The 72089-nt window shown below is 34.8% G+C and overlaps 1 protein-coding gene across 1 annotated transcript; it reads right to left on the reverse strand.

The window, feature by feature from the left end:
• Window positions 1-41396: 41396 nt before the first annotated feature.
• Window positions 41397-50721, reverse strand: LOC127854017 (ras-related and estrogen-regulated growth inhibitor-like). Its single transcript, XM_052388924.1, has 4 exons — window positions 50081-50721; window positions 45307-45363; window positions 44794-44867; window positions 41397-43747 (listed from the first exon to the last, which is right to left on the reverse strand). Exons 1-4 carry the CDS (start codon window positions 50172-50174, stop codon window positions 43256-43258), a joined length of 717 nt encoding a protein of 238 aa, XP_052244884.1. The 5' UTR covers window positions 50175-50721; the 3' UTR covers window positions 41397-43255.
• Between the last annotated feature and the right edge of the window lie 21368 nt (window positions 50722-72089).

The following is a 72089-nucleotide window of genomic DNA, read 5'->3' on the forward strand; positions in this document are numbered from 1 at the left end:
TAAATAATGTTTTTATTATAGTGGATAACTAAACAGATGATTATAAATTTATATTTATGCGTATCCTACGTATGAATAAATTAGTGGAATCTGACAAAGCTATTATTTTTCGGGCGATTTTAATTGGTCCAATATGTATATTTTTCGACGTTGACAAAAATGATAAAACCAGCAAATAACGGTGATTGCTAGAAATAGATGAGGGAGGGGATGCAAGTCAGTTATCAGTTTAGAAGTTCCCATACAATAAATAATCTCAAACATTTAGCTAGGTTACAATTCTGGAACTTTGCTTCAGATCCAGTAAATGCTTGTCGTAAATTAAATGTCACTTTATAGATCTGCCTTCAATAGACGGAAAAACACGGAAAACTGAATAATTTAACGTACACAACCAAGTTACAAAAATTAATATTATCATTACTTGTATATGTTCTACTGCTGGACCTCTGTATATCGGTGTTGCGTTAAATATGTACGACAAATAATAAATAGTTTAATATGTGCAAAAAATATCATTTCACCAAGATGGAAAAAATAAACGCAAATTTCACTTTGCCTTAACGAAACAAACATTACCACGTGGTAGAATGTCTGAAACAAACACCCCGAGTGCATCCTAATTTGAGATTCATCGCGGCGAAAGTATCCCGTAGCTAGCGTTCGATTACCATATCGGTTCAGACCGCGCTCACTTTCTAGCTCCGCCTTTCGCTGGCGGTTGTAACCCCGCCTCGTCTCGGAAGACTGAGCGGAGCGAAATATGATAGCAAGTAGATTATTATTTGTGTTGTCTTTCATGCATTATTTTATATGAAATATTTACAAATTTCTTCTTCATTGTATACATTAATTGATATTATTGTCTAAAAGTTATGGGGGTTTTTAATTTATGTCTGCTTGTAATTTTATTTAATGGTTTTGAATACTGATGTTTATATAGGCACTTGACTTTAAATACAACCATTATAAATGGCAATAATCAACGCTTTCAAGTTTATGCCAGCATCTTACTATTAAAGATGATTGCGTTAGATGAAGAAGGCGATTATGATCGCGAGGAAGAAGAATACTAATGACTACTACTACTTCTACTATTTCTGACATTTCTACTGACATTCGGGAACATCACAGTTACTACTTTTACTTCTACTACTACTGACATTCGGGAACATCACAGTTACTACTTCTACTACTACTGACATTCGGGAACATCACAGTTACTACTTCTACTACTACTGACATTCGGGAACATCACAGTTACTTTAATGATATTAATCGTCGTTTTCAGTTTTGATTATCTTTGCCGTTCGTGTCTTTGTCGTGCTATTTTCGTCCTCGTTATTTTCATTTATAAACTTTATCCTATCTCAGTTTTTGTGTTTATCTTATATTTCTATATAATATATAATTTCGACTATACTTATAATTATAATAACGACAACTATATATAGCGATATGACTTGAAGTACTGATGATAAGTTTGAAAAAGTAATATGACCAGATGGCTATTATCTGATAAATATAATAATCCGTGTAAGTTTGTATGTGTATTAAATTACACCTATTTCCTGTAGTGAAACGATCTTTTTTCTTCTCCCGACAGCAATGTCAACGTTCATCGAGTCAATTCTAAAATACAATGTCGAATTAATTAAGTATATGCATACACTATTATTGTAGATATGTTTCCAATAACAGTACAATTTGTCTGATATTAACATATAGCGTTTTGGAAAGTTTGACCGCATAGTTAATCTTCATAGCGACCGAAGCCAGTATCAGTTTTATTGCGGATAATATTGTGGTATTTGTGGTTACAATTTTAAAGACGTGCGACTAGTTAAAACATGTTTGCATTCACTGTCGAAAATGCAATATATATAACATATATTATATATGTATATAAATACACGTCTGCAATAGCTGTCTTTTTAAAAGAACACTTCGTCCATCTTTTTAAAGTTTTATAAAACATATAGCCCTTTTAGATAATGTCATAGCACCAAAGTCTTCAAATAATTTCAAAAGTTGAGTTAAACTATTCTCAGAATATCTTGGCTACATATGCATGTCGCGACATGGTATTTCATCTACACTTGGGGGCTTATCTAACGCATCATTTTTCAAAATTGAATATCTCAGTTATGAGTAAAGATATTGATTAAAATGTTTACATACGATCATTTGACTACATTCTATGCAAGAACACGATAAAATTATTCATCCGTGACGATTGGACGGTCTAGCACGTGGGCTAGGTGTGGTTCGATATTTTTGCATGTTGAAATTTCTAGTTGTATTCCAATTTAATTATTTTAGGTGGGTTCTTACACAAGGAAAATATAAAACTAATTTACAAAACAATAAAGATCGTATGAATATTCAGGAGCTCAATCGTGCACTTAGCATTTTACAGGCTACCTTCCCCACTTGCTTAAGCGTCCGATCGTCACGGATGAATGATTTTATCGTTAGCTTGCGTATATTGTAGTCAATTGATCACATGTGCAAATTTAAATAAAAATATTTACTCATTACTGAGATATTTAAGTTCTAAAAGTGTTGCGTTAGAAAAATCACCAAGTGTAGTAAAAGGCGATATACATTTATTCCAATTTACTTTCAATTTCATAATTAACGATAAGTTTTTACACAAGAAAAAACATAACATTAATTAAAGAAAACCAATATGGCTCGTTTGAATATTCAGGAGCGAAACGGCTCAGTCGGCATGTTGCAAGCCGGTCAGTTATTAAGACATGTAAGTTTATGCGTTTTTCTTTTCACATTGTTATTATTTTACGTTGTACGAGTTTGAGAATGTGACTTTTGAAGTGAATGTTTTAATTTGTTCAGTTTTATATTTTGTTGTTTTTGCAGTTTCAATTAATTTTTCAGGAATTATCAGATATGTGTTGTATTATTAATGGTCCAAATTTCAACACAAGCCATTCAAAAATAAGGGAGCTATATTGATATGATTATGTGATGCATTAGAAAAGTCTCCACGTGCATAGTTAGCATGAAGCTATGATAAATGGCGTATGGGACCCGCCCATAATTACACACGTGCTTCACATTCTAGGGGTCGCAGGATCGAACCATAACCCCTGCTATATATTAACTTACGTTCTAGCCTTTCGAACTTCAATATCTGACACCGATCTGCACCGTACTAGGTACATGCCAACGGACACAAAGAGCACACGGATGATGGTCCCTGGTATGGGGCGTCGTCTGTGTCTTGCATGCCATCACCCTGCCCATGTCCCCATTGAAATATTAAATATTCCGTGGGAGCTGACCATATAGGGGTATCGGCACAGATTCCTGATGCATCCTGATGAAATTATTCGGCACACAAGAACAAGATTATAGTCACAAGTAATATAGCTACATGTTTGACTAAAAGAACAATCGCAGATAAATATATCAACGGTTATACTTAATAGACACCAACTATAAAAACGATTTCTCATTAATCCCATCAATAGTTCACAATATTATATTATAGATTTAAGTCGAAATAAAACATGTTTTGTTAACGGTCGCCTGCCCAAAACCAAATGTTGGTGGACAGGAATATGAAAGTGAAAAAGGGTACGTGTTTAATCTTAATATATGGACCGTGCTCTGTGAAAAGGTATTTTAATGGCTGTGTGTAAAGTGTCGTCCCAGATTAGCCTGTGCAGTCCGCACAGGCTAATCAGGGACGAAACTTCCCGCCTAAACTGGATTTTTGAAAAGAAGAGACTCCTTTAAATGAAAAATATCATAGTAGCGGAAAGTGTCATCCCTGATTAGCCTGTGCGGACTGCACAGGCTAATATGGGACGACACTTTACGCACATGCATTAAACCTCTTTTTCACAGATCACGACCCATATGTATTATATACATAACGATGAGAAAATATGTACCTGAGTAGTGTCTTAATTGAGATTGAACATAAACTTCTGATGAGTAAAGACCCGCTCATTGAACAATCCTCCTATTCTTCCAGACTAAACGACTAAGATTGGAACTGCCTGTTGAAAAGGTTAAAAGAAAAACAAGAACGATGCAACCATTATATACACTTATCATGTGATGCTCACTATTGCTGCAAATAATTAACACAGTACCGTTTTAATTGAACACTGCAAATAATTAACACAGTACCGTTTTAATTTAACGCTGCAAATAATAAACACAGTACCGTTTGTATTGAACACGCATATCAATAACGTGCATAACTATTATCTACATCCCATATATTACTAATGCGATAAGTTCAATGATATTTTCAGCGCGAAGTTAAGGTACTGTTGTAATTCTTTTAATGCCATATCCTTATTGGTATGTTGCGCAAACCAATGATGAATCAGTTCAATCACTAATTGAGCCATTAATTTATGTCTAGATTACTCAATGGAGCGATCACTTCTCATCTTCAACTTATTAAAACGAAGACGGCGCATCAATAATATTTTGACGGATCTAAAACGCATTAAACAATGACAACTTGTTTTAGTTGTGCACGTGGAAGTGTTTGAACTATTCATCATGATCGTGCAGGTTTTTATGATCTATCACACATTTAAGAGACATCTACATAAAACAGTTGATCGTTTATAGCATGTATCTGGTTTGGCCACTCACTATAAAACATAGTAAATTTGCCAGACAGACAGTTTTTTTACTCGTACAATTTACATCATTAACAACCCATAATGAAAACAGTACAATGTCAATTGTGATAAGAACAAATATTTACACACATTTACAAATTATTCACTTAGCTAGCAAATTGGCGTGAGTACAACTTAAATATAACAAAAACAAAAGCAGAAGAAAAAACAAGGAAAAGAAAAAAAAATATAGATTAACTTATCAGACCCCTTGATCATTTATGATCAATTTTGGCGTATGTTTAAGTTATTAAAACAACTGTAACTATAATTTAGATTACAATTCTACGAGTAATAAATGTGAACTTAGACTTTGAGATACACAACCCGCCCTTTCCGTCGTAGATAGTCATAAATCGGACTTCATTTAGTCTGAAATACTTACATGTATTCACTGGCGATTTCCAATCTCATATTCAATTCTAGAACACACTATGATTAAGAAGATTTCAATTCTTTGTTCATGAAATTTCGAGTACTTAATTAGTAGCTGTTATTATGATTTTCAGTTAATTTAAATGAGGTAAGAACAAAAATGACCAACATTTATTTGGTTATGTTTTGTCAAAGCGAGCCAAAATCATTTTCAGTAGGTGGATATTTAAGAAGTGCGTACCTAAGAGTAGCTGGGTTCCGAAGAAAGTCTGTGGTACAAGCAACTCATTTAATTATCTGTGGCATATAATACCACATCAGTACATCGCATATAACTTTCATTCTTTCTAATACTTAACTAAACATATAACTATTCTATAGGTTGTTACTTATAAAAAGGGATGTGCTAATTGCTGTGTTTTTAATACGGACTATCTAAGAAAATGCGTCAGGTTGAAGATAGTAGCACGACACAGAAGGTTATTAATTAATGTAGGAATAATAAAACCCCACAAACAACATTATGCGGAAGTGTAGGGGACAATTCGAGCAATTTTGTACAGTTAGAAAAAAAGATGCTTGAATAATTAGATATGTGACTTAAGTGAGAAGAGCACCTCTTGAAAAACAATATTTTAATTGATTAAGATGGAAAAAACACACGCATATTTAACCTTTAGCAAACGAACTTCCGTCCTTAAAATGACTCCATGCATTTTAAACAATTGCTCTGAAGTAACGAGCCGCCAGAAGATTCACTTGCGATACTAGCATGCTAATATAATTGCTTTCATTTACACGTGAAAGTCCCATGGCGGGAACAATATCAGTTCACAAACTTCCGCTGTCATCAGTAATTGCCGGGAATTAGAGGGTCGTTAAGCAATTAAGACAGTTTAAATTTACACTACAGAGACGGACATGCACTGCGGACAGTTATACAGGCCCTGTGGTCTGAAGGGCGTAAATCTGAGATCCGAATAGAGATAGTGAGGTGGAAAAAGGGGGGAAATGTGAAAAAAAACGGTTATTTATTTTAAGGAGGAAGGATAAGAAGTCGACGAGAAGAATGAAAGGGATTAAAGGTAGAGCTAGCAGGCGGAGGAGGAGGAGGGGAAGTCGACTTATAGTGATGGTGGGTTATGGGGAGCGATGGGACGAGGAGAACTTCGGTGAGGAGGGGATGGAAAGATAATGAGAAGGGATAGGAGGATTAACAATTAGATGCGAAGGGGGATGTATTATGAAAAGATATATAATGACGGGGAACTCGATTACAAGGAGGTTGATGTATATATTATTAGGAGCGATTGGAACAGGATGAATTCGATGAGAGGAGGTGTGGATTATGAGAAAACAAGGGGGAAGTCGATTAAAAGAATTGGAATAATTATGAGGAGAGATAGGAGGAGGGGAAAGTCATTGAGGAGGAGGAGGAGATGAGTTATGAGAAGGGCTAGGAGGACGGGGAGGTGGGGATGGATTATGAAGATGGATAGGAGGAGGAAAAGATGGAATATCGAAGAAGTTAGGAGGCGGAGCAAGTAAATGAGGAACAAGTGGAGCAGGATAATATGGAGAGGAGTGGCATAATGAGAAGGAGGAGAATGAGATTACAGAACAGCAATGTGAATGTTTATGCATCAGTATTTACCACTAGTTTCTATAAATTAAATATCTGACGTTGGATAACATTAATTCTTGCTGAGTATGCACCAAACATCCACACTCGATGGAAATATGCGGCGGACATATCTATACCAAACCATACATCAAACCGCCGCCCCTGTTCTCGAATCACGACTGTCACCGAACCCCGCCAGCTCGGTCCCCGCGGTCCCGGGAGAGGCTAACCATGTTAATTTGTTTATAATTCGCGAGAGCATTAGCGTGCTACACGTCATTGGGATTCCATTAGCCGGGTACTTGTCGCTTCTCATTACGCCGCAGATGACTTGGGACATCGCGTATGGAAATGCGGGAACAATGAGTGGCACCATGTTCTTCAATTTTTCAATTACCCCACCCACTAGTGGTTGGCGTGAACGCAACGGTGATTGCGGTAGGTAAATGGAATTTCGACCTTATAAACTTTTGAACGGGCATCAAATAACGGATATCCCTGGTGGACTGGTATAGTTTTATTGAACTCTTGCACCATTTTCTAGAAGATCTTCACGCATCTATATTTTTGAGCTGCGTCTGTGTGACTGACATAGCAAAATGGGACAGATGAAGGAAATGCAAAAGGCAAAAACAGACATTTTATGAGTGTATGTTGTCGTTAGAAACATTTTAGCCGAGACATGAGATGGCCTTAGGAAAGTAAGGTCGATCTTAATAGATATTGAAGTCAGAGGAAATGAGTCAAAAGTGAAATATTTAATGGACAAAAATTTCTTAAATTGAAGATCTCTATTGCTCAACATGTATAAATTCGTGAAAATAAAAACGTACCGTAAATACTAGCTTTGCACAGCTCGTTATGTAGAAATGTACCGTTGTATGTGTAATTAATCTAGATTTGTCACTTACTCAATGATCGTATATTTCTGGAAATTTCTATATGCGATTGTTTGGCGAGCAGAGTTTGGATGTAACAAATGTGACAGAAATCAACATTACACTACACGCATTCAAAATTTATATAAACATAAACATTTGAGGTATTCGTATTGCGCTCATTAATACTCTATGAAGCCACCTCACAGTTAATGCCCAAAGCAAAATTCAGCAGTCAGAACACGATGTTAAATTGACCTGAGTTACCCGTTATTTATACGCATATATTTAACTCCCTTCTTTCTAATTCGACCAGTATCTTCTACGAAATCTTTTCTGATCAGTTTTGTGCAATTTACCATCAAGAGTTATATCAGGTTAACGCTTTATTGCTTATTTCAGCTCCGGGGTGTTCTCTTATCGTTTTAAGTCATTAACTTCATTAGAACAAAGAATTTCGGGAGTGTCGGGATTTGAATGTAGGGAGGAAACGATTGTGGCCATCTTTCCAGATTTGGATACCATCTGTTCAAATCGTTTGAATATTAAAATACGAACGTATGATGTTGTATTTGTTATCGATTCGATTGATCAAAAGTCTTATTTGTAAATTTAATGATTTGGAAAACAACCGGAACGACAAAAAAGTAATTTGTTTGTAGATAAGAGAATTATGTAGATTATTGTAGCCAAATCTGTTTAGTAGAATTATAAGCCTTGCGCGAATGGTATGATTATAATCTGTATATTTGGGTATGATTATTATGTGACGCACTTGTACCAAGTCTAATTTTATTGTTTGGTTTCAGGAAAGGGAATTATGTAAATATTTATGCTCCATCTTTTTCCACGACAAATATCTTATTTATCTGAAATTGTTTAATATCGAGAGCACTACTTTTTGTCTGAAAAAAATAACGATAACAATAGTAATTATAATAATCATCATAATCATAATCATCATCATCATCATCATCATCATCATCATCATCATCATCATCATCATCATCATCATCATCATCATCATCATCATCATCATCATCATCATCATCATCATCATCATCATCACCACCACCATCATCATCATCATTATCATCATCAACATCATTATCAGAAGCAGCAGCAGAAGCAGCAACAGCAAGAACAGCATCACCACCTCCTTCACCATCAGCATCATCACCTTCTCTTTCGAAACCAATTTGTGCTTGTTTTATTAGTCACGATTGTGTTTAACGTCATGCGACAATCAATCGTTAAATGTGTTTAAAGTAACGGACCGCATTTTTGCGACGGATTGTTGTCTCAAATATCAAAGTGCCGTTACCAAGCGTCTTCCGATCCGCACGAACGGTCATAGGGACGCTTGACAGACGGGCGAGTCAAGCGACTGAACGCGCATTAATTACTTGTTTTACGACATTAATTTTATTCGAAAATACAGCTCACGATAGTCTAGTTCATAAAGGTGAATGCCCTGTTTTTGTAGTCTTTTGTTTTGATGTCACTCTCCGTGTTTTGACTACATCTTTGCTGAATAAAGGAGAACGGAACTTTGATTTGAAGGATGCTAACTTTGCATTTTACAGAACGATAGAACAATTGCGTATGTTCGTTTGTGTCTGTTGTTTTTCATTTTGACATGGTACGTACAGTTAAACTATTTTAAAAGATACAACATACACTTGAGTATGGAGAGTTTTGTAAATGCCACAAATACGGACTTATACAACTTCGAAACGTTTTCCTAAAAATATAACGGGATCCTAACTTAAATACCCTTTAAAGTTCGTAAATTTGTAACTTTTATCGTTTTGAATAGAGTTCTGTATTATTATACTAAGTGGAAAGTAACCTGTTTGATGATTTTACACTAAACATGCACTTGGTACAATAAGGTAACCTAACAGTAAACTAAACAATAACAAAATCCAAACCCTGTCTTGCACCCAAAATATTCCTCACTATTCAAGTACCACAAGAAATAACAATACACGGTGATGATCGCCGGTTACAAGTTCGAACCCGTTTTCATAATACTCCAACAATATTTATCCACGCCAGCACATAACCGAGGTGTTTTCGCAGCAGAGTACCATTTTCATCTGGCAGAAATTTGTAATTTCGTCAAGTATAACAAGGCGCTATTATACATCACACGGTGATATTATAGAAATTTGACTTGCTCCAACGTATAATAAAGCCGAAACAACTCAGATGATATGTGCAGATTTAAATAACGACACGGAATAATTCCGAATATTCGCGCACATATCTGCATATAATTTAACGAGCGGGGTAATTACAATATCAAGACTAGAAATGCATGAATACGAAATTCGAAATTTCGGCTTTGGTGGTGAATATGATTTTCATCATTTTGCCGCTTTCGTCTTTGATAAAAGCACAACGGAATCAGTAAATTTCATGCGAATTCGCCGTGGTTATTCAACGGCATTTTTTTGCGAAACATTTAGTCTTTTCCACCCTTAATTAAGGAATACACGTATTCGTTTTTATTGAAATGTGCATTGAATATGTTGTCTATTTATTAACAACTATAAATCAAATATTACTCTTCAATTTAATGTAAAAACCCATGTTATTCTGAATGGTTTAGCTGTTACATATTAGGGGACGAATGTGTACACGGAAAGTTAAAATAAACGAACATCAATAGCTACGAATGCCATAATTTAAATGTTAAACGGACTTCCTACCAGCACAATAATTATAAATTAAAGGCCGATACCGACCTTAATTCGCATTTGTGGACAAAAACAACAAACGTGTCCCTGCGTCGTATGATCAAATCTGCAAACACACAACATTTTTACGTTTGTCTGAAATATATTGCATATCAATCCTCAACGGTTTGCCGGTTTTAATATACCAGAACTGTTCCTCTTACAAAAAAGTTAATATGGATCTATGCGAAGTATATTTATCGGGACATAGTTTATTAATATATAGTTTAATTTTAAATTTAATTTATCTTTTCGAACATGGAGCATTTGTCGCTGTTTTTATACAAAACAAGTTCAAATATTCAAGCCTAATATAGCGGGTTTTCTTTGATTCCAAGATATTAACATATACCGAACTTTGTAGAAAATCTATTTAAACTTATAACATACCCCCCCCCCCCCCCCCGAAATGAATAATTGATACTCATCGAAGTTAAAATTTATGCTGCGTTGTTCTGATACTTGAACAAGAAATTAGCCATGGAATCGTGGTATAAGAAAAAAAAACACCAACAAATACGAATAATGATAGTTCAGTGTTCAAATATTAAGATGATTTCTGATATATAAACACAATGCACATAACGAAAAATAAACTTGAATTTGTGGGAACAAACTCTCGTAAAGTCTATAAGTGGATGTATGGAAATATTAACTAAATATGATCTTCATTTCTTTAAATCGGATTTTCCTTTTTCTGTTTGGCCTTTACTTTCAGATTTTATCATTTCATTATGTATTGCCGAGTTGAAATGTTCATTCCTAAAATTTTTTTGCGAATATCAAAAATAGCAAGAACGCTGAAATGTTGAAATGTTTTTATGTCTTGGTTCTAAAACCGGTCTGGCTTTTATCTTAATGTAAATCTTTTCTGGAATTAGTTTAGTATTCCTGGGACATCAAGCAAATTACGATTTGGCGACACTGGGACGAATAAGGAGGTTACGAATGACATCGAGCACGAATCGCCATGACAATCGGAATGCTTCTGTGATGAAGGATAGCGCGCATTTCCTTCCGCTGTATGCTCCGATGTCAGCTTGAATGTATTTCAGACGAAAATGGCATCGCCGCCTTCAAGAGTAGAACAAAACAAACATACGTTGTTTTCTCTCTCGTATAGCGACCGACAGGAGAAATGATCGGATACCACAAATGCCCTGTAAATGCATTGCATGTACATATACTGCATGTTTGCTGCTTAAAAGTATTTACTTCCATGTTTTTACTGTTAATATATGTCGTGCAATAGTTTAGCCTTTATTTAAATGTGCAAGATTAACTACGATCCGCAAAAACTAATCCTTAAATAGAAAAATTCTGACTTTTTTATTTTTACACGAAGCGTCAGCTCCAAAATGTGTAGAAGAATATGATGATCCATAAGCTATATAATTCATTATAATAGTTTTAGCCTCCATCTAAATTTGGCTGACGAGCATCTTCCGAACTTGACAGAATCAGTTTACGACTCTTGTCAAATAATCTCTGAATTTCAGAGAAAGCATAAATAATATATATCTGTTGAATTCTCATGTTTGTTTACACATTTTTGCGAAGGTTATTTCCAGAAAATCCACAAGAAGTCAATTAAAATAACATCCAACATGTCACTTAAGTAAATCAAACATATGGGTTTATAGACCGGTAATTTATAATTTTACCGGTAATTTAAATATAATCTACTATTTTATGTACTTTTTTACATAGGTTAAGGTCTCAGTCACTGTCTTCAATTATTAAAAGAAAGAAAAATTAAACAAAACTATTTTTTAAAAGAAATTAAATCGACCGAACTATTTTTAAAAATGGTAAAAGAATACCAATCTGGTCACTTGTTCTGTCTGTACATGAGATTGACATTAACATATCACGGTGATGACACATTTTCACATGTCAAACACATCGCTTGAGAAAAACTGGAAGCATCCGCTCAACGAACTCATATCATTTTTTTGCGGACAGACCGACTGTTCGGCCGACCGACAGAGTGATCATTTTAATGATCGCAACCGTATATTTACGAAGAAATTGCTCAAACAAGTTAATTTGTAAGATAACCTACGAAGTAAATTTGACTCAAAGCATTGTGATTTTATTTCAAAATATAATTATTCTTTAAAATGGCATTTAACTAATGGAATTTCCCACCTATCATTTTATGGACATGTTTTGAAGCGTGTTCGCAAATGTAAATATCTTTAAGCAAATGTTTGTGTTAATTTTTTCGATTTCATTAACTCATTGTTTTTTTTTGAAAGTATATGATGCTGACGTAGTTTAAAACACATGCTTGTTAGTTTTCGATTCAATTATCTTTCTTCTCTTTAAAGTTGGAATTATTAAATGCATGACCCTTTTATGTGTTTGCTTCTAAAATGTTCAATAAACTCAGCAGGTTTCATTGGTAATTCGATTTTAATTACTGCTCATTTAATAATATTTGATTTTACAGTACTGCCCCTTTAATAATATTTGATTTCGTTACTGGGGACGTCATCGTGTTATCGCTTCTGATTACGTCATCCGATCTACTTGTACTGTTTCAGCTACATGCATAGGTCATCGCATTCTATACATAGATGGTGACGTCACTACGTTATTGTCAGTAAGACCGGTGTGTACACAATGTAGGTCATCGGGATTATATCGTTCAACTTTAATAATATTTTATTTCGTTACTGGCGACGTCATCGTATTACGTCATCCGATCTACTTGTACTGTGTCAGCTACATGCATAGGTCTTCGGGTTTATATCGTTTTACTTTATTAATATTTTCTCGCTGACGGGCGTTTCTCGTTCGATTTATTTGTAAGCTTCGTTTTATTTATTTTGAATCACACACGCGTAATCACGTAGCTTTTTATCAAATCAAGTACAATTTTCATATGGATAAATTGTCGCCTCAGTCTATACGGTAATTCTTTATAAGTATTATATTAATTTTCTGTTACATTTATTTTCATAGTATAATACATTCACGCCTTTCAAAGTAATATCCAATAAGGTGGATAAGGTGAATTAGGTAAGATTCCGCCGTGTTGAGTTCGCATTGCGACCTCTCCCTCCGCAAATTGTAACTGATGATCAGTACGCGTGAATATGGTGCAGCAGCAGCACCCTAACCGCAGGTTTTCAGACACGTTACATTGTTTGCTCGATTAATTGTATAGTACTTCGTATTGCGGAGCAAGAAAGTCGTGAAAAAAACAACAGTGGATTATAAAAAAGAGATAAAATTTCATCGATAATCGTCATGAATTCGATGATCAGTACGTATTTCAACAAAATAAAAATACTTGGAAATAAATCAAGAACGTGCCAACTATTCGAAATTAAAGATCAATATGTCCATTAATGTTACAACATGTAAAAATTTAGTTGAATAACGTTTTTGAGGAAATTCAAATGTTTTAAGAGTCGGATGCCAAATGTTAATGGACACTTCTTTTACCGATCATCTCAAAGACAATGGCACTTCGATTCCAGCAAACTCGACACTTTTTACCAGATATAACACACTCTATTTAGCGAATCAGAAATGCAGAATTCGCTGTGGAATACAGCTATAGTAAGCAGGCAATAAATAAAAATATCTGTACTGACGTAAATTAAAAACGAATTACCGAAACATGTTCTTGTCCCTTTGTAATATGATAATAAAAAAGGGAAAGGGAAGTGCTTCCTATAAGTAGAGCTCAATATAAAGGGAGTTTTCCAATCTCTTTTACATTTTCTGGCTACGCATAAGTTTCGTCTTCATGATGCGATTCTAATGAGCATCAATGACAAAGGATTTAATGAGGTGAATTGGCTGCTTAAAGACCCCTTGCTCCCCTTATATAGAGTCCTGCTATAAGTTCAATTGAACACAGTCGTGTTGATCCACATGATCCGTTGTATTTTCAATTCTCTTAATCTCAATTTACCACTTAAAACATGTTTATTATTTAGACAATTATTTTCGGTTGTCACTTGAAATATATTACTTTAGAAATAAGCATTTGAATCTTATTTAAAAGGTGCACTTATATAAATTAATAGTAATAAGATTTTTGAAAACGAACAACGCCATTGGTTATAGTTTAGATGTGTGTGTAATTACGTTATGCATAGATTCCCAATGTGTCGGGCTTGACAATGCAAATTGATTCGTACTTCAAAATGTTTGGTAAGAATAGCCATAATATACATAAATGCATTTCAGGTAGAAGATAAAACTCGGTTATCAGATTGCCCAATTTGTTGAAAGTCTCTGTTATCCGAAGTGCCCTATATCGGGAATCAAAGTATCCGCAACTTCATGAATACCACCTATTAAAACATGCTATATCTTCGTTTATATTTCATTGAATACTATCAAAATTTCAGTATTTGAAGCACAGTGATTACTCTACATGCTGGAATATCAAATAATTTCTTGCAATATTTCTAAGTAGTTTTATTTTGTTAAAATGTTTACTGTTTATCAGTTTATGCTGTTTTCCGACCGAATTTTCTATTTTTTGGGGAAACATCTACCATTCTCCCGTGATGTTTTTTTTTTTGCAATAGAAAAGGATACACCATTTATAAACTCGACCATGCGCCTTGTCTAAAAAACTTATCTTTATGATATAACTTTAAAAAAAACTGATGAACTTACCTCTCGCGTGTGGCTTTTGTTGTTATCTGGTATAGAAGTGCCATCTGTTATCAAAGTATCCGCATACCCAGCGTGAAATGGAGTAAGCAGAGCACATTTTTTTCTGATTGTGTGTTTCAAGCTCTGGATTTTATAAGTATTAATCTGATTTATCGGATAATGGTACGATAGACAATATGGCCTTTATATTTCAGACCAAACACTGAACAATAGAACGATTTAATTGTGTTATGTTCATTTGAAATAAAAATACAGTCAGCTATAAAATATATACAATTAATAACAGTTTATAGAATGCAAACAGGGAATATAAATTTGTATCTCTTAGAAAGTCTTTCTCTTTCTCTTTTTCTTGCGCTGTTGATTCATTTTTGTTTTAAATTGCGCTCCGACTCTAAAAACATTTGAATTTCCTCTTTGGTCGACACGCGTTTCTGCAACTATTTCGTAATCGTCGCATTCATACTCCCAGAATTAAATCGTTCCAGGTTAAACTATCGTCGGCGATCTCTTCTTCTATGTGATCGGAGACTTCTTTTGTTGCGTCATCAAATTCTGGATTGTTTTCATTCAGTTTTTTGGCGATTGTTCGCTGTCGAATTCATGTTGTGGTAATCTGTTATATTTATTTTTCATTTTCTTGTGTTTTCTTTCAATAAGCTCCATTCTTTGTCTGATAAACTCTTGTCTTCCTCTTCATCATCAGAGCCTTGTTGAAATGTATCCCTATTTATTCGAGCGTTAAAATTTCTTTCTATTTTCTCTATTTGAATTCTGATAAATTCCTCTCTTCTCTTTTCTTCATCTTTTCGTTATGATGTTGATTTTCTTTTTCAATCTGCGAATCTAAATCCCCAACATTGTTACCTTCTCCTCCACCATTCTCATCAAAAATGCCCTCTCCCATATCTATAGGGTTCATGTCTACATCTTTGTTTTCCTTTGGGTCTGGATCGAATTTATTCACGTCAATGTCATCTGGAATTGTAATGATGTTTATTTCGTCATTTTGAGATTAACCCGCTTGAAATTCATTGTCGTCTTTACCTTCCGCATTCTGCTGATGCCATGCACGGTATTTCAGTTTTACAGTACTAACCCCTTTAGCATTATTTGATTTTACAATACTGCCCCTTAAATAACACTTGATTTCGTTACTGGTGACGTCATCATATCTTCGCTTCTAAATTACGTCATCCGATCCACTTTTACTGTTTCAGCTACATGTATAGGTCATCGGGTTTATATCGTTCAACCTTTAATAATATTTGATTTCGTTACTAGTGACGTCATTGTGTCATCGCTTTTGATTTACGTCATTCTTTTACTGTTTCAGCTACATGCATATCTCATTGGGTTTATATCGTTCAACTTCATTGTTCTGGATCTATTACACGCAATATTGCTGCTGCTTCCTGTATTTGCACGATGATTATCTGAAATATTAAATATATGATGCTATATTCTTAAATCTTTTTGTAAAAAGAAGGGATGTAGTTGTCAACTTGACATGTGTTCGTTATTTCATTCATCCGGGGGGGGGGGGGGGGGGGGGGGTAACTTCCCAAATTTTAGGGTAGGGGTGTCCCACTGAGACTTCAGAAATGTGACCCATTTTTATACCGGAACTCTGATAAAATAGACCCATTTTGATACAAGATTTTTGAAAAAGCATACCCATTTGTATACGATACCATTGAGAAAGTGGACCCATTTCAATACAAGAAGTTTGATAAACTGGACCCATTTAAATACTATAATTTGATAACGTGGATACATTTCATACTAGAATTTTAATCTCTTTCGTATCAATACAGTATACTTATTGAATTTGCTATCATATCTTTCCCGCTACTGAAATTTACTTTTTGATACCCATTTATATTTATCATACCCATACTTTCAAATCTATATGCATTTATATACAAGCAAATTTCTGATTTCAATACCCATATCTATACTTAGATGCTCAAAACCATACCCATATCTACAATTTTAGTCGAAAAACACCCCCCATAAAATCGGCACACCCCTATATACCAATATATAGGAAGTTACCCCCCCCGGGTCATTCATCGTTCCTCAAAAAGTTGTAACTCTGCTGCTCTGGTGGTCTCCTTCCTACCATTAAGTAAATAAATGATCATTAAATTGAATGCGTTTTAATCCCTTTTATTATTGTTTTATTTGAGAACAATACAAACAGCACAATAAAAAACAACATAAACACATATAAGCATAAAGCTGGGGTCACCGCATTTGAACGGTTAATGCAAAGCACTAGGGGTTTAAACCGGTATAAGAGCGCTCAACCTCAAACTTGGCCCAGCAATATTCATGATACATATAAGTGTAAATACAATTTAACCTCATAGCATTGCAACTCAAGTTAAACAATAATAAAGGGGAATTAAAACGCATTCAATTTAATTACCATTTAATTACTCAATGGTAGGAAAGAGACCAGAGCACCAGAGTTACAACTTTTTGAGGAACGATGAAATGAAACTACGAACAAGTGTCAACTACATCCCTTCTTTTTAGAAAAAGATTTAAGAATATATCATCACAAAGTTAATATTTCAGATCATCATCGCGCAAATATAGGAAGAAGCAGCAATAATGGGTGTAAAAGATCCGTATTTCATAGCTTGGTTGTTTATGTGTCTGCTAAAAAATAAAAAAATAAATCAAATAAGAAACACCCGTCAGAGAGAAAATATTAATAAAATTTAACACTTTAAACCGGATGACCTATGCGTGTAGCATAAAACAGTGAATGTGTTTCGTATGACGTAATATAGAAGCGATGACGTCAAAAAAATCAATGTAGCCAAGAACAGTTTGACGTAATTGAGAAACGATGACACGATGCCGTGAAAAAAATCCAATATAATTAAAGAGGAAGTACTTAAAATAAAAATATTTAAGGGGCAGTATTGTAAAATCGAATTACATATTAAACCAGCTTAGGTGATTGAATATTTAAGAATCAAACATATAAAATGGTCATTCCATTAATAATTCCAAATTTTAAGAGAAGAAAGATCATGTCTTAGAAATTGTATCTCTTTCGCTTTTTCTTGTGCTGTTGGTCCATTTTTTTTTAATTGCGCTTTATCCGTCTTTGGTCGACACGGCTTTCTGCAACAGTTTCGTAATTGTCCCAGGTTAAAATATCGTCGACGATCTCTTCTTCTATTTGATCGGAAACTGTGTGTGTACGCTGTTTAATTCATGTTCTGTTAATCTGTTAAAAAAAATGTTATTTTTCCTTTCCTTGTGTTTTTTTTTCAATAAGCTCCATTCTCTGTCTGATAAACTCTTATCTTCGCGTGTCTTCCTCTTCATCATTAGAGCATGGTTGAAATGTATCCGTATTTATTCGAGCGTTTAATTTTCTGTTTATTTTTTCCATTTGAATTCTGATAAATTCCTCTCTTCTCTTTTCTTCCACGTCTTTGATATCATGTTGATTTTTGTTTACAATCTTCGAATCTAAATCCCCAACATTGTTACCGACTCCTCCATCCTTCTCATCAAAAATGCCCTCTTCCATATCTCTAGGGTTTATTTCTTCATCTTTGTTTTCCTTTAGGTCTGGATGAATTTATTCACGTCAATGTCATCCGGAATCTCAATTATTTTTATTTCGTCATTCTGTGATTCACCCTCTTGAAATTCATTCTGCACTCCTGCCCCCCTTTATGGTCTCATTGAACATAGATTCCACAAAACACCTGATGTTTTCCTCATCGAGAGAGTATCTGTATATGTGTCCATTCATTTTGGTGAAAACCTGAAATGATTTCTTGTAGTGTACCCTATTTGTATCATATTCGCTTCTTTCACGGGTTTAAGTACACAAACACCTAAACCCCGAATTCAAGTAAATAAAATATGTTGAATAATAATAATAATAATGATGATGATGATCATCATCATCATCAACATCATCATCATCATAATAATAATAAAATGTAAATATCACTACATTAATACAACAACTGCTACTAATAACTGTAATAGTTATAATAATAATTGTTATTATGATTACTGTTGTTCTTGTTATTATAATATTGTAGTTTTATTTTTCAAAAAAAATAATATTACAAAACGACATGGATATAGACTGTAATATTGAATCAGTTAGAGCTCTTGTCATATAGATAATTAAAGTTTTGTAAACTACTTAGGAGTAAAACAATCTAATTACCTCATAAATTGACGTGACTATTTTGAAACAGTGACAGAAACACTGTTAAATCATTTGTGGATGAAGAGGCCTTTCGGAAAGTAAACAGAACAACGAAGCAAGTAGAAAAGAAAGGGAAGACGTTTGACAAATCAGAAATACTCAATTTATTGCTACTATATGCTGTAAAAATCAATTTATTTGTCGATTACTTTATACAAATAAATACGACGTATTGATAATTAATCTTTGTAAGTGGTTTGTTTGCATATGTTTTGTTACTGGACATCGACTCACAGACTTGAATTGACTATATACTATTAATCATATAATGTATTGCATGTGCTCCTCTGGTTAAATGGCAATATCAGATATTTACAATTAGTAAGTCGCTGTTTCAAAAACTGATATCGTATCCCTTGTTGCCGGCGAAATATATTAAATTTTATATAGATAATAACACGTCAGACTAAAAACCATGTATTGTAATTATTCAGCAATTGTTCTTTAAATTAATATCGAAAATATATAGAAAAAATATATTTATATAGTATCATAACCTTAAACCGTGAAACATCGTTTACAATAGTCACTGTTCCATACATAATGTTTCATGTATTCATGTATTTTACCAAACATAATTGCGCAAATTGTGCTGACGACAATTTCCATTTCATGATTCCGATGTCGGTACTTTCATTTTATTTTGGTATTGTATAGCTCATAAAATAAGTTGTTTTTTATTATTATTAAGGTAAAATTCATCTACCCATATGATCAGGGTATTCAGTTTTCATAGAAAATAAGTTTTGTTAACAATAGCATTCATCCACCCAAAAAAGCATTCGTTTCTACATGGCAGTGTAACGCAACGCAACGTCCAATGTTGACCCGCTGAAAAGTATACCTTTTAGGATGTGAAATACTTTTTGCAACGCACTTAAAAGTTGTTTAATTAGAAATAAACAACGGTTTTACGTTCTGAATGAAAAAATCAGGCGTTAAATATTTACGCAATTAAATCAATAAAAAATACAATTTAAACATTATTGATAAAATAAATTTTATATTAAAATGTTCTGCCATATGTACATGGAGTGAATGCTGGCTACAACACTATAATAAGTTCCAACAGCGTTCGGCAAATATTTGAATGCACTAATAAACCTTCGGATTGATCCCGACCCACACACAATGAGGATTATCGACCCCGAACAAAAGGCTAGCGGGGTCGAGCGTGTCGTGTAGCACGCGATGCACGTATATTCACAGGTGTTGTCGACTTCCGGCTAATTAGGCAATGTGGTTCCGCTATATGAGAATGAACACTGCTGTCACCCCTGATTTCGCCACATAATGTGTCACTACCATCACGGACCGTTTCGCCAGTCGAGCCTCCGGAACAGGCCTCTGTTAAATTAACACAACTCATCAATTTTTCCGGGACGCTGGAGTGCCGGCGAACTAACTCGGGCTCGATGCGGAGTCCTATATTAAACTTCGCATCGATTGGGCGTGAGAGAGCGCGGCCGAAATGAAATGATTAAAAGGATTTTTACCGATATCTCCACAATGTTCATCTCAGATCAAAAGCAAATTACAAAATATATAAAAATGGGATTTAGGTGTATTTCATTATCTAACCGCTGGTATACACTTTGGAGCCAGATTCGGTCCCCGTTCTGATGGGAGAACTTCATTTGTCATTTACTTTTTGGCTTATCTTTGACGGGAGAATCCCACGTGAAGCCTGGACCAAATGCCCTTTGATGAAGAGATATGCGGTCTCAAATCGTGTTCTTGTTAGGCGATTGTTTGTTTTCTTTCTTTTTTGTTCATGTTTTTGTATTTCGACCGTTTTTTTGATACGCATGCCAATACGCTTGGCATAGGTCTTCATTGGTATGATTTATTTTCAGTTTCGTTACACAAAAACAGACTAAAATGTTGTTTTTTTTGGATAAATATCAAAAGAAGGAGACATTACTCTGTGGTGAAAATATAGCGTCAATTTACATGCCTCGATTAATATTCAATACTAAATTGCAATTTTGTACAGAGGTTTTATTTAACTTTTTACAGCCTTTAGACGTGGTTGTGGTGTTCAATATGTTTGTTATTAAAGTTAAAAAAAGAAAAATCAGTACGCTTAATTTATATTAAAAATATATATACTTCTTCAAGATGAGGACATTTTAACAATAAAGTTAAATTGATTTAAACCGGAATTACAATAAGATACTCACCATGTGCAACAAAACACATATGTTAACCTGATCAACTTTTTTGCAGGAGTTTCATCATAGTACATTCACGTATGTGCACTTTTATTTTCTAAACAGCGGAGTCGCCCGACGTTTCAAAAGAGCTCATTGACGCAGAACAGTCAACACCCGACCGATTTAAAAATCATAATCTTTTTTCCAAAGGAAGCGTCATATCCGGTGCCAGAGATTGCATTTCCGGTTCAATGACTGCGGATTGACGATCTGCGATCGCCGTGATAGCCTACTTAGCGTTGCGTTAAATCACTATACATAATATTTACATTGTAATTAGTCTCATATTAATCCGCGATTAAAATGCGGCACAAATACAAAGGAACGAACGTCAAATTATCAGAGGTGACAAAACGCAAATGAACGCCGGGATCGCTCATCGTTCGCAAGAGTTATTCGCATTTGTACTGAATATTTGTATTCGGTGTTTACGTACTTAAAAAAACGGACCTTAATTTAGTTGTAATCATGCGTTGATCTCATGCGAGAAATTTGTAATCGCACTGACACATAAGTTTGCAACAGCCGCTAAGAGTGCCAATCACACGTATGCGAAAAAGTGAATAAAATGTTCTCATAATTTTACAATTATCGCTAAGCGTAAGAAAGGAAAAAAGATAATAATAATAATAATAATAATAACAATATTTATATTAATATTTATAATAATATTTATAATAATAATAATAATAATAATATATAATTATTATTAATATATACGATAATAATATTTATAATTATAATAAAAACGAATAATACATTTCTTTTAGATCTTAATCGATTTTAACAAACAAGCCTCCCTTTTACTTGTCATGGAAAGATTTTTTCAGAGTGCGTATTCGTTGCTTAATAATATAAAAGCAGCACACATTCTCATTCACGCGTGCAACTTCATGTGGGTGAAGTAATGTCCAAAAAGTATGTACGGAAAATCATTCATAATTTACGATCAAAGGGAAACAACTTCTACAACTACTATTAAAAGTACTGTAAATAATGCCACTCGTTGTCGATCAATGTAATATTGCCATCATTATTATTGTGTATATTTACTCATTAATATAAAGGGTGATTAATAAAGCAACGTCAAAATTGAATCAAGAAACATTACAATACGTTTAAAAGAAACAGGGTGTATTTCTGTACTAAGGTGAGATCTTTTTAATTATAGGTCATACTGGTAGTAATTGTAAAGACTGGTTGTCACCCTTCCGATGTAATTGATTTTGTATTCTAAATTTTGACTGTAAAAATGTGTAAAGATGTTGAAAAGAAAACAAAATGAACAACTGGCATGATAAACAATGAAAGTCTTTTACTTAATGGTTTTACTTAAAAAAAATTGTATACATGAGTCTCGCTCTTGGAAAACGGTGTTTAATGCATGTAATACATTCTTTGAAAAGATGAGCCCGTGGAGTCCACACAGGCTTATACGGGAAAACACTTTCCGCATAAAATGAATTTTCGCTTAAAAGAGACTTCCATTTAATGAAAAATACATTTAAAAGCGGAAAGTTCCGCTCCTGGTTAGCACTGGCGGATTTTAGAGGCTTATCTGGACCACCGTTTACGCACATGCATTACGCCCCGTTTTCCCAGAGCGAGGCTCTTATATAAGGTTCAATGAACATTTCCCAGAAATGCAAATGTCACAGACTTATGGAATTTTATTGTTTGCATAAATGCTCGGAGGCTTTCAAAACGAAGACATTGCATGAATATGGTATGAAATGACTGACACGTTGACTTTAAGACAAAATTAATGTGTTGGATATGTAAATCGCAAAGCATCAAATTTGCCTCCATTACCGGAAGTCGTGACGTACGCGCGGCCATTTGTCTTCGGCAATAAAGCTTAGAAGCTATAAAATTAATTGCTAATGTGTTGACATTCCGGAAGAGAGATTTGAATATCTGGACTGCAAATGACGAGTATGAAGTCAATCGTCTTTATAAATTTGTCCGCGTGTTCATTTTTCCCCGAAATATTTCACTCGTATGTGAACAATTTGGCTACAATGAATTAAGTCACATATTTGTGTTAACGAGTGTACATGTTTCATCTAAATACACGGCTAGTATTATGGTCTTGGTATTCCATGCAAATAAAACAAACACGTGTATGTCTAAAATTTGCGATGACATCCCGAGGTTCGGATATCCCTTAAACCAGTTTCAAACCCCATTGATTTGCATTGAACGTTCCAAGGTATGGAACGAAGTTTTGATCCTTTTATGTTTATAGTTATTGTTCTGTTATAAAAGATAAAACACTTCTAGCCTACAACTATTTCTGGAATTTCATTGTTTGCTATATTACAGTCAATGCCGGGATTCCATAAATAATACGTAGCATTTGAATTAGGTGTCCTAAAGTGAAGATTGTGCAAAGCTACAAACTGTCGCAATTATGAACTGATTTACCAGAAAACAAACTGCTACTCATGAAATGAAACCACTTTGATTTTATTAGTAATTTTATTTTATAAAGTTTTGTTTCAGGAAATAAAAAAACAGAAGTTAGTTGATGATAATCCAAACAAAATTGTAGATTAGATGTCAATGCAGTGTCAAGCAATCCGTAGTGAAATTATGTGATTTCTTTCATGCAAAAGTGTTAAGGGTTGGAATTTCCTGCCATTAATTAGCTTTCCGGTTGGGTCAACCAACATATCAAATGCTTTCCGATAGCTGTATTTGTTTGTTCAAAGCCGCGTTAAATGTGTATACATAATATTAACGTTGTTATTTATCTCGCATTAATCCACCATTAACACGCGCCGGCGATACAATGGAGCGAACGTCCCGTTTCGTGCAAACAATGATTACAACACGCTGTTTCAAAGAAACTCTTGCTACATGAAAAAAAAAACACGTCCAGTAATTGGCGTCGCACTGGAGTACGGCGACTAGTATGTAATGCATTTTTTTCGCTTATGGGAGGAGAAGTTATTTTACGGATAAATGTATATATTTTTGTTTTAAGAATATCTTGCATAGTGGTGATTTTTTGTGTAAATTAGTGTAAATAAGTACTGCATTTGTGCCTATAACATTTATTAACATTTATTGCCAAAAATGCAAAGCTAATTGTTTTAAGTAATATCTGATCACAACTGATCACAGGGGAAAGATCACAGGGACTGGGCAAATACGCAAAACTTTCTGGTTTTGTATAAAAACAAATAATGTTTTGTATAAAAACAAAACATAATCGAAATATATTTATTTTGTGAATTTTCTAATTTGCTTATTTAGTGGAGAATCAATGTAGTACGATATTTGACGACCTTTCGCACAAGCAAGTTTATTGGAAGGCGTAGTGGTACGAAAACGTACAATGTATTAGTTTATTAATAGACATATAATAACGGTCGCTATGCACAACTTCACCAAATAGCAGTACATAAGTGAATGTCAGCCGGAATAGCTCAGTTGAGAGAGCGTTAGACTGAAGCTGTTTACGCAACAGTCACCTAAAGGCCCCCGGTTCAATCCCGGTTTCCGGCACGAACGGAACAGTTCGGCGGCTGACAATTTTTTCAGTCAGGTTAATTAATATAATAAAGCTTTATTTTATGTAGACATTTTAAAATCCATTTTACTACAATTGGACATTTTTATTAAAATTAATAGATGCAACGTGGTGACAATGTTAATTAAAATTTCTTGCATAACTTAAATATCTTATAAAAAATACACGTGTTTTTATATTAACAAATAAATGCAAACACCACATCTATTATCCATGTATTTTTATGGTTGTCTATCATATGCCCTAAGTACTATCCCTACCACATATAGAGCGCGAAGCGCGACACGTATTATTGATTGTAACAATGAGTTGCGATAAAGGAAGCAGCCGCTTATCAAGGTGGAGCTGTGTCCCAGCAACCCGTTTCCCTAGAGTCAAGCACTCCTTGGAGTGTTTTTTTTTTAAGAACCACATATGGAGCGCGAAGCGCGACACGTATTTTTATCCAGATGGTATGGGCCCTTTAGCATTATCCGACCATTACGCCCATAGTTATCTTTCTTAGAATTTGAGAAATTTTGAAATCCTTGTTCGAAGAACAAAATTTGTATCCGATTGTTCCCAAACTTGCACAGTTTTTTTTTTATCAATTGGGACCCAACCCAAACTTTATATGAGCAATATCGGACCATAAGTCCAGAATTATGTCTCTTTGAATTTAAAAATAAAAGTGAAAAACTGCTTGGTTAGGTGATTATGTCAACATTTTTCATCACATTCTTTCCAAACTTACAGTGTCTTCATATCAATGAGCATTTTAACCTCATTTAAAATGAGAAACATCGGGACAATAAGTCCAGATTAAAAAAAAAATAAATTTGACAAAATAAACAATTTCCACTTGTTTAAAAGATTTCACAACTTTCGTCTGAATCTTTCCAAACTTGTTAAGTGTTTTTATATCAGTATAACTCGAACCCTATTGAAAATGATGAATATTGGAGCAATAAATCTATTATGATCTTTTACTGAATTTCAAAGTATTGTGAAATGCAGCTTCTTTATGCAAGTTACAGTTTTCATTTAATTTTGTTTTACAGTGTTTTCATATCAATGAGTACTCAACCCCTATCGTAAATGAGCAACGTAAGAATAAGTTCAGAATCATCTCCCCTTGAAGTTGAGAAAAATATGAAATTACGCTTACAATATGAAGCAGATTTTTTAAAACCTACACAGTTCTGTTCCATTAATGAAAACAAACTGCACACGGATGCCAGTAAAAAAAGTAAACCAATGTAAATAAAATGAACTATGAAATATTTGGGGGTTACAACACAACACAAAATCATAGATAATGGTTATTTGGGAGTTATAACACAACATCAAAAATAATGGTTATTTTGGGGGTTATAACACAAAATCATAGATAATTGTTATACCAGTATCTTTTTCTATTTTGTTTAAAATAATCGGCCAATACAATTCCACGTAACTTCATTGAGTGCCTTTTACACTGAAATTCCCGACGCCCTTTGATGCTTTGTATCAATACTTATCTTGTTGTTAACAAATATACATTTTAAAATATGCATGTGTCATAGGTGGAAACTCAATTTACAATGGAAATCCCTAAGACCTGTCACAACATTTAAAGATTGTAGATTTTTTCACTTTTGATACTGCTAGAGTAACATACATGTAGGCAGAGCTCCAGATAACAGGCGTATCTGCGTATTTACGCATTGAAAAAATAAATAAACGCATTAAAATCGGTCCAGTACGTAACAAAACGCAATACAAATCTTGGTACGTATTTTAAATCGATTAAAGAGCGTAACCGGTTTAACCAATAATCCAGTTGAGTTTTTACTGTAAGTTAACCTTTGAATAAAAAGTAAGTGAATCAAAATACGCTAGTAATAAAAATTATAATGTTTGTGGATCAAAACAGGGGCGTTTTAAGCGACCTGCGGCTCAAGCGGACTATTTTAAAACAAGTCTGTTCATATCGTCATTTTAAGTTTATTATGTTTGCATTTTATAAAATAAATAACAAGTAATACTAATTCTAGATTAAACACGCCATTTACTTTGTCAGTTTTCTATGGAAATGGAAAATACCCCTCAATATTCCAAAATACCCGTTATGGCTGAAACAAAGGAGTAAAATACGCTTTAACAATAATATCAGGGGGTAAAATACCCTTTAGACTAAATCCTTATATGGAGCTCTGCATGTAGCTTTGATTTCGACTCTAGATTTTCCTATTTTGAATTTCCTTTTTATGTCCAGGCAATCACTGTGAAACCGTTGCTGTAAAAGATAATTTCATTTATAGCATCGTTCGACAGCCAGATGCGTATGTCATTATAATTAATGTATTGCAATTGTTCTGACAGCACCATCACAATTTAAAAGTGATGAGATATGCATTCGTACTGCTTTATTCACGTTAAATATGCAGAATCTGTATCTTTTCCGAATGTGTCAGATTTCTCTTGTTTCGATTTTGTCAAGGTTTCACACTTCACAGACTGCGAATACATTCCAGCTGGCAATATCGACAATTTTATTACGTGAACCATACCTTGGACGAAAAAGCTGCCAGAATGTATTGCCTTTTATTTAAATATTTAAACGCCCGCGTTCATGAACATAACTCAGGAAATATTTCATCATTCGTAGATGCGCAAACACGGAAAGCTCCGAGGACACCGACATTCATCTATAGAAATTGGGTAACCAGTGAAATGTAAACAAACAGACGTTTTGATAAGCAATAAAATCCTACTATATTTTTAAAGGGCTTTATATATTTTATAAATAATTGCGTTTAACGGATATCTTTCGATTAGTATGCGAATATTTGCCAAACGAGGTTTTTATTTTAAAGATTCTGCATCTGTAAAGCACCAGAATACTCAAATACTACTAAAATAAAAATAACGAATGCGTTAGAGACTTAAACTAAACCAATATAGAAATCGGTTTTTAAAATGCAGCTTTTGTGATAAATGATCACATAATTCATATTCTCATGATAGCTCTGGAGTGAATCGAGTAAGTACATTGTACACTACGTTCGCACCAGAGTTATTTCGAAATTCAATTCCATGGAATTAATTTCTTAAAAAACGAAAAACGTTTTGATGAGTAAATTTCATTTGCTCCATTCCACTCACCCCCCCTCCAACATGGACTGCCTTATCTTTGCTGGAGTGGGGCTTTTAAGTCCACCGTTTATACTTTCGGCAGATTTAATGATGTCATATGCGTTATCTGATTATTATTCCGTCTACTTTGTCCACCAGGCGCCATAAGAAGTGTTTATTTCATAACATACCGTCGATAAGACTGTTTTACAACACCCGCATCATGTTCACTGATGTTTTCAGGGCGCATGTTTGGTCGTTCAAATTGCTGGGTGATTTATGACATGTACCAAAGAAGCAGCACTTAGGGCTTATTTACATTTTCAACACCACGAGGTAACATCTTCCGGTGATGAAAATATTTCAAAGAAAACGTGTTTAATTTTTTTATTGTGCTCATCACGATCTACACTGTAATTCCTATTATAATGGGTTGTGTTGGTTAGCCAGAGTTAGCAATGTGAACTCAGTTTGTCAGATCTTTCGACGTAATGGTTTAGCTTTTGAATCGGAGACTGAACATAATTTTATTTTATGCCGACTAGAGTTTCCATAAAACGTTAGAATCATAAAAATCTTCTTTTCTATTGCCACAATAAGACAGTACCTGTGGCTCGACTTTTGAAAATATAATACAGGAACTGTTCAACACCAATAAAAACAGTTTCGACGTAACGCATTACTTTCAAACTACCTACATATAGAAAAGTAAAATTAAAATCAAAATTTGTATTTCCGTTAAATGGCATATTCGCAAAAGTAAACAATAAAACATTTAACAATCATTCTTGGTCATGTATGCAAACGTCAACTTTTGTATGTGTTCAACATAGAAATATTGCAATATTGTGTAACTTGTTTATAACAAATATATATTAATAAAATAGCATTCCCTGTGTTACGTTACTAAAGCTATCTTTCTTTCTACCGATATCGTATTCGAAATTATTTTCTCAATAAATGAGGATAATGTTCCACCTCTTATCATATAAAAAAGAGAACACAATGCCAAGAAATAATGTGTTTGATGATTTTCCAAAAATAACATTGAGCTTTGATCTGTGAAAGGGGGTGTAATGCATGTGCATAAAGAGTCGTCCCAGATTAGCATGTGCAGTCTACACAGGCTAATCAGGGACGACACTTTTCCCCTAAATTGGATTTTTGCTACGAAAGGACTTTCTGTAAACGAAAAATACCATTAACGCGGACAGTGTCGTCCAAGATTAGCCTGTGCGGACTGCGCAGGCTAATCTGCGTCGACACTTTACGCACATGCATTAAACGCCCCTTTCACAGAGCACGGCCAAATTATAAATGGTTGTGAAGGAACCCATAAACCATTTGGAATGGTTTTCCCAATAGCTAATGATTGAGCTTGCTACCATCACCTGGTTATCTTTATTTAATATTGAGATCGTATTTGGTGAAGATCAAGTTTAACATTTGCATATTTACAATTATTATGTGTCGTGTGTACTTCAGTAGTCTATAAATAAACAACAAGCTAACAAAATGCAAAAAATTTGTTTGCATTTTTTTCTAGAAACAAACCATATTCAAGACCTTATCATTTGTTTTAATAAAGTTATTAACTTAAATTTTTTTTTTTAATAATATATATAAAAATATCGAATTAACGACGCATGATACATATGTGTATAAAGAATACATCCGTATTCTATTATTATTGTAACGGTAGTTTAATCATACCATGCTGTGACGTTATTAGTAATTATACTATCTAGATAACTTGTGATTCCTGTGCAAAAGGCACGCAAATGACCTGGAACAAAACACTATACGGACAAAAAGCAACGCGAATACAAATGTATGGGTATCAATGTCGCTTGTCATCTTTTGAGACACGGCGTACTCGTGTTACTTCAAACATTTCTGTTTTCGCAAACGTGCCTAAGAACATAATAGCATATGCCAGTAAGACAAATCATAATTTCTTCCGCTCCTGTAAGGTTATTATTCACTTGTTATAACGCAGCCATTGTCGGGGTTATAATACACGGATAATATAGCGGTAGAGTTCTAATAAATCTTGTCCAATCCACTGAGCAGGTCCCTGAAATGGATTCCTGCGCGAGCTAATTGATGAAAAACGTCCTGATCTTGTGCCGAGGTCTCGCTAATATCTGGATCAAATTCTATCACAGTTCAAGAATTACGTTTGCATGAGCGCTGACAAATTGAGCAACCTTTATAATATGGAAGTACACAATTTACATTAATAATGAACAGGGAAAACTGAGTCATAATGTTTTCTTCGATTTTTGGTTTTGCGAATTGTTTTAACGCTTGTGTTTTCAATACGTTGTCTGACCAATTGAACATAAATATTTTTTCAGACGGGTATACAACAAACCAAACGTATATGACAAATAAGATTGCGATATACACATTAAAAACATACATTATTTTCAATTCGTAAGGCTATACAACGGACCCCACGCTTCACACATACGTTTTATAGTATTTAATGCAATATTGCCCCGTAATGAATATGAGTGCATTTGTTTATCAGACAGTTTGTGTTAATTGTACAACGTGAGTTAAATCGAATTCCAATGCATAATGCCTCCCACTTATTCATTTTCTTGTGTTTGTACATGTTTATGTATGGGCGGCATAGAAAACATAAAAAAGTCACCATGGACTGTCATACCTAGATATCCACCATATTTGTGTTATATCACAGCGGTCGTGTTTCGATATTTGTGTTATATTTGTGTTATATCACAGAGCTATTTGTGTTTTATAACAGTGGTCGTTTTTCACTATTTGTGCTATATCACAGATGTCGTTTTTCGCTATTTGTGTTATATCACAGAGGCCGTTTTTCGCTATTTGTGTTATATCACAGAGGTCGTTTTTCGCTATTTGTGCTATATCAGAAATGTCGTTTTTCGCCATTTGTGTTATATCACAGAGGCCGTTTTTCACTATTTGTGTTATATCACTGAGGTCGTTTTTCGGTATTTGTGTCATATCACAGAGGTCGTTTTTCGCTGTTTGTGTTATATCACAGAGGTCGTTTTTCGCTATTTGTGTTATATCACAGCGGCCGTTTTTCGCTATTTGTGTTATATCACTGAGGTCGTTTTTCGGTATTTGTGTTGTATCACAAAGGTCGTTTTTTGCTATTTCTGTTATATCACAGAGGTCGTTTTTCGGTTTTTGTGTTATATCACATAGGTCGTTTTTTCGCTATTTGTGTTATATCACAGAGGTCGTTTTTCGCTATTTGTGTTATATAACAGAGGTCGTTTTTCGCTTTTTGTGTTATATCACTGAGGTCGTTTTTCGCTATTTGTGTGATATCACAGAGGTCGTTTTTCGCTATTTGTGTTATATCACTGAGGTCGTTTTTCGCTATTTGTGTTATATCACAGCGGCCGTTTTTCTCAATTTGTGTTATATCACAGAGGTCGTTTTCGCTATTTGTGTTATATCACCGAGGTCGTTTTTCGCTATTTGTGTTATATCACAGCGGCCGTTTTTCGCTATTTGTGTTATATCACAAAGGTCGTTTTTTGCTATTTGTGCTATATCACATAGGTCGTTTTTCGCTATTTGTGTTATATCACAGAGGTCGTTTTTCGCTATTTGTGTTATGTCACAGAGGTCGTTTTTCGCTATTTGTGTTATATACCAGAGAACGTTTTTCGCTATTTGTGTTATATCCCAGAGAACGTTTTTCGCTATTTTTGTTATATCCCAGAGGTCGTTTTTCTCTATTTGTGTTATATACCAGAGAACGTTTTTCGCTATTTGTGTTATAGCACTGAGGTCGTTTTTCGCTATTTCTGTAATATCCCACAGGTCGTTTTTCGCTATTTGTGTTGTATTGCCGAGGTCGTTTTTTCGCGGGGTGCAATTGGACATAATGTCAAATGCCAGTTAGATAAATAATATTTTCTGCCGCTCATGCACCGTAATATTTCACTACTAGGAAGTCAGTAATTGTTGGGGTTACGCAATTCGGATAATATATATAGCGGCGGAGTTATAATAAATCTGAAAGGCTTCAGAGTATGAAAAACGTCCTGATATAGAATCCTACTAATATCGGGATCAAGTATTGTCACAGTTCAAGAATTACGTTTGCATGAGCGCTGACGAATGGAGCAACTTTAACAATATCGAAATACATAAATCTCCAAAATGAAAAACGGAACAATAATGTAATAAAAGATTTCCAGCTTTGCGACTTGTTTTAAAGCGTTTTGTGTTTAACCCGCTTTAGGTTGTTCGGTTCTACATAAATATTTCTTCGGAGGATGATACAATAAACAAAATGCCCCGGTATTATAAAAATAAGAATCTCGGATATAAAGTGATTTAAATAAAATCAAATTCAATTTGTTAGTTTATAGCAGGTGTCAAATCTAAGAAAGATATAATATCACGCGTAAGAATATTCTGGGTACTTTATAGTTTTGTCCATTACAATCTATGCGTCAAGACAGTCATGTCAAGACAGTTTCTATCAAATGCACACCATCGCTTATACAAACCATTTTAGCACTCGCAAACTGGAATTTGCAAAAACTGTATAAAACAAATTTCACACCAAGTTTTCAGGAATTTGACCATACTCTATCATTGACAACAGACCATTCTATTGCATTATTTTAATTTTACCATTAGCTTATATCTTATAATCTAACATTATAATCTTATACGAGAAGCTCTCATTTCATGTTTGCGTTCACGTGTATATTATGATGTTGAATACTAGTATCCCAAAGGATCTGATACAACTTGTTAAGACTATATTGACAAGAGGGCACTTAGCGTATGAACCGATCATGATACAACTTGTTAAGACAATATTGACAAGGGGGCACTTAGCGTATGAACCGATCATGATACAACTTGTTAAGACAATATTGACAAGGGGGCACTTAGCGTATGAACCGATCATGATACAACTACTGCAGGTTATGCATGTTATAAACACAATTTGTGGTGACACGTATAAAACAACATGATACTTCATAGCTACCGAGTTCTTTAAGTGCAGATTCAAAGTTTTAAGCTTATTTGAAATGCATTTGCATTTTGTCATTTCGAGCAAATTATAGTTCTTCCTGTTATGCAAATAGATAATTAAAGGAACGCTTGAGGTATTGGCTTGTTTAACGTTGCGTTAATGCGTTCTACATAGCATTTTGATTGTAATTGAGACACAATTAATCCTCAATTGGAACGCGTTCAAAAATGGAGATTACAGTAGTGCATGATTCGAACGGTCAGTTCAGAGCAAACAGTTTAAAAAAGTGACAAACACAACTTTTTGCAATAGGCGCATGTGAAATCACTTAATGTGTACGTATAAATGATTGACATTAATGCTTATTTAATATACTATCTGTAAATGTTCGTGCTAAATAAGTATGGGGTCTCTCTATATATAATTATTTGAAACAATGAATGGAAAATATATGTATTTTATCAGTATAATATTAAAATTGTTCTGCGTATTAAAACTACAGTTAAAATATTTCTACAAGTTGTTAAGTTCCAAATAATAATCCTATTGTTAGATACGTAAGAAAGCAAAGTCGATAACTAATATACGATAATTTTGGATATTTGATACTCAAATATATAATATATAATCTTGTATAAATATCGTTTCTAGGGTACACACAGTACCAGGGATCCACAACAATCAAATAATAATTATATTTGAGTGCACAAAAAGACAAATGTTTTCGAATACCGATTTTGGTATTCATTGTCATTAATAGTTGAGACTGGGGAAAAATAAACGAGGCATTGTTGTAGTTGTAAATCAATCATTTCGACAAACCTTCCGCTTGTACATGGCACATTGACCATAACATTTCCACTCGAAAGCACACGTGGCCACAATTAATTGTAGTCGGTGTCACAGTATGAGAAAGAAATTTAAATATATGGAATGCAAAATGTTGACTACACATTCCTGTATCCAACCATCGTCACGTTCTGCCGTTAAAAGACATGCATTTCTTGGACGTCAGGGTATTTTTGAGTCGGACGTCATTTTGAAAAGAAATTGAGATGACGACTTAGGGTTTGATTGTACTCGAATGATGGCAAGTATAAATCTTTTAATATTAAATGACAACGGTAACGATGTATGTAATGTGTTACCAGGACATTCGGTTTGATTTAGTTGTGTACGTACAATTCAAGACTATTATGATTCTTATGTTTTTTAATTGTGTCTACATTCGTTTAGCACAGTTAAACAGTTGAGTATCTAACCTCTGTACCTATTATACTTAAAGCGGGACTGCACGCTTTTTATATGTGATTAATTGTAATATTGATAAACATATGTTACAATAACACAGAATAGGCAAGAAAAATTTACATTGAAGACGAATTTTATAAAATGCAGCAAAGACAACAGGAGCCGTATTCACCAATAACAAACTCAAACTAAAACTCAAACTCAGACTTTGACTCAGATTTAGACTTACTAAAGACAGACTCAGGATTCGTATTCACGAACGCGTTTGGAAATAGACTTCAAAAAGATTGTGTTTTTTATGACGTTACGACTAAGCGAACTCTCTAGTAGAGAAAACTCACCAAATAGTGTCAAAAATAGTAGCAGACATCTATGATTGGCGTTGCACTGAAGTGCGGCGACTAGTATGTAATACGTTTTTTTCGCTTATGGGAAGAGAAGTTATTTTACGGATCAATGTATATATTTTTGTTGTCAGAATATCTTGCATAGTGGTGATTTTTTGTGTAAATTATTGTAAATAAGTACTGCATTTGTGCCTATTACATTTACTACAACATTTATTGCCAATAATGCAAAGTTAATTCTTTTAATTAATAACTGATCACAGGGATTAGGCAATAATAAAATATCACAGGGACTGGGCAAATACGCGAACCGATGAAACTTTCTGGTTTTGTATAAAAACAAAACTATTTTGTTCCCCTATCATAGCAACCACCTAGTTACTAATAAAGGCGCTAAAGAGCGCGAAGCCCGACACGTATTATTAATTGTAATAATGAGTCTTGATAAAGGAAGCAGCCGCTTATCAATGAGGAGCACCATCACAGCACCCCAGTCTCATTACTATCAAGTCCTCCTACAGTTTTTTTTATAAGAACCACATATAAAAGGTCGCAGGCCTGACCCGTATCTTGCCAGTGGTATGGACCCTTTGGTATGAACCTTTAACCCCGCTCAATATCCAGCGTTATAACTTCCGGGTTTACATTTAAACCGACTATTAATAGCTTATTAATATCTTAGTTAGAAGGTGATTTTTCAAGCGGTTCCGTAGTGTAATGGTTACACGCTCGCTTCACATGTGAGAGGCCCAAGGTTCGAGCCACAGTAGAATCAAATTATTTTATTTGTGTTCTTTGTACTTTTTGTTTTGTTGTAGACATTTTAGTTTAAATAAATATGCTGTTTTATTGTTACCATTTTTTGTTTTTATTATGCCCATTAAATATATGTGTTATAGGGTGGGGGTGGGGGGATTTCGTAAACACATTAAAACTTTTACAGTGTTTTCATATCAACGAGTACTCAACCCCTATCGTAAATGAGCAACGTAAGAATAAGTTCAGAATCATCTCCCCTTGAAGTTGAGAAAAATATGAAATTACGCTTACAAGATGTAGCAGATTAAAAAAAAAACTACACAGTTCTGTTCCATTCATGAAAACTGCACATGGACACCAGTAAAAAAAGGAAACCAATGTAAATAAAATGAACTATGAAATATTTGGGGGTTACAACACAAAATCATAGATAATGTCTATTTGGGGGTTATAACACAACATCATAGATAATGGTTATTTGGGTGTTATAACACAAAATCATAGATAATGGTTATACCAGTATCTTTTTCTATTTTGTTTAAAATAATCGGCCAATATATTAATATTTACAGTAGTACAAAAATCGTTTCATGTAACTTCATTGAGTGCCTTTTACACTGAAATTCCAGACGCTTTGCATCAATACGTATCTTGTATAACTTATAAAATGGAGTTTTTAGCAGTTGAAGACAGCGAAACGAAGCGCCAAAAGGCCCCCGTGGCAGATTGGTCCGAGCCAGATTGTTTTAAATGCGCTGGTACGGGACAACTGGAGCCTTCTATTCGGCGAGTATAAGGGGATCGGAGCCGAAAAGATTTCGGTTATTCGAATAAACAAATGGGACGAGGTGGCGAGCAAAATATCATTGTAAGTTATATGTTATTTTCGTATCTACCTAATAGTTTTAATATTTTATTTAATAGCATACGATTGGATTTGCTACGGATGTCGTTTTTACTAATGCCGCATTAAGCACAATGTAAATAAGGGGCATATTAACTCAACATATTTACTTACGGATTTTGGATGTGATTGTGGAATGTGTTTTAGTTTCAAACATTTGTTATGATTTATGGTATAGTTGCACGTTCGTTGTGCCTAAAATTTGCACACATAAATTGTTATTAAAGTATTTACAATGGAATATTTGTGCTATCACGGATAAATGTACCATTTAAGGTCTATTTTTTAGTTTTAATCTCGTAGCCTGTTAGATCCGTACCCATGTATGTTTTATTCGTATCTGTTTACAATCTGAACATGTCTAGCAATCTCTTGCACGACGGTTACATTACATTCACCTCTGTGTTGGGCTCAGAACGGAATATTGTTATGAAAGCGTCTCATTTATGTCATGATCATTCCAAGTGCGAGTTTTAATGCAACTCTTTGGAACTAATTTATTGCCCATTTACGCAGATGGAATCATTCCACGCACTTCACAAATGTAAACAATTGAACATAGTTTTTTTGAGTGACGTTAGGAATTGCTTCGACGTGTGTATGTATGTTGGTTTCTTAACATAAAAAAACCATATCAATTTTAAAATAATGAATTAAGACTGATATAAGATATCATGGTATGAGATGGTTTTCTTTAATGCAGTGAATGCAATGATGAACGCTTGGAATGATCATGACATAAATGACCAAAGGTGCACTAAATAACAATATTCATCAACTTGTTCACAAAATATGGTATGAAATGGCAACTCGTATCAGAATCTTTGTTTGTTGTTAATTACAAATTAAGATCATTAATTTAAGATCAGCTAATGCAGTTTGCGCATTTAAGGAAGTAATAAATTCTATTCCTTTATGGTAGATACTTATAATCACGGTTTGAAATTTGTTGTTGAGTTTATTTATTCAAGGAATGAGTTAAAATACATAGTTTTTCTTGGTAATCAAACAGTATGATTTGTTATTTTTTCTAATGTAGACATTCAAAAGGTTGGAGAAATCCGGCACCCAATAACGGGCAGCAGTGTTGCAGTCCAGTTTTCATCGTCAGAGGAGGTGCTTGCCTCCACGATGCAAGGCCACCCTGTAGTTCAAGGACAGGGACGGTAACCATTTATATCTTAATATGAAATTAATTAATGTAGAGTTATTATTGATCTCTAATCCTCCAAAGTGTCAACCATTTTAGGCTGCAAGGGCTGATTTTGTTTTAAATCTGAGATATGTTTTGGAAGAGTCTTTGTGTCTGTTCATATAAAATTATTATTAATATATTTTACAAAGCCTTAAACAAGTAGATTTTTATTTTATTGTATATACTAGTAATACAATAACTGTGTGTATGAATGTATTGAAAGAATGTATCTTTGGTTATCATAATTTATCATTTATTATGTAGCATTTTATGTCTTCTGAGTTTGTGATATTTAGTCAGTATTATGTAACATGTTCACTGAACTGACTTATATTCATAGCGACTCTTTGAAATAATTAATCCACTTTTTTGAAACAAAATACATTAAATGCCAAACCTAAAGTAACAACACAAATGAACATAATTATCAACTTTTTACATAATTGTATTGATCATATATATCTTGTTTTCTGTTGTTGCATCACAGATGATGATTTGGGCAATCGCAAAAAACATTAACGAGCAACCCGGAAGAGAAAGGTACATTAAAAATCACCATATACATGTACATATTCCTAACAATACATGTACATAACATTACTTGCATATTAAATTCTATTTAAATGTGTGCATTGAATAATAATATATACACACTGAAATATAATAAAGTTAGCATTCATCATTGTTTGTATTATGTATTGTAAGTAAGTTTAATCAAGTTAAAAAAAGGCAATACAATAACAAAATGCATCTTGTACTTATTAATAAACAGCAAATAACACACTATGCTACTATAAATGTTATCTTTATCAACACATAATAACATTACTATTTTTCCATATTAAATAAACTTTGAAATAACTGTTGTTACAGATACATCAAATCTAGGCATGATTGCAACATGTAAATATATTATTTAAGAGCATAAGTGTACTTGCATACGTGTTTTACAAAGTTATCTGTTTGAATTAATTGTTGCTGTTTGATTTGCAGCTTCTTACAAAGCAGGGAGCGTGCCACAACCGCCAGCAGTGAAGAAAATAATGGTAAATAAATAGATTATCATATATATGCAAACCATATGTATCGACACATTGAAAATGCAAACCATATGACTTATTATGTAAACATCATATTCAACACAGTATACAATATAATAGAAATTCACCCTTATATAAAAAAAGAAAACAAATGCATTAAATTAACATTAAACATTGTGTTTGAAAATTAATACTGGGATTAGTATACATTAACTTAAGTATAGTATATTAACATTAGTTGTCCATTTTATTGCATTGAAAACATCACTGGATTTAATTAATTTCTTTTAAGTGACACTATAATTGTTGATGTTATTTAAGAGTCTACAAGTCATGAAAGCCATGAATGTAGAGGCATGAAGCGCAAAGAATGTAAGTTTTGGATATATTTAAATTTATATTTCAAATTGTCTGTAAATTTAAATATTTGCCAACTTAACACTTAAGTAGCTTTAATTGGAGGGTAGTGCAGAGCATACAATTATGAGTTAATAATTAACTTGCGTTGATAGAATGCCAGTTCTTAAAACTATACTGACAATACCATCTGACAAAGCAAGCACTGTAATATGTTATTATTATTATTATTATTATATTATTTCAAAAAGCTTTGGGATATTGTGGTTATCTCCGCCGTCTGTCTGTCTGTCCGTCCTGGCCAATATCTCCTCCTACACTATAAGCACTAGAACCTTGAAACTTACACACATGGTAGCTATGAGCATATGTGCGACCCTGCACTATTTGGAATTTTAATCTGACGTTGGAACACATGTTCGCTAAATACGCTATGATTCTTGATCAACCATGAGGTATACGGCGAGCAACGTTGGAACACATGTATACGGCAAATTTTAATCTGACGTTAGAACACATGTTCGCTAAATACGCTATGATTCTTGATCAACCATGAGGTATACGGCGAGCAACGTTGGAACACATGTTCGCTAAATACGCTATGATTCTTGATCGACCATGAGGTATACGGCTAGCAACGTTGGAACACATGTTCGCTAAATACGCTATGATTCTTGATCGACCATGATGTATACGGCTAGCAACGTTGGAACACATGCTCGCTAAATACGCTATGATTCTTGATCAACCATGAGGTATACGGCTAGCAAAAGTTCGCTTTCATAAAATAAGACATTTAACGTTTTCCTTTAATAAGTCAGCATCGAAAATCAGACAATCAACAAATTAAACCACTTGATGAAACTACAGTAACATATTGGCGGCTTTGTCCTTTGTCGTATTCACCAATATCCGTTAAAATAAAAGTTGGTTTATATACTTCATTCGAAAGAATTTATTTATTTTGTGAGATTTCATTCTTGAATCCTCGGCTCATAAATTTTCATCAAAACAAAATACTGACAGCTTTTTTAATGTTACATAATTTAGTGAAGATCAGATATTTACAAAGTGTTTCGACACCGGGGATATGCAAGCGTTAAACTCAGTAAATATTTAACTGCTGGAACAATATAAAGAGGAAGTTCATGCTAATGAGCCGCGTTCTGAGAAAACTGGGCATAATGCTTGTGCGTAAAGTGTCGTCCCAGACTAGCCTGTGCAGTCCGCACAGGTTATCAGGGACGACAATTTCCGCTTAAACTAGATTTTTGGTAAAAAGGGACTTCTTTTAAACGAAAAATACCATACCACGTAAGTGTCGTCCCTGATTAGCCTGTGCTAATATGGGACGACACTTTACGCAGATGCATTGCGCCAAGTTTTCTCAGAACACGACTCATATGTGTATCAACTTCTGGAAATCTAATTCGCCCGTGTGAAGGTGAACTTGTCAACTCCACCAACTGGTACCCAAACTTGAATAGTCACACCCTGCATAACGAAGATGACTTCGTAAAACAGGTGCAGAGATCCGGCAACGATGGGATCTGAGATGGTCATGCGTTATCCTCCCAACATGGCTAAATTCATTCAACAACAAAATTATCATGACTTGAGCATAGCTGATATTTTTGCTGGATAACCCTTTAGGGGATCCGAAAATGGTTGTACAGTGATATAACAAAAAGGCAACGAAGTCTGTCGAAAATGCTGTGCACAATGTTATTCTTATAAATCGTGGTATAATGCAAAGTTATTAACCAGTGACTCATTAGTCTTCGGCAATAGTCGAAGGGTGTCCTTTGATTTCAGTCATTTTCGGAAGCTGACATAACATTCCGTTAATACTCATCTAAAATGTATTTTCTTTTCTATAAGATTATTTATTTACTCAAGTTAATCAAATTGTTTTTCCAGCCATTTAGATAATCGTCGAAACAGGTTATTGGACTGGGATTTCAACCAACAATAAGTAGGCTTCAACATTTTTTTATGATATCTATTACAGTACTAGCATTAACAGGCATTAATAACGATGATAAAAGTTACAAAACAATCATTTAGTATCAAATATATATAAATAAGTATCGATTTTATACGGATTAGAGTGACAGGTTAATAATTTTGCATTATACAGAAAGCAAATATCTATTTGTAACAAAGATTCCAATTCCATTTTGCCGGGACAGGCTTCTTAGATCTTCGAAAATTTTGCTGTCACAACTTCTGTTGATTTAAACAATTCTTCGGTTAAAAATTGTAAATAAAAAATCACGCGTCCCTTGGCTACGGGTATGGACAAATTAGCGCCCCGAGCCGATTGTTACGAAGAGCTCGCCCTGTTCATTGTACCAGTATCGTCACAAGTAAAATTAGTCCTGAACGGGAAGTCTTTTCGGGTTGATAGCTTTCACAAATTTAGATGCAATTATGTCTAAATTATTTGACATTTGAACATATATTTAAAGTAACCCAAGCACAAATGAAAAGTAAAACATTTAATTTAAATCATAGCAAAATAATTAAATATTTAAATCCATCAGCATCACACGGTCTGGAATGAAACTGGAATTATGTGATGAACGATATTCGGCATCGCGGCATTTTCGCGCGGATGTTTTTCAAGATATTTCGTCTAAGTTCATGTGTGTGCTGTGGGATGTCACCTTTATAATATTTATCTTTATATATTAAATAGCATGCATTAAATCTATGCTTTTGTCGGTGTCTGAAATGTCAGAGCCCCACGTTGCCAAACTCCTCGTTGTGGCGTGTCAGGTGGTTACGCAGGCAGGAGTGAAGGTCACGCAGCGTCTCCCCAGGCTGCAGAGCAATCTGTAAAGGGTGATGCAAGAATTTTTATTTCATTTGTATTGTGGTCTGTTAACCTGGGCCTGTATTTAGTATTTACCATAAATTTTTAGACTTCATTCTTAGAATGAACAATATTATTAAATTGGAATATTCAATAATATATTTAATTTTGAGTCAAACTTGACATTAACCTACTCAGTCTACGTCATTCATCATGTTGAATATTTTCTTAATGACATAAATATCACTGGTAGCCTTGAGATAATCAAATGCTGGTTTTATTCATTTGGGTTCTATGTCCTCCCTTAATTCTTAATTCGAAGAATTGGTTGTTATATACAGCCTCGAGTCTCACTTGTACTGAATAAGCTGTTCAACTACTACTGCAGACTTATTTTTATGCCAGTAACTGCCATTCATGGATCAAAGGTAGGGGCGGATGGCCGTAGAAATAATTGTATTACCAATTATGATACAAGAAATATTGCAGGACCAGGTATCTAACCCGCAATGCTTGGTTTTGTATGTTTTGAAATAAATTATCTTTTATTCTCCCTTGGGTTTGAAAAGATAGGGTCATTGAGCCCTTTTGCAGCGGTGTATGCTGAGAGCATCGTGCGATAATTGAAAGGAGATCGAGCTTTCTGTTGATTATAAGGACAATAAAGGGAAAGAAGCGCACAGAGGCTTTCTTGTTCTTACGCCATTACTATTGTCCCTTGTGTCATGTTAATGGTGTTCGCATTTAAAGTCTTTATAACGCTAAAAAAATCAACGAAATTTCGTGAAATATTTCGTAAAATAAGGTTAACACCTAAACAATCAGTGTTCCTTAAAGCAATAGCCACACTTTCAACGCTAGATGTTGTATGATTACATAGATTTTTGTAGATAAAAAATGCTCGTTTTTATTTATTTGTGACACAATTAATTCCATTTTCATTTCCCGCAAATATATCCATTCTTACGACACACGAACACCATGTTAGTGTTCATGTGTCGTATGGATATATATCGTTGCGGGAAATTAAAATAGAATTAAATATGCCCAACCATAATAAAAACGACCATTTGTATCTACAAACATCTGTTTTATCAGACCACACCTGGCGTTGAAATTTCGGCAATGGCCATATGGAACACTGAGTTTTAGTTGGTAAAGTTTATTTTACGAAAAAATGAACAAAATTTTCGTTGATTTTGAGTAGTAATTTCACTTTAATTAGATAGCAAAACATGTTTTTTATTTACAAGTTTAATATACCAATAAATGGTGGGATCAATTAAAGGCTGTCGAAATGAGAACACATATTAAACAACAACATAGAAACCATTGGCTATATTGTAAAAATACATAGATATTTAAACCCCGAAGTTTGCTTTACACCCAACATTATTAACTAATTAAAATAAAAGTCGTTTGAAATGGAATGTTGCAAAGTCCATAGGCTTGAACAAAGTTTGTAACATAATGGCACAAATGCATAGATCAAACCGCTGCACATTTAGTATCTGATGCGTTATTCTATCAACTGATTGTGTATAAAGCTTTTCGTCGGCCTCGTTGCCTGGCCAAAGCAGCGTAATCGTCCGCGCTATCGTCGGCCGACGAAGGAATGCTAAGGGAAAGGGGAGGACAACTCAGTCTTTGCTGAAGCTCAGCCCGACGGCCAGGCCGCCGGCATTGTTTGTAAAGCGCTTTCAAAATATTTATGGCCGAGTCGCGTTCCTCTCTCACTGAAATCTCGTTAAAACAGACGCATCCCATCTCAAAGGCTTTTTCCCGCCCTTCCTCAAGGGAGATCATTCGCTCCTGTGGGCAATCAGTCTTGTTGCCCACGAGGACAATCGGAGTGCAAGCCCCTGCGTTTTGACCGGTGGACTTCGGTTTCTTCGCGTAGGAGTTAATAAGGATCTTGAGTCTGCTGCACTCGTTGAAGCTACAGCGGTCGGTGACAGAGTACACGATGATGAAGGCGTCCGCCCACTTAATGTTGGCCTCCAGTCGGCTGTTCTCATCCTGGAGAAAACGACAGCCACAGGTTTACATAGTACGTATTACAAATTCTAAATAAAAGATACAATACAGTCTGCCTCACTTAATGACATGTAATGGTATCACAAAAAACACTGTTTCTATCAAAGTGTTTACTCGTTACACAAATGAATTTCAAAACAATACCATGGTTTACGTTTTATAAATCTTGTGTACTGTTCGCATTTCTCCCAAAATTACAGTGCCTAAAAATGTTGAGTCGCAACAAACACCATCGGTCGAGCTCCAATATAATATAAAGATCCAGTTATAGACTTATGTACATACTTTCCAGTCATTTTATAAATTTCTTACCCAACGCACTCATTATATATACTTCCTGTCATTACACACATATTTTACAATTTCAGTTTACAATGACTCGGTCGTTTATATTGCTTAAATCTGACTGATTTGCAGTAAAACAATAATGTATCGTTATTTGTGTACCATAAAAGTATTCGCTTTATAAGTCTGTTAGAAACGTACTCGTTTCTATGCTATGCTAAAAATAGTGATCAATCATTTGCGATAAACATGTAGGTCTTCATTCCAATGCGTTTGTAATAAAAATAGACAGTTAATTCAGCAACCAAGTTAATTATTTCCTGTCGGAGACTTATAATTATTGTTTATAAAAGGACAATCCACACCAGGGTTTAAGAAGCCTACAGTGTAACACTTAGGAATGCTATTTTCAGAAAGTATTGGGACATATGCACAGTTTACGCGGAAAACTGTATTCTCTTATTCAACAAGGATTTAGCCGGACACGAAAAATAGCACTGTTCGCTTTGTCCATGAGACGAAGCGAATGTTTTAAGTAAATGAGTGAAAACTTTCTGAAACATACCATAATAATACTAAATAGATTTCTCATCTGAAGTCACCATACTTTTTTTAAATAGTGTGTCGTTATGTAACACGGTTACTCTTCAATCCGAGGTATGTTTGGATTTCAATTTTAATAGACATGCCAAAATAGTTTGCGGTAATGTGTACATAATAACAAATGTTCTTCAACAACATACTTCAGCCGCTGTATCCCTGATTTCCATGGCAACCGTGTCCCCGTCAATATTGCACGAAAAGCTGTAGGTGTTCTCTTAAACACGAAATCAAGACGATAGTTATTGTTTATACACATACCAACATGAATATCTTAATAATGTCGTCAATTATATAGAGCTTAAAATATCAAAAAGAAGGTTGTGAGAAGCATACTACAAAATAAGTTTAAACACCCGCGGTTTACTTCTCTGCTGTCGTTATTATAAGATGGTTGTAGATTATACATCTGCAGAAGACATGGCAGAAAAAAGTGCGTAAAGATTCGTCCCAAATTAACATGTGCAGTCTGCGCAGGCTAATCGAGGATGACAATTTTCTTCTAAACTGGATTTTTGTTAAGAAGAGATTTTCTTTTAACGAAATATACCATAAAATCGGAAAGTTTTGTTCCCGATAAGCCTGTGAGCACAGGCTAATCTGAGACGACTATAGCGCACATGCACTCATTACGAATGAATGATGAATTTGCTTACCTAAGAAAGGATCATAATCCCCTATAAATCTACGGGTGATTGCCCGAACGGTCAGAGCTGAAACAAAGAAAACTAAAATTTATCATTTATCTGTTAGTAGCACATATTTGTGCAATACTGTTAACTGACCCCAGTGATATGACTGAAATACTGTTAACTGACCTCAGTGATAGCACTGTAATACTGTTAACTGACCTCAGTGATAGGACAGAAATACTGTTAACTGACCTCAGTGATAGTACTGAAATACTGTTAAATGGCCTCAGTAATAGGACTGAAATACTGTTAACTGGCCTCAGTGATAGGAATGAAATACTGTTAACTGACCTCAGTGATGGGACTGAAATACTGTTAACTGACCTCAGTGATAGTACTGAAATACTGTTAAATGACCTCAGTAATAGGACTGAAATACTGTTAACTTACCTTAGTGATAGGACTGAAATACTGTTAACTGACCTCAGTGATAGGACTAAAATACTGTTAACTAACCTTAGTGATAGGACTGAAATACTGTTAACTGACCCCAGTGATAGGACTAAAATACTGTTAACTAACCTTAGTGATAGGACTGAAATACTGTTTACTGACCTCAGTGATAGGACTAAAATACTGTTAACTAACCTTAGTGATAGGACTGAAATACTGTTAACTGACCCCAGTGATAGGACTAAAATACTGTTAACTGATCTCAGTGATATGACTTAAATACTGTTAACTGACCCAAGTGATAGGACTGAAATAATGTTAACTTACCTCAGTGATAGGACTTAAATACTGTCAACTGACCTCAGTGATAGTACTGAAATACTGTAAACTGACCTCAGTGATATGACTGAAATACTGTTAACTGACTTCAGTGATATGACTGAAATACTGTTAACTGACCTCAGAGATAGGACTGAAATACTGTAAACTAACCTTAGTGATAGGACTGAAATACTGTTAACCGACCCCAGTGATAGGACTGAAATACTGTTAACTAACCTTAGTGATAGGACTGAAATACTGTAAACTGACCTTAGTGATAGGACAGAAATACTGTTAACTGACCTCAGAGATAGGACTGAAATACTGTAAACTGACCTCAGTGATAGGACTGAAATACTGTTAACTGACCCCAGTGATAGGACTGAAATACTGTTTACTGACCTCAGTGTTAGGACTTAAATACTGTTAACTGGCCTCAGTGATAGGACTGAAATACTGTTAACTGACCTCAGTGATAGGACTTAAATACTGTTTACTGACCTCAGTGATAGGACTTAAATACTGTTAACTGACCTCAGTGATAGGACTTAAATACTGTTAACTGGCCTCAGTGATAGGACTTAAATACTGTTAACTGACCTCAGTGATAGGACTTAAATACTGTTAACTGACCTCAGTGATAGGACTTAAATACTGTTAACTGACTTCAGTGATATGACTGAAATACTGTTAACTGACCTCAGTGATATGACTGAAATACTGTTAAATGACCTCAGTGATATGACTGAAAAACTGTTAACTGACCTCAGTGATAGGACTGAAATACTGCTAACTGACCTCTGTGATTAGACTGAAATACTGTTAAATGACCTCAGTGATATGACTGAAATACTGTTAACTGACCTCAGAGATAGGACTGAAATACTGTTATCTAACCTTAGTGATAGGACTGAAATACTGTTAACTGAACCCAGTGATAGGACTGAAATATTGTTAACTAACCTTAGTGATAGGACTGAAATACTGTTAACTGACCTCAGTGATAGGACTGAAATACTATTTACTGACCTCAGTGATAGGACTGAAATACTGTTAACTGACCTCAGTGATAGGACTTAAATACTGTTAACTGGCCTCAGTGATAGACCTGAAATAAAATTAACTGATCTCATTGATAGGACTGAAATACTGTTAACTGACCCCAGTGATAGGACTGAAATACTGTTTACTGACCTCAGTGATAGGACTGAAATACTGTTAACTGACCTCAGTGATAGGACTTAAATACTTTTAACTGGCCTCAGTGATAGACCTGAAATAATGTTAACTGATCTCATTGATAGGACTGAAATACTGTTATCTGACCTAAGTGATAGAACTGAAATACTGTTAACTGACCCCAGTGATAGGACTGAAAAACTGTAAACTGACCCCAGTGATAGGACTGAAATACTGTTAACTGACCTTAGTGATAGGACTGAAATACTGTTAACTGACCACAGTGATAGGACTAAAATACTGTTAACTGACCTCAGAGATAGGACTGAAATACTGTTAAATGACCTCAGAGATAGGACTGAAATACTGTTAAATGACCCCAGTGATATGACTGAAATACTGTTAAATGACCACAGTGATATGACTGAAATACTGTTAACTGACCTCAGTGATAGGACTGAAATACTGTTAACTGACCTCAGTGATAGGACTAAAATACTGTTAACTGATCTCAGTGATATGACTGAAATACTGTTAACTGACCCCAGTGATATGACTGAAATACTGTTAACTGACCTCAGTGATAGGACTGAAATACTGTTAACGGACCCCAGTGATATGACTGAAATACTGTTAACTGACCTCAGTGATTGGACTGAAATACTGTTAACTGACCTCAGTGATAGGACTGAAATACTGTTAAAAACGGGGGAAAACAGACACAATTTACTCAATCTATTATTTGCTGGTTATGGCCATCGATATTGAGACGTAAATAGCTCTGTAGTTCGATATCAGAAACATGCACCCTACCAAAAACACTATACACCCGAATGACGGGTTTAGAGAAAAACGGCCACTTTACTGCCGGACTAAAGGTTTTCACTGGTATAAGAAATAGCCTTAAAGAAAATCAATTACAAAAACTTCAATAGTAATTTTTTTAAATTGATGGATCAGCTGTTAAGTTGTCAATTAGTTATTGTATCTATCCACGAGTCCGTCACTTGATTTGTCCATCCAAACTTATATTATATTATATCATATTATGTTATATTATATCATATCATATTATCATCAAACAATCCGACATTATATATTAATTCATTATTCATTCATCCGTCTATTTGTGTAAGTGTCAGATCCATTCATTCACCAATGATATGCAACATTAATTATTTTCAGTTTCTCAACGGAGACTAAAACCTATCCATACAACAAGGGATCCCGCTAAAATGGAATTGCAGAGGGGGGGGGGGGGGCTTTCGCGAACGAACGAACGAAAGGACGAGCGGAAGGCCGATCGCTGAATGCATCCCGGCTTCTGTAGATTGGGGCATAACTAGAAAAGGGCAACCAACTGAGCGCCTAACTACAAAACCATGTGTGCACATCCGGAACATTAATTATAGTGCATGTGTTTTGTATTTTTATAATGTATACGAAATCTATCAGCATTTGCTGAATAAGATCTAATGACGAATTAAAAAATCAACCATGTTTATAATATTCTTGTAAATGATTTTATTGTTTTAAGCCTTAAACACCATAAACACTATATTCATCGCAGGAATAATTTATTTCCAGAAGTAAAAAGACAAATAACATTTCATCTATTTTCCTTAATCGTATTTAGTTTTTTTTCAGTAAAAATATTTATATTTGCTTTAAAAAATATTTATACAGCTACAATGATTTTTTTAACATGGTAAAGTAAATATCGTATGAAGAACAAAGTATGCAATACAATTAAAAAAATCATATTATTTTTTTGGGAATTCGGTTGTGTTGGTATTCAGCTTACAGTTCGTTAATCAGAGATAAATCAGGAGCCCACCTGGTGTAAATCGTGTTACACGGAAGCTGGTTGTAGTAACCACTAGGTTAATTGCGGAAGGATTGTTGATAAAAGTCAGATCCGTTTAAATTGGGCCCAATTTTCCTTAACAAAATATACAACTAGAACGACCGAATCCTTAGAATATCTGCCATTAGTAAATGACTAATAACAGAGTATATTTTGTATGCGTTTGACCGTTAAACATATGAATACATTATATCGAACAACATTCATGACATTTAAATAAAGCATCGACTCGCTTTTCAATGAAACGCATATAGTATTATAATTATTTCAATCAAATGTGGGAAAACATGCGCAAATAGTTTTCCACACGAAATTAAGTTCATTTATCGTACTTCTGTATTCGAGGAGTAAATAACGTAACACAATGCGCAATAAAGAATCAAATGCAATAAAACAACAACACATATAGTTACCGGTTTTAGTGCAAAGCAATCATTCTATTGCTCAAAAAATCGCCACAGGCCTGCACTTTAAGGCGCCAAACGGCTGCTGACACTTTTTTGTAATAAACAGCATTTATTTCGACAAAGGATAACTTGCTTATTAAAGTAAATACAGTCGGGAATGCAGAGGATTGCCAAGGCTAACCTGGGGCGACACTCTAAGCTCATGCAATAAGCCCCTTTTATACAAAACGAGGCTAAAAAAAAATGAGTAAACGTCGCCGTTGTAACAGGATTGTTTTTGGTATAGTTTTTATAGGAAATACAAGACGGACTAAGTTTTTGTATAAGTAGTTATAAAGTCAACGGCGTTGATGGCGTTTGTTGAGCTGGTGGCAATGGAAGTTGTTATAATGGTGTTTTGAGGGTGTTGTTTGCGATATTGTCCGTGTGGCTATAAAAGTAGATAGAAGTAGAAGTTAGTTTTGTTTGCTGTTGTGGTGTTCTGAATTTGGCAAATCAACGCACACGCATTAGCTTTGTTGTTTAAACAGTAGAGTTGTTATGGCTGATAATGTAGTAATAGGCTGCTTACCTGATTTTCCGACTCCATTTTGTCCAAGTATAACAATTTTGAAAGCTCTGTTTCTACTGTTAGTAGAAAGACGCCGGAAAAGTGGTGACGTCATTCTTGTCTCATTGGAAGTTATATCATTTTCAATAGCCTAATAGCTTCACTATCGAAGAAGGTCATTTCGCCACACTTATTATGGTATTTTATCTCCGAGTTCACAAACAATAAATTATTTTATGCGAACAAGGTCTGGCTAAATATATTTAAATATATCGAGTCAACAATTGTTTGTAAACACTCCTTCATTCTGCATACAATCAAAGCAAGGCTTCACAGAAACTCAACAATTGCATATCCTTTAATGAATGGTCGGTTTCCTGTTTAACATGACACATATTCATCCGGATGACATTCCACGGATATATATATTCCTGTTTAAGCAAGTGTTCCTTGTAACTGAATAATACCACTGGACAGTAACTGTGAAGTAAAACCAAATATACAGGCAAGTCACAATCAACGATACTATACTGAGTACACTTTCAAACGTTCAAGCATTTCTTACAATGAATATCTTTACTGTGTTCTCATAGGAAGTGAGATATAGCCACTTAACGCTACATTGCTCGCACTATCGCTCGCACTGATCTGTCCAAATGCTTCAACAAATACCTAACGTTTGCGACGTGTATAATATATCAGTACAAATTACCAATACCCATTTAAGCTATTGTGTTCAAATGACTAATTCTTGTTCATTGCTTACAAATCATTACTTCACGATGTTGTGTGCAATATTATGACAGCGCATGCAATTGTATGTATTGTTATAAACTAATAACCGATTCTATAGTCGATATAGGGTTTCATATTTAAAGGACGCAAGTAAATTAATAACTGCAAAAACACGTTGATGTATGACCACTGATTTTTTTCTTGGATGATCTATAAGCACTCAATGTTAATATTGTCATATGTCTACCAATACTGTCATTCTATTTTTTATTGCCGCAGTATCGCGATATGCAAACTTAATTCAATAGCGAACGGTTTTGTTACGCAGGCAGCCCAAATCAATGAAATTAAATAGGTATATATATCCAGTCTCAGTAATTAATACCGAATTAAAAACTAGCCTGGAGTTAACCTAAATGACTTCACAACGATCAGGATAATCGTCTGTTTCGTAAACCGCTATTACGTACAGTTGTTTTTTTTATCACGCGATATTTTTAGACGCGTTATCTTGTTCGTTGTTCTTTGTGCTGTTAGTTCTCGCTGAAAAGAGATAAGGCAGACGTTTATAGCGGACCAATTAACATGTCCAAATTCCGATTGAAAATAGACGACTGCAATGTTGCCTGCATCAGTTAACCGATTCGATTAAATGGTTCTGTTATATGAGTCGCGTTCTGAGAAAACTGGTCCTAATGCATGTGCGTTTAGTGTCGTCCCAGATTAGCCTGTGCAGTCCGCACAGGCTAATCAGGAACGACACTTTCCGCTTTTATGACAATTTTCGTTTAAATGAAGTCTCTTCTTAGCTAAATCCAATTTTGGCGTAAAGAAAATTAGCCTGTGCGGACTGCACAGGCTAATCTGGGGCGACACTTTACGCACATGCATTATGCCCAGTTTTCTCAGAACACGACTCATATGTCGTTGACCAATAACAGATTCACATCAATTTACTGGCACACTCTGTATATCCTGTCCCCATTAAAGGACATTTCAGCTATACAAATCAATTTCTATCTTATTTACTTATAAAAAGTATATAGTGTTTATGTTATCTCTAAATAAGGTCTAGACATATATGATTTTATTGTGGACACAACTGAAATAATAATTTAATAAGTTATATTTATACGCAAACGTGTTTTTGTATTTTTTAATAAATTTGTATTACTTTACCTTTTACCTTTTCAATACATTTTAAATAAATGCTTACCTTTAAAAGACAAATTTGCTCCTGTTACGAATTATTGTAAATAATTGCATGATTTTGCTATGATCTATATGCATATCAGACCTCCATATCAATATATACCAGCACGAGACTAAGACCCATACCTTGTATTAATGTTTACATCCATTGAGACTATAACTGGTCAGTTCGCACGTTTATTAGTTTTTCATACTCCTTTTCATGTTCATCGTGCTGTGTGTGCTGTAGTATAACTGACATTATTCTCGATAAAAATCAATTTAGCATCTACACGTTATTGTAATGCCCCTCTGTATTAAGTTGTACGAGATGTACATTAACGGTTTTCTTTGAGACATCGGGGGGGGGGGGGGGGCAAATAGGTAAATTTCTTAATCACACTTTAATCCGTGGAAGCAAATAGTACGTTTGTTTACAAACTGAACACTCAGATTGCTCAAACGTTATAAGAAAAAAACATATATGTAAATTATCAACATAATGCCCCTTTTTTATAAATACTGTTCGAATCAGTGGCGTCATTAAAAACTTATCCAATTGAAAAAAAATATCCAATTGATTTACTTTTGTATTTTTTGTATTTCTACGTGTTAATAAATAGGCAATAATTAAAAAATAAGTATTAAACGAATCATATGCGTTAATATTATATACAACTGGGTTGTCTAGTTTAATATTCCGAAGTTACCTCGTTAGTCGTTATCCAAACATGACTTGAAAGCAACGTATTGTACAATGTATTAATATGCCAATATATAGATACAAAGGAACATACTTTTTTGATAGCTTAATAATACCTACTTACGGTACTTATTTACAAAACCAATATTCACACCGATGGACACATGATAATGTCCGTGCTTTAATGAACATGAATATAGAATGAACCAAACATTGTTCACTGACACTTGCAAACATTCATAAAAATATTAAGTGTTTTCACCACAACTCAATGTCGTACATTCAGAAATCGTTTATTTCGTATTGTTAGGTAAAACGGTTTGGCTTCATTTTGTCGTAGTTTACATGTGCTATAGAAATGCAAACACAACTCAACAATTTAGTACTATATATTGAAGATGAGTATTGTTGACAGGCCGTCCACACATACTTGAAAGTGGCGCATTACCTCTATAAATGCATGTATAATGATTTATATGAGCAACCAAAGGTGCGTATATCATCAGCACATAGTTTAGGTAAAGAATTATTTAATTTTAGAGGTGTTATAGCGATGATAGAGTCAACATATAAGTAATTTAGGAAAAACATGTATATTTTCGAACTGGCCTTAAATAAGTTCAATAAGTTATTGGTAAATACAGGTAATTACGTATGCATTAAGTAATTAAGATTAAATAGTTAGTTTCAACCTATTTATTTTAGCTCGATTGCATAGAACGTCACAGGCTTATTTGAAACACTCTCGAGTTCGTTTGCTGGGATTATAACCAGTACTTGGTGTCTATGACGGACTAAAGAACGCTCCCACAGTGGGGATCCAAACCGTGACCTCCTGATCGCTAGGCGGACACTATGTCCACTACACCACTGCGAACCCAATAGTTTATAGTTAATTATGACTATATGTAGTAGTTTCGTACAAAAGAAAAAAAAAATATTTTCAGTTAGCTGACTCGTGTGTTGTCTAAGGACATTATTGGCGTCGCCCTGGAGGGCGGCGACTAGTATGTAATGCATTTTTTTTCGCTTATGGGAGGAGAAGTTATTTTACGGATCAATGTATATATTTTTGTTTTAAGAATATCTTGCATAGTGGTGATTTTTTGTGTAAATTAGTGTGAATAAGTACTGCATTTGTGCCTATTACTTTAATTACAACATGTATTGCCAATAATGCAAAGCTAATTGTTTTAATTAATAACTGATCCACAACTGATCACAGGGGAAATATCACAGGGACTGGGCAAATACGCGAAACTTTCTGGTTTTGTATAAAAAAACAAATGATGTTTTGTATAAAAACAAAACATAATCAAAATATATTTATTTTGTGTTTTTTCTAATTTGCTTATTATGTGGAGAATCAATGTAGTACGATATTTGACGACCTATCGCGCAAGCAAGTTTATTGGAAGGCGTAGTGGTACGAAAACGTACAATGTATTAGTTTATTAACAGACATATAATAACGATCGCTGTACACAACTTCACCAAATAGCAGTACATAAGTGAATGTCAGCCGGAATAGCTCAGTTGGGAGAGTGTTAGACTGAAGTTGTTTCCGCAACAGTCATCTTAAGCCCCCCCCCCCCGGTTAAGTCCCGGGTTCCGGCACGAACGGAACAGTTCGGCGGCTGACAATTTTTTCAGTCAGGTTAATAAATATTATAAAGCTTTATTTTATGTAGACATTTTAAAATCCATTTTACTACAATTGGACATTTTTATTAAAATTAATGGATGCAACGTGGTGACAACGTTAATTAAAATTTCTTACATCACTTAAATATCTTATAAAAAGAATTATGTCTCTTTGAATTTAAAAATAAAAGTAAAAAACTGCTTGGTTAGGTGATTATGTCAACATTTTTCATCAGATTCTTTCCAAACTTACAGTGTCTTCATATCAATGAGCATTTTTACCTCATTTAAAATGAGAAACATTGGGACAATAAGTCCAGAATTTTTTCTATTAAATTTGACGAACTAAACAATTTCCACTTGTTTAAAAGATTTCACAACTTTCGTCTGAATCTTTGCAAATTTGTTAAGTGTTTTTATATCAGTATTACTCGAACCCTATTGAAAATGATGAATATCGGAGCAATAAATATATTATGACGTTTCACTGAATTTCAAAATATTGTGAAATGCAGCTTCTTTATACAATTTACAGTTTTCATTCAATTTTTTTTTCAAACTTTTACAGTGTTTTCATATCAATTAGTACTCAACCCCTATCGTAAATGAGCTAAGTAAGAATAAGTTCAGAATCATCTCCCCTTGGAGTTGAGAAAAATGTGAAATTACGCTTACAAGATGAAGCAGATTTTTAAAAACCTATACAGTTCTGTTCCATTAAAGAAAACTGCACACGGATACCAGTAAAAAAAGAAAACCAATGTAAATAGAATGAACTATGAAATATTTGGGGGTTACAACACAAAATCATAGATAATGGTTATTTGGGGGTTATAACACAACATCATAAATAATGGTTATTTTGGGGCTATAACACAAAATCATAGATAATGGTTATACCAGTATCTTTTTCTATTTTGTTTCAAATAATTGGCCAATAAATTAATATTTACAGTAGAAAAAAATCGTTCCATGTAACTTCATTGAGTGCCTTTTACACTGAAATTCCCGACGCCCTTTGATGTTTTGCATCAATACTTATCTTGTCATATCAATGCAACGAAACAGTATGACTTCCCAAACTATGCAAACAACGGAATCCGGATAGTGCCATCTATAATCTCGCCCTTCTTACATCAAGGGCGACACACGACACACGATATTTTGCGCGACAGTCGCGGCGACGCACGATATTTTGCGCGACAGTCGCGGCGGCGCAAGATACATTTAACACGAATAATCGCCTTTTGGGCTACCTACACAAAGACGATATATCGTGTTAATATATCGTGCGTCGCCGCGACTGTCGCGCAAAAAGCGTGCGTCGCCGCGACTGTCGCGCAAAATATCGTGTATCCCTTTGTGTGTCGTGTGTCGTCCTTCATTAAAGAAGTGCGAGATGGCACTATCCGGATTCCGTAGCAAACCATCGAGTAAATGGCATGAATCTGCTTCTCAAAGTATAAACGCTTCACAAACAAATATAACAAACAATACTTAATTCATCAATTGGTTATCGTGATCTAGAAAAGAAGCAAACCTGCTACTCATTATTCTTCTATCATTGTCCCAAGTGTTTCATATTAATCAACGTCATTATTTTTATGTTTTATTTCAGGAACTTCCAACGCCAACTTCAAAAAAGGACAAATGATATACCGGTAAATATACGTCAAGTAGATTGCTTCATCATATGGTTCTAAAAACATTAAATCGAGAATACAAAATATGTATATTCCTTTTATATATTTTTCTAATACTTGAAAAGTATGGTTCCTTACTTTCTAAAAGTTTAAAACACGAAAATAAGCTAAGCGATCGTTTCATTCTGGATATGAATTTAAAAAAGTTTTAAGAGTAAGTAGATCCGTGTCGTCTTTTCCATCACTGTACTTATTTTGCGTCTATGAAATATAAAGTTTGGATTACTTACTCCAAAACTAGTGCTTAACCCATTTAAGCCTAGTGGACTCTCCCATCCTTCTTAATTGGATCAATTTATTTCCAAAATTAGGGATGCCTAGTATATTTATTTCTATATTTAGACTATTTCTTACAGAAATTCCATTAAGCAAACAACGCAGACCCTGATGAGACGCCGCATCATGCGGCGTCTCATCTATGTATATACTGTTTGCCAAGGCCTTTTTTCTAGACGCTAGGCAGAAATGGGTTAAGCATATGTTTTTTGCAAGAATTATTATTTTCATTTCGATGAATTGTGTGTAAGCTTAACATCCGACTCCTGCTTTGAGGTACCAGACATACTTACAACAAACAATCAACAGCAATAAATATTTGGCGGAGTCAAGCCTTGGAACAAATAGCAATACATACGGTTTCGCGTTACACTAAAACTTACCTTACAAATATATTTTATTAATTATTATCTATACGATGGAACGCTATGTCTGGTACTTGTAGACGACTTTCTGCTCCATTTTGATAACCGAAACAAGGTAGGTAAGCGTACCAGTCACATAACAGCTGTACTACATTAAACGATTTCCACCACGACTCATCGAGTAGTTCTTACCAGTTGTGACCGGCCTAATAAAAATAAAATGGTCTTATTTGACTCGACTTGTTTTGCAAGTGTACATAATTCCAATCAGGTTTGTACAAATCGCTCTGTTTAAGTGAACTATTGCGAATACTTGCGAGCATAAGTAGACAGTGTTGATGGTAAAAGAACATTGAACCGTTTGTTTTCTCTGCACATATTTTAAACTTAACGCTTTATTTTTGCATGTGTTTAAACCCTTAAATTACCAAGTGTAATTCACTTCATCAATGCATCAATGTTATCAGCATTTTAAGGTAGCATGGTGATTAAAAAGCATAATTTACTTGAAAGGTACAATAACGCTTGAATTAAACACAATACACAAACATGCACATTTAATATTAACAAACATAGAGTTCCAAATTTGAATACAATGCAAGAAATCAGATTATTTATTCACTTGACCTCAAATTTCAGGCACAATTGGATAAAGACAATATGTGTCTTGTTCTGAGAAAACTGGGCTTAATTCATGTGCGTAAAGTGTCGTCCCAGATTAGCCTGTGCAGTCCACACAGGCTAATCATGGACGACACTTTCCGCTTTTATGGTATTTTTAGTTTCAAGAAAGTCCCTCCTTACCGAAAATCAAGTTAAGCGGAAAGTGTCGTCCCTGATTAGCCTGTGCAGACTGCACAGGCTAATCTGGGACGACGCTTTACGCACATGCATTATGACCAGCTTTCACAGAACAAGACACATATAATTACGCGTATCATCTTAATGTCATATACATAATTATATGCTCTTATTGCCTATGTTAAAATCAGTATTTATCCACACTTCAAATATAAATATTCTGAATATTTACATGTGTAGCTAAAGATAAAAGACATCTGTGATATTGAATGTTAAACCTGAACGGCAAGCAGATCGGATTGGGAGGCGGAAAACTACAACGGGCGAGGCATGGTCAGGGGTGATAACCCCAAAAAAGGGTTAGGGTAAGGGTTAGGGGTAGGGGTCGGATTAGGGTTAGGGTTGGGTTTAGGCTTACCCAAACCCTAACCCGACCCCTAACACTAACCCAAACCCTAACCCTAACCCTCTAACCCCCGATCAGGCAATTTCTCGATAATGAATGATACACGGATATTTTCATAATGTTATCGTACAAATAATATGAGCAAACACTAATGACAATAGGGTAAATGAAACCACTGCTGGCCTTTTATTTTGCGCCAATGCTCGAGGCTTTTATTTGAAACAAACTTCTGCAATATATGAGAAATTAATAGCAGGTTCTTTTTCTTTTCTGTGGGATCATGACCCACATATGTTTGGATTGTTAGTGTAAGTGTATTAGCTTGTTTAGTTTTTGCACCTGGTAAAGCAGATCTTTAGCAGCATTCAACGACTTGTATTTGTTGACGACTGTCAATATTTATCTCAATAATAGATTTGTAATACAGTACATTTCAATGTGCAACTAAAATCCAATACACGGAGGATCATAATTGTTTCTTTTGAGGCTATTAACCGACGGCAAAGAATGATTAACAGCATTGTGTTAAAATACACACCTGCAAGTAATTGTTTAAACACTATAGTTGAACATACTAGTGATTTTTTAGAAACGACCTTAAACGACCTTAAAAGGACTTGTTTGGGGAGGCTTGTTTGAGTTGGAAAAACGACAATTTTCAAAAACAATATCTTACACTTAAAAATGCATGTATATACCATATTCCAATTAGCGACTATAAAACAGATGATATCGTTTCGTTCATGTTAAGTCGAATTGGAAAAATATTTAAACTTTCTGTCGATTATTTGCAAAATACGGTAATTTTAACATCGCGATAAAATACGCTGTCAATCAAAGTCTCTATGGTCAAGTGATTTCAAGTTTTTATTTTGATTCCACATGTACCGGATCCGAATTCTGGTGAGTGCACAGTTTCTTCAGCAAAATTTCTTTCATGCATTCATAATTATATAAGACAATTCTAAATTGTATAGCTTTGTTTGATTTCTTTTAATGCAAATTAAAAAAACAAACAACGAAGATCTGCAAATAAGTAATTGCTATATAACATTTCATATTTTTAGTTTAAATTGCAATTTTTCGTTAAAAGTTTGATATACAACTTATATGGTTATGGCTGCAAATGTTTCGCATGTAAACATTTTGGTAAAGCATTTTATCAGATCTGCACCTTCACTGTTTTGTTTGATTTGATGTGTACACAGAAGAAAAATACATTTTCGACCACATGATTATTTCAACACATAGTCAATGATTTTTCAAAAGTCATAACATAACTAAGAAACATTCAAATAATTTAAGGACAGTAGACGTCGTCAATAGGGCTAACACATATCACAAATACACATGTACTAAAATAGTGGCAGTTTCAATTCAGTTATAATTTATCGAAAATATTGCAATGTCATTTGAAGCCAGTTAGAAAGTTGTGACATATAAGAAGGTCTTTAAAGAATACATGTTTAGTTATGCTATATTTTACATTTAAATATTATTTTTAGTGGCACGGATAAGTCCAAAAGGTGATCACTTCTGCCGGAAGTTAAGGGGAAGTTTTATACATTCATTTAAAAAAAAGTATTGTAAACGATTCAGGGGTGGTATTCCAGAAACATCTTAAGTCATTTCTTAAATAATTTCACTTAAGTTCAAAATAACAATGTTTTGTATTTCTTTAATAAATAAGGAAACACAAGTTTTTTTGGTATTCCTAAAATAACATTGGCATAATGATGTTATTTAAATGTATATCTTGATGCCAATGTATTGCAATATGAAATAAAACACTTAAGAAAATTTCTCAATTTAAGGATAAGAATAAAAGTTAACTTAAGATGCTTCTGGAATATCACCCCAGAAGATTTTACATCGGGATATTAAATACATAATAAAAGACAAGTAACGACAGCATTCATTTTTCTTTCAGATTTATCACACAAAATTTAATATAAACAAACATTTTCAATTGGTACTTACAGCATAGCTTGTACAAGAAAGTCGACATACATGGAATATTGTAATTATTTGCTTTAAAGGGGCCTTTTCATGTTTTGGTAAATAGACACAATTAAAAAAAAGTTGTTTCAGATTCACAAAGTTTCGTTTAAGTTATGATATTTGTGAGGAAACAATAATACTGAAAACATTTACCATGCTATAAAATTTTCATTATATTCATCTTTTGACGATTTGAAATGCTGAAAATTATGAAGTGATGCAACGCGAAACGATTGAATAATTTGGAAAGTTTTGTTGTTGTCGTTATATTTTGTGAAACTACGAGGATTGCTTATATAAAGTAAAAAAAAAAATTGCATCATAGCAGGAGAACGGATGACCGAGTGGTCTAAGCGGAAGACTTTTAAATCCAGGACTCCAGTGGTTCAAGCCAAGTTGTAGGTCACTTTTTTTTCTTTTTGTGTATTCTTGTTGTTTTTTTTACTGGAGGTTTTTATGTCCAATATATCAATTTATCAATATAAATCATTGAATGACAAACTTCAATACATGAACAAATCTGTGAAAAGGCCCCTTTAAATGTAATCTGGTTCGTTTTTATGTTTATTGCTATAGATGATGCGGCGTCTCATCAGGGTCTGCGCTGTTTGCTTAAAGGAATTTCTGTAAGAAATATTCTAAATATAGAAATAAATATACTAGGCATCCCTAATTTTGGAAATACATTGATTCAATTAAGAAGGATGGGAGAGTCCACTAGGCATAAATGGGTTAAAATAAACCCAGAACAATATGCAATTGATCTCACCACCTGGCGGTGTTCTGTCTACAAACGCACCAAGACGTATGAGGCGAACAGAACAACTGAAGCAGAGAAGACGAGAATATGAGCCGCGTTCTGAGGAAACTGGGCATAATGCATGTGCGTGAAGTGTCGTCCCTGATTAGCCTGTGCAGTCCGCAACGGCTAATCAGGGTCGACACTTTCCGCTTTTATGGTACTTTTAGTATCAAGGAAGTCCCTCCTTACCGAAAATCATCTTTAGGCGGAAAATGCCGTTCCTGATTAGCCTGTGCGGACTGCACAGGCTAATCTGGGACGACACTTTAGGTACATGCATTAAGCCCAGTTTTCTCAGAACAAGGCTCATATTATGGATAATGTAAAGGTTCCTAGATCAAAGATCTTCAGCGTCGTCTCATCATTTCATTTGAAGAGTAGAAAATCCTTTTTGTAAACAATCTTCAGATCTTAATGAACTCGATAATATAGTGGTGTCTACAAATAAGGCTATGACTTCAAAGAATGATACTGAATTTCTCATAAAAAAACAGTATGAAAACTACATTGATGAGTGAATTGAGAAATCCCGGTCAGTATAGGATCCCCTTAAAATGAACAATACGTCACTTCTTAGAATATGTGTGAATATACAAACCTGAGAACAGCGGTCAGTCAAGGGAAATGACCAAAGTGACCGTTGTACACAGGTGACCGTTGAATTCGGATCACAATTTTAAGATGGTTTGTCAGTTGATAGTATTGCTACTTCGGTACTCCACCCAGTCTTCTGCATACAGTGTAAAACAAAGGCTCATTGCCATTAACTAAGCATAATAACTGAAATAACTAAAGTGTGCACATTGAATAATACAGAATAATATCTTATAGATTGATTTAATTTCATTTTGTTAAACAAAAGCAATGACTTTATCAACGATGGTATAATTGTTTACTCATGCATCTCGTTCATTCAGTAAATAAAGCTTGTCACGTGCCGTTGACGTCACGTCTGTACAAGTCTAAAAAGCGGATTCGCTGTCATAAACCGATAGTACGATGTAATTGTACCGTTCTAATTCAAAGAAAAAGACGCAAAACGTTTGTTAAAATTTATTCGTACGCATACATCACACAAAAAGCATTTTAATTCAACAAACCGCCGCAACACCTTATTATGTGTTTACTCGGAGCGGGCCTCTTTTATAATATCAAAGACAATTACCGCTATCAGGCGCTTTAACCGCAAAATTGACGGATAAATGATGTGCTGTGTTTTTAATTTTCGCGACTCGAGACGACTGACGCGTGACCGTTGATTTCAGGTCAAATATGAATTTCGGAGTTGAATACAGTGACCGTTGGCCGTTATGGACAGGTGGCCGTTATTTTCAAGTGTAATATAGAGTGTTTTTCGTCGGGGGGATTCCAGATTGACCGTTGTCTGCAGGTGACCGGTAAATTCAGGTGGCCGTTAGGTCAGTTTCGACAAGTATTAAAAATCATTTGAACCTTTTTCCAGAATGTGGATCGCTTGTCAAAGAATAGGAGACGAAGACACGTTTTTGAGCCTGAAAATCATTCCTGAACATCTTCACTTTCAGAACAAAATATACCTAAGGTTTGAAAACGGATCGGACATTGAAAGAAAAGCCGACTGAACGATTCACTGTTGGAGTTAAAATCGTTGATGGATCGGTAGCTGTTCAAGTTCTGGATCCAAAATGCTTTGGATACTTTAATTGGTCCGCTATAAATCAGAGAAGGTAACCACGTGAAGACAAGATGGCGACGTCCACGAAGAGACAGTTATTTTTCGACGTTTTATACCCTTTATTATTCTTTTTTTTTTTAAACGACGCTCACTTTCCAGCCGTATCAGTGAAAAAGTGATAAGCGGTTATTTCGTATTTAAATTCGCTTTATATCTCGACTTTACTCCCAGCAAATTTACATATTGGAGCCCTAATAAGGTCATCCAGCTAAGAAATTTCACACCGAGTAAAGTCGAGATATAGAACGAATATTACTATGAAATTAACGCCAGTCACTTTCTTGCTAATATGGTTGAAAAGTGAGCGGAATTTTAAAAAAAAGTAATAAACACGGTGTAGACGCATATCGGTTGCCTTTCTGTCAAAATGCTGCCTCTCTATTTATTCTTGGCTGCGTCTCTGTCATAAACAAGAAAATGGATGTATTATTATAGATGTTGTTACATTAAATATTATTTACAGTTTCAATCGATGAACGCTGTTTTGAAAAAAAAAAATACACGCGAAAATGCATAACACTCTCAAGTATGTTTATATTAAGCTGCATTTCGGTAAAAATATGGTATAAAAACGTAAATACAATTGAATACAATTGATAACAACTCACAAATAAAGTGCCTGTTCAAGAAATAAGCTGATTCTGTTATGAAGGAGAATTAAAAATCTACCGCGCGCAAAACTGTTGTTTAATTCGACACCGGTTATGGCGTGTTAAAACTACGGCGTCATGTATGGTGTACACGTGGTGCCATCTTTAAACAGCGAGAAAAATGCCTCATTTCAATCGATTTTTTCCGAAACCCGTTGTTCGATTTTTTTCGGGTTTTTGTCTGTATAATGTTATATATTAAGCAGTTGAAATATGTGAAAAAACATTGTGTTGCAATTTATTTAACGTCAAAATTTTATTTGATCTGACTATATTCATATAAACAATCTCCCGATGAATATACCTGTTTTAAAATCGCATAATTTTTAGTTTAAGGTAAGTTTCATCTTGCCTTGATCGTATTTTTGACGAACTCCACTCGTTTGTCTGTTTTATATGCACAGAAATGACTAGAGATAAAGTGTAAATGAAAGTGTTCAATAACATGTATAAGAATTCCAATATAATCAATGTCATACTAATGGATCTATTAATGATTGAATGCTATACTTTTAATTAACCAATGGTAAAGGTTACAAAAAGAAAAGAAATATTGTAAAATCAGCAGTTGGATCACATTGAACAAAATTGATAGATCCCGTGTAAATAAACCTCATACTTTAAATAACATACACAGGAATATTAATGAATATTCCAGAGTTCTGAATGAGTCTTTGTAGTTGGAAGATCAGTCGGGTGCATTAACAAAGGTCCAAGCCTTTGCCCAAAGCCCAAAGCTTTGTGAAGAATTCAAACCGTGCAGCACGAAAAAAATCCCACCCATTTAGCTGTTTATTTATCATAGCATGATAGGGAAAATATATAGCCTCTTTCAATTATCGGAAAATAATTGATGTTGCATACGTTCGGTGAAAGAATGGCTGAATCAAAAGCACGAATGGATTGTTAGAAATAAAATAAATTATTTGTAATGAATGAAATAATGAATTAATAATTCATTAATGACACAACCAACCAACCAGTCAGTCAATCAAACAACCAATCAATCAAATTAATAAATTAAATGATACATATACATGTAAACAAACACGCTTAATTAACGCGCAGGGGTTAATTTCACTTAAGAGGTTAACTTTTGCATGATATTAAAAAGACTGAAAGTAAAACGGTATGTAAAATTTGAACTGTGTTTAAAAAACTGTTGCTCTTCTCGTTGCTAAAGAATAAATTGACTTCTCACGATCTTGTTTCAGCTCTAACGGTGTGCGTGATCAACCGGGCATTTATTGGGGATTATTTTTTTTCTTGGGCAAGAAGGAGGAAACGCCACCAAAACACCAAGGACAAAGAAAACATAGACACCACTAAATGCCCAGGACATCGATGATGTATTTCTTTTGCACGTTGAAGGTTCAAGACTTGCATGCCGTTTATAATAGTGATGGTAATGAAGTTCATCGCAAGTAAAAACATGCAATATCGTACGTATTCATAACTTTTTAGTATCACCCTTTATGAAATCAATGACACAATGATGCTGGTTATGAGAGTAAATAATGAATGTGTCGTCATTATCATGTTTAATAATATGAATCTTATTATTTTTAGTAGTCGTAGTAGTAGTAGTGGTGGTAGTCGTAGAAGAGGTAGTCATAGTAGTAGCCGCAGCAGCAGAAACAATAGCAATAGCAGTAGAAGTAGTGGTGGGTGGTTGACATGGTGGTGTTGGTAGTAGTAGTTGTTGTTGTAGTGGTAGTAGTAGTATCATATCATCACTATCATCATTATTATTATTATTATTATTATTGTTAGTTGATATTTTTATTATTACTATAATAAGAAACAATTTCGAGCCCTATGCACTCCGTGTTCAACTTAATTCGATATAAATGAGTCAAGGTGATTCATCTGGGTTTTACCGGTAGTCGTATTAAATACAACCGACCTATTGGCATTTTTGCTAATTGAAACAAGCTAGTGAACTCGCGCTACACGTATTACAAGTGGACTCTATTTGCCGTACAGCAGTCTTCGACTTAGTACTACCGTCTATTTAATTGCTTTGTTGTCATTGCAACCTTATATTTTACATCGAATAACAAGCAAATTCGTTGAATTGATATCCCCCGCCAATATGCTTCTGGACACAAAAGTGTTATATTTGACACTAAAAAAGCATTTTTTCAAGATACAAAGGGCCATAACTCCGTTATTAACAGATGGTGTACAATGCCATTTGGCGTGCATCATCTTCTATATATATATATATATATATATATATATATATATATATATATATATATATATATATATATATATATACTAATACCAAGTTTCATTGAAATCTGCCAAAGCATTTCCAAGATACGGCTCCGGACACACAAAAAAAGCATTTTTTCAAGATACAAAGGGCCATAACTCCGTTATTATCAGATGGTGAACAATGCCATTTGGCGTGCATCATCCTGTTATCCATATATATACTCATACCAAGTTTCAATGAAATCCGCCAAAGCACTTCCAAGATATGGCTCCGGACGGACGGACGGACGGACGGAAAGACGGACGGACGGACAACGCCAAAACAATTTCCCTCCGCCTATGGCGAGGGATAATAAATGTGCTTTACTTTATACGAATATGGCATAGGCTATATCGAACTTAACACACTAAGGAAAAATTAAAAAAATAATCGCTTTATTGCACACAGACCATTGCCTGACTTTTCAGTCAAACATATTATTCATCATATATTACTGTTTGCTTGCTATTTGTGTAAAGAGCTATCCGTTTTGATCGTTCTCGGCACATTATTTATTGCGCGGAAACCTACGCCACTCAACAAGACCCTTACAGCTTTCCCCTAACCTCAAAGGCCTACTAATTTCATACAAAGTAGTTACATTGACTATTTTGACGATCGAAGGTCAATGCTGTATATAGTTATCGCGCGAAAACGGAATAATTTAGTTTACAAGCCCCCGAGACCTTGACCTTTGACATACACATCAATTGTCGACTTACTTTCCACCCAAGAAACAAGCAAACCCATTTTGATGATCGCAAGGGCGAATCGTTCTTGAATAATTGTACGGAAAATTAGCTTATGTTGCTAGCCAATGTGACCGTGATCTGAAAAAAATATACAGATATGTCTTTCTAACAATATAAGAATAATATCGTTTAAGTAACAGTGTTGTCGTGCAGAAACGGAACGGTCTCTGGAACGAAAGACACTCCCACTGACGTATCTCTCTACATATGGACAGGTGAAAAGCTTGATAGTATAGCTTTTCGAATGGAGTGGGGCATAGTTAGGATGCTTATTAATTAAGAAACGTTGTGACCTATTGTCTCGACGATTATAAGTTAAAGCATGTTTACTGCAAACTGACAAATGGCCAAGTATTCCTTTTTCTATTTAACTCGTAGTGTCGCCATAAGATTGAGTTTTAATCATGTATAGCGTTCCCATCCATCTCATGGTAGGCCGAATGAATAATCTTTTTACATATTTTATAATTATTTGGCTAAAAAAGCTTATTACTCGTATAATATGTGCCAATTTACAAAAGCTCAAATCAATTGAGATCTTTCAAACTAATATAAGAGGGCCATGAAAGCTCTGAAGCGCTCACCAGAGTTCGAGGTTAACCAAAAGTCGAAATTTGACATGGTGAACTAGTTATTTGACACTCGTGACTCCGATACGAACTTGGTATTGTAAAGAAAAATAGTAATCTTGACCAAGTTTCGTCAAAACTGTATTATACATGTGGCCTCTATAGTAGTAACACATATTTTTCAAAGATTTGACCGTGTAAATTTGTTTTGGACAAATATGACCAGTCTACTAATCTGTATGAAAAATGAAGATAAGCATTCTGACCAAGTTTCGTCGAGATGTGGCTTCCATGGTGTTAACAAGGTTTTTCTAGCATGTGACCTGGTAACCTAGTTTTTGGACGCACGTGACCTACAATCATACTCGGCTCCAATGTTGTCAAGATAAACCTTCTGACAAAGTTTCGTCGAGATTGAGTAATATATTTGGCATTTAATGGTTACATTTTCTTTATTTAAATTAAACCAATTGATCTAGTTTTGGGATATATATGACCCATGTTCAAACACAGCCGAGATATTGTCAAGATTAACATAATGACACAAGTCTCACCAAAAATGAGTCATAAATATGGCCACTGTAAAGTGGAAGCTAATTTTTTCTGAGATTTGAAATGTTAAACTCGTTTTTCGAAGCACTAGACTCCGATTCAAATTTGACATATATATTTACAATGTTATCATTCTGACAAAGTTTAACTAGAGCTTTGTCATAAACGTGACGAATACCCCCACATGAAGAGCTGAGGAAAAGTACTTGAAATAGGGAACACCATGATGAATGTGTAAAACGCTCTAAGTGACCCCGTGACCTAGTTTTTGGCTCGGCATGGCCCATGTTCGAACATGGCCTAGAGCTCATCTAGTTGAAACTTCTTACCAAGTTTGGTGAAGAGCGGATGATAAGTTCTTGAAATAGAGAGTGGGCACCATATTGAATGTGTAAAAGGCATTACGTGAATCCTTGACCTAGTTTTTGGCCCGGCATGGCCCATGTTCGAACATGGTCTAGAGATCATCTATATACAATTTCTCACCAAGTTTGGTGAAGATCGGAAGTTAACTACTTTAATTAGAGAGCAGACACCATGCTCAATGTTTAAAACGCACTAAGTGACCCTGTGACCTTGTTTTGACCCGGCAAGGCACATGGTCGAACTTGGCCTTAAGATAATCTAGATAAAACTTCTGACCAAGTTTGGTGAAGATCGGATGAAAACTACTAGTTTGAATTAGAGAGCGCAAAACGCACTAAGTGACCCCGTGACCTAGTTTTTGACCCGACATGACCCATATTCAAAGATGACATAGACATCATCTAGATACAACTTCTGACCAAGTTTTTTGAAGATCGGATGAAAACAACTTGAATTAGAGAGCGGAAACTTAATACGGACCGACCGGCCGACAGACAAGTTCACTCGTATGCACCCCCCTTAACTTCGTTTGTAGGGTAAAATAAAGATCGATTCGTAAGTGATAACAAGGTTATGCTGTGATTTGACCTCGTGACAATTTTGTGACGCATGTGGCCCAGATTAAGAAATCGGCCTATATATTTAAAAGGTAAAAAATCTGACAAAATTTCATCAAGAGTTCGAATCTGGGTCATGTGCGTCTAAAGACAAGGTCACCAGGTCAAATCTTAGAAAAACCTTATAACTCTAGATGCTACATTCATGGCTCTAAGGTTTTTCTAAGATTTGACCTGGTGACCATGTCTTTAGACGCACATGACCCAGATTCGAACTCGGCCAAGTTATTGTCGAGCTGTACATTCTGACCAAGCTTCATCAAGATCGATTCATATGGTGATAACAAGGTGTAACTATGATATGAAATTGTTTTCCAAGTCCGTAACCCAGATTTGAATTTTGAAAATTTAAATCAGAAAATTAGTTAAAAGTAATATTCTCGAACTGGACCAGACCCGATTTTGCAACCCAATTGCATGTTTTAGTTTAAAGGGGCTGTAAACCAGATTGACGGAAATAAGAAAAGTTCTAAAATACCGTATTTTTTTTACAATTATTAGTTTTTATTGATTAAAATATCAAGACTGGTATATAAATAACTTGAAAAAAGTTGTCAAGATTTCATATTTTTAGCATATTTGGTAATAATTTTCGCGATGTGAAATCAAAAGTACATCGCGTAAATAGGTGACATAACGATATACACACTATAAATAACGCAAGTAGAGTGATCATTTTATATATAAAATATATACAATTCTCTACGCATGCACAGTTTGCATTCCTGGGCTTAGGTTACAATATAATAAACAATTTTGGAGTGCAATGCTAAATTCTCTAAAAAATGAACATCATTTATCAGCAGACACGCTTCTCTGTAGGGGCACTTGCCATGCCTTTATTTTAGAATGTTTCTGTGTGCATGTTGTAGGGAAAACATTGTTGTTAAGAAGCAAATCACTCATTTACTTCAAGGTTGAAGACTACAGGAGACTTTGACAGATGGCCTGGAACCATCCTCAACTGCAGAGAAGCCGGTAAATATATGGCCTTAAAGCAGTGACCGCTGATTCGTGTCGAGTTCTTTCTGCATAACGTATGACCTATCTTTTTTATTGTTTAAATCAATTCGGCTTGGAGTGCTCTTTAAGAAAGGTATGGGTATGAGGATGTCTATGCGCAACAGTTTGACTTTATTTTGTGTTAAAGTTATTGCTTTCACATTGAATTTGTGTAGGAAATCTTTTGGTATATTGTGACCTAAACTAGCGTTGGGTTAAATAAAAATATCGTCTGAACTTTCAAAAAAATGAATGTCAAAGATGATTTTTTGTCACTTCTTGGCAAAAGATTGGAAGATAAGTCTATTAAATGTATCAATTCAGATTGTTTAGTATGGAATGGATGCATTTACAACAGATCCCCGCCCTACTACGGGCGAATCGAAGCTAAATTGCCTTCAGAGTCAATATCAAAGACATACTTGGTTCACCGTGTAGCCTTAATGTGCTATATGAAGTCAGAACTGAACCCCAGTGAATCTGTGAGCCATTTATGCAACAGAAGCTGGTGTGTCAAGCCCGAACATTTAAACATAGAGCCCCATTCCACCAACATGGATCGGAAAACATGTTTTCAGTTCGGAGAGTGTAGGGGGCTTGGGACTGAGCCAGCCAGCCTATTTGGTAATTACAGGAATGCCACAAGCTTCACCAAGCTTCTATTATTCATATAAATACACTTAAAGTACATAAATGCCCTTTTTCCCTTCTATATCTATTTTAATAAGGTATTTTGCCATTTTAGGTAGAGGAAACCTTGAGGCTGATACACGGGCCACGTTATTAGTCTTTTTGCCAAGAAGTGCCAGATCAGGTAGTATTTACACTTTATTATAATAATCACACAGTCAACTAGGCATATTTATGATGTTAAAGGTAAGGGAGACCTTCAAAATCAGGTTTGGGGTCACTTATGCCCTTGCCATAATGCAATTCCTCGTGCAACTTGTAACGATAGTTGCGAGTCCTGGCACGTAAAGCTCGTGTTTTGATGGTAGCGGATGTTCGCTTTCGGTTGAGGTCATTGCGGTCCTCATAGGCTAACTGCTTTATAACCTTTGACCCCTGCGTAAGGTTTGCATGAAGTTCCATGGTTTTTGCAATGACAGGGTTAGCATAGCCATTGTTTAAATTTGTAAACCTGTCCGTGAATGCGACCTACACAGTTGCGTGAGAAAGTGGCAGACTTAAGATTAACGGCTTGTTATGACCTGTTTGCTGCTTCGCACTTTTAAGTTGTGGTTAAAAGCTTGGTAGCGTTAAGAGCAGCTGGACCTAAAACCATTTCAATGCATTTTCTAAGGACATGTTGGTCACTGTCAACCATTTTAACCTTGACATTGTTTGGCATGAAATTCTTTGCTTGCCTATTGGTACCAGCACAGACATAGCTGTACTTTGCAAAACTGGTACCACAGTAACCATTGAAACATAGAAATATGGTTGAGGTAACATTAACCATGACCTTCTTTAGAGTTATGATGTCACCCTGTAGTTTTTTGTGGGCAGCTTTAAGCTCAGCAATACACCTAGCTTTGACCGAGAGAGCGAATCGACTCATGATGTTGCACTTGGAGTGACCCCTGAGCATGCCCTTCGAGAAAGGTGCTTTGTTCAGCTCACGCTTCAGCGAGTTGCCTAGGTGCCTAAGATCCCTAAGATGACCAACATTGTGACCGTGAGACTTTCGAACACCTTGAATTGCCCTACTGTCCCCATCTCAAGTAAAATTGGATATTTTAATGTCCTGTGAGATCAGGTCTCCCAACAACTCATTATATTTCCCTTCGTCACCTATCGATTCCCGCTCGGAAACATTTGCAGTATAATGCCCCCTGTGATTGGGGCACTTAACAGGTTGGCCTTTATTTCTTAGCATTGATGAAGTCCTACAGAGTTTATTTGATACCAGAACCCCTACAATTTGTTTGTTTTTGGTGTTATTTTCGCACATTATGCTTATGGCAATGGTTCCGGCTTGAAAAGGTGTTGCGTCCGACTAAAAAATTGGATTGTTATAGCATGTGTCCCCTTCGACATTGACCAAAAAGGGATCTTGTTGACCTATTTTGGCATTTTCAGCCACCAAGTTTTTTCTTATGTCGCACATACTTCTCTCATTGAGGGATTTCAGGGCAGCGTTGATCTTGTTGGCTTGTTTTTGCATATCCAGTGGAGATGGAGCGATTATATTAGTAGTATTCAAAATTCTGCGGAAACCTGTGTTCCCGATAGATGTGCTAGCAACTCCTATTTGGGACCCTACATTAATCTGAGCTGCCTTTCTGCCCCTTGTACTTGATGGAACCTCATTTTACAGCTTATAATGCTTGCCTACATATATGCATCTTGTACATAGTAACCTTGTAACCTTTCCCTCCAGCCTAAGCCCCACTTTACGGAAGCACTGCCATCAATGACCAAGTCGCCCTTACATTTAGCACTTCTTAACCTATGCTTTTTTATTTTCAGAGGACATCATTGACTGTAGTAGGGCTGGGACATAGACCTTGTTTGTTAGTAAGTCAGGATGCACTTTTGATGAAGCAGGAACCCGTAACATGTCTACATAGCGAATCCTGTTAGCACGCGGACGCAAGGGCTTAGCTTGGGTTTGAGAGCCGTCTACATCCCGAAAGGTAAGAATACATGTATTTTCATTGTAAGCTACCCTCGCTTCAAAGGATGACCTTTCTAACCTTACGTATGTGTAGGAGTTTGACCTCTTTTCAAAATGATGTGTTTTACCCTTGGCTGGACCAGGTCTGCCAAGCTTAAAGACGAAATTGAGCAAGAAATTTTTCTTTCGCTTGGTTATAAACCCCATTTTCCCAGATTGCTACCTTAAAAAAAGTCAAAGAACTTATTTTAAACCCAAAGTATGCAAGTTTACAATCCCTTTAACCTCTAAATGTGAG

Source organism: Dreissena polymorpha, chromosome 12, assembly GCF_020536995.1.
Source record: "Dreissena polymorpha isolate Duluth1 chromosome 12, UMN_Dpol_1.0, whole genome shotgun sequence".
Lineage (NCBI taxonomy): Eukaryota > Metazoa > Mollusca > Bivalvia > Myida > Dreissenidae > Dreissena > Dreissena polymorpha.

Coding starts and splice junctions, on each gene's coding strand:
- LOC127854017 (XM_052388924.1), bottom strand. CDS start 50,174: ATGACGTCACCACTTTTCCGGCGTCTTTCTACTAACAGTAGAAACAGA. Junction 44,868..45,306: donor GGATTATGATCCTTTCTTAG/GTAAGCAAATTC, acceptor TTCGTGTTTAAG/AGAACACCTACAGCTTTTCG. Junction 43,748..44,793: donor TCAGGGATACAGCGGCTGAA/GTATGTTGTTGA, acceptor CGTTTTCTCCAG/GATGAGAACAGCCGACTGGA.